This window comes from Lemur catta, chromosome 2 (assembly GCF_020740605.2).
Source record: "Lemur catta isolate mLemCat1 chromosome 2, mLemCat1.pri, whole genome shotgun sequence".
Classification (NCBI taxonomy): Eukaryota; Metazoa; Chordata; class Mammalia; order Primates; family Lemuridae; genus Lemur; species Lemur catta.
The window spans coordinates 23,001,903-23,073,991 of record NC_059129.1 but is presented as its reverse complement, the minus strand read 5'-3'; the positions used below and the strand labels follow the sequence as shown (position 1 = coordinate 23,073,991).

Below are 72,089 nucleotides of genomic sequence, written 5' to 3'. Positions count from 1 at the left end.
GCAAATGCCAAAATCCAAAGGTCAAAGGTCCATTCTTCCCTGACAATCATGGATGTGTTTGGGGCCGGTGACATCAAAGTCAGTGGGACAAACCCAAAACCAGCCTCCCTCAGAAACTCAGCCGGGCAGCTGCTAGGGAGGCTTTAAAGTCTCTTCCTGTTCCGTGGCCACCAAGCCACAAGCAACAGGTCCAGGACAAGCCCCCAAATTGTTAATGAACCCACAAAGGGGGTTCAGTGTTGCCCACCACACAGAAAGTCAATTCCTGAGACAACAAGGATTGTCAAGGAAGAAAGATTTATTTCAGAAGACGTGTCTGCTGGGAGGGGGAGGTATGAACTGCCTCAAATCTCATCTACAGAAAAATACTTAGAAAAGTCGATGTTTAAGGGTCCTTTCCATGTTAACATATCCAAGGTAGCGAGAGAGCCACTGTAGCAAATTTGATATAACCATGTTGACCAGTGTTGTGGCTTGAAGTGTGTCCCACCCATCTCCCCCAAGTCATGAAGTCCTAACCCCCCCACCTCAGAATGTGACCTTATTTGGAGTAGGATCTTTACAGAGGTGATCAAGTGAAAGTGAGGTCCTTAGGGCTGGTCTTTATTTAATGTGACCGGTGTCTTTATGAAAAAGGGAAACTGGGACACAGAGTCACACGGACAGGGAAGAGGATGTGAAGGGACAGGGAGGAGATGCCATCTTAACCCAAGGAGAGAAGCCTGGAGCAGATGCTCCCTCATGACCCTGAGAAGGAACCAGCTCTCGATCTAGGGCTTCTAGTCTCCCGAACGGAAAATTCGTTTCTCTTGTCTGAGTGATTTAGTCTGTGGCACTTTGTTACCACTGCTCTGTGACACCAGGATTTTAAGTGAGGAGGATCCACATTTGACAGTCACTTTTCCTGACACTCTGGCTTCCCCCTTCTTGAGGAAAGAAGATGCATCCTGAGGAAATTAAAAGAATTACCTGTTCTCTTTGATTAGATTATAAACTTGTGGTCAGGTGCCATGGCTCATGCCTATAATCCTAGCACTTTGGGAGGCCAAAGGGGGAAGATCTATTGAGGCCAGGAGTTCAACACCAGCCTGAGCAACACAGGGAGACCCCATCTCTACAAAAAATAAGAAAAATTAACTGGGTGTGGTGGTGCATGCCTGCAGTCCCAGCTACTAGGGAGGCTGGGGCAGGAGGATCGCTTGAGCCCAGGAGTTTGAGGCTGCAGTGATTTATGATGATGCCACTACACTCTAGCCCCAGAAACAGAGAAAGATCCTGTCTCAAAAGACAGGGAAAAAAGGAAACTTTAGCTTTCTTCTCTGACTTTAAGTAGGAGGATAATTATTTACAAATCTGGAAGATGTGTGCCAGTTGTCTTAAAAAACTGACACCTTATAGAGAACAGAAAAAACAGAAGAAAACACAGGCAACTGCTTAGAGGCTTAAGGAGTGGGAAAAGATTCTTTAAGTACAATGTCAAAACAATTAAGGAAATAAAAAGTGTAAGAAGAAATGGAAAGATCTGAACACACACACAAAGTGTATACAACAGAAAACAAAAGTTAAAAAATTAAGTTAAAAAGATAGATGACAAAATTTGGAAGAATAATTGTATTTTATATAAAAAGGAAAGCTTTATATTCTAAATACTGACAAATGCAGAGATCTTCATGAATCCAAACCAAAAGGTGGGCTCTTGCTGCTTCTGGCCAAGATGGAATCACAGGGTCCAGATGTGCTGTCCCAATTTAAACAAGTTCAGAAAGATGGAAAAATATACGAAATGACAGACAGTTTTTAGGCATTTGGAGCCCTGAGAGACAGGCCAGCCCTGAGTCTGCAGGCCACTGTGCAAGAGGGAGCCTAGGGGAGCCAGCAGTAGCAGTGTCCCTGAGTGGAAGGGACAGAGTTGGGCGTTTGGGGAGGCCTCGCAGCTGGAGGTCACAGAGCAGAGAACCAGAGAGGAATGAGGTACAGTGGGTGCCCCAGTCCTTCTCTAAGCAGCATCTGCATGGATGTGACATGAGAACTGAGGGCTGTGGACCCAGGCTGTATGCTGTGCCCATCTTCACCGGGTGGCTTCCCTCCTCTACCTGGTGAAGATGGAAAAGCACATGGAGAAATGCCTCCTGGAGGCTGGAGGTGTGGTCACTTTTGATACCAGGGAGGGTTCTTGCCCTCTGCACAGGAAGGAATTCAAGAACACAGGCACGAGTGAGAGAAAAGAGCTCAGACATGGCCTATGAGCAAAAGCAGAGAGGTTTATTGAAAGTGAAGTACTCTCTTGCAGAAAGGAGAGGAGCAGACCGATCCAGAGAGGAACATTGCCACCCCAGGGTCAGGGGCTGGTCTTTTATATTAAATCTTAATGCTGTGCTAAACTGGGGGGCGAATGTTCGTGGGTTTTCTGGGCAAGGACTGGCGAGTTCCTAGAACTGGGAAGCCTTCCCTTTCATGACCTCATAGGGTAACTTCTGGAGTTGCCATGGCATTTGTAAGCTGTCTACAGCACCGATGGGTGTGATTTTTACTATGTTAATGAGGGTAGTTTGCTTAGGGACACTGTCACCTCCACTGTGCCCATGCCCCAATTAAAGGAATTCCTGGTTTTACTTTAGCTAAAGATGTTATGGCTAAAGCAAAATAACTAAAGGGTCCCTATTGGTTACATCTCTCCTAGCTAAGTATGTTCACATTTTTGTGACTTTCTTATCCTGGTGGCCTTCTCCCTCTGACCCCTGCCGTCACTGCCTGCAGGGTGTCTGACTCCTGTCTTGCTGCCACTGCGTTTGCACTTTCATCCCATTGGTGAGAATTCAGGTGCAGAAGGTGCTCAACAGCAGCAAGAGTGGGAAGGACAGTTCTGGAGAAACGCACTTTTTGTCTGGGATTAGTTTAATGCAGCAGATCAGCTGGGGGCCCAAGAGAAATCAGGATGGGTTACTCATTCGATGAACCAGTACTTGTTACTCAGGAGTAGTATCTAGACAGCTGTGGCACCCAGTGACAAATTGCATAATCAAATGATGCATGTGGTTACCTTGAGCAGAATGGCTGTTTAATTCAAGGCTTTGTTACTGTTTCAGAGCAGCAGGAAAGCCGTGGGGAATTCAAGGACTGATGTTGTGATAGCATCTTATAAAGACATGGAATAGCACATGGAAGGAAATCCCCAAATTCTCAACCCAGGCATGCTTTAAAACTCTTTGTGCTGAAATAACCTTCCCCTTAGCGGTAGAGCTAAACAAGTTGACAGCAAATGTCAGGTTATATTAAACAGAAACTGGGTGGCAATTTGTGTATAATTTGGGCCATTTATAAATAACCAGAGTTATCTCAATAATCAAAAGGGATATGTTGAAACATACACAAGATCTTTCCTACCTGCCAAATGCAAACAACTGTCGATCCTCCCACACCAGATGAATTAGCCCCTGGTCTTTTTTTTCTGGTTGGGATGACCTTGCCTTGCTGGCAGATTTTGTAACTGAAGTCCTTGAGGCTCACCGACCCTGAACTATGGCTACCCCACACGATCCATGAAAATATAACCAAATCAGAGCCCAGCACAGAGGTGTGAGGAGATGTGGGGAAGAGTTAATCATTCAGCCAATCCGGAATGAGAAATTTTACACACCAAAGGAATTGGACAACTTCACTAACTTAGTAACTTTGAGAAAAAAATATCTTGGAGGCATCTATAGATATTTGAGCAAGAAGGAAAGAACCCAATTTTAAGTCAGACTACATTAGGAATATGGATGTGTTGACCAGAGATTCTGAATACAAAATGTTACATCCTTCAAGAGAGGGATTGTCACCCTTGTTTCGGAGGATTGACTAAAACTTGGAACAAAGGAGGGAGGGACTGAATTATATTGAGCTGCCAAATGTGCTTTGGCCTTTGTAGAAAGACTTACTGTACTGAAACTCGTGTGTCCATGGCCAGATTACTTGATTTTTTTTCTAGACCTTGGTTTCCTCATCTTTAAAATGAGGATACCAGTGGTATCTACCTTACAATGTTCTGTGAGGATTAGGTGGGTCAGATGGAACTAAGTGACTAATTCCTGTCAGTGCCTCAGGACTAGAAAGCATGAGTTTAACTAAAGTTTAGGGCAGCGGACAGTGATTAGTTTCTGGCATGAGAAGGAGAAACTACTCTCCTCCCTCTGGCATAGCAACCACCAGGATTCCAGGTCATGGCTGTTCAGTCAGCCTGTGTCCCTCAGAGACAAGATGAACAGGCTTCCTGGGCATCTACCATGGACATACAAGGCACACAAGGATACACCTTCGTTGTTTTAAGCCACTGAGACTTTTGAGTTGTTTCCATAGCATAACCTAGAGTATTCTGATTTTATATGATTATGTAAAATTGTCCAAAGATTTTGACATTTAGAAATGCTAGATTTTTTTAAGTGTTACCTGTCAATCTACCCAAAATATTTTCCTGAGATTGCCTAGAAGATACCTGCTTTAAAGGGTGAATTTGGCCAGGCGCGGTGGCTCACGCCTGTAATCCTAGCCCTCTGGGAGGCCGAGGCGGGTGGATCGCTCGAGGTCAGGAGTTCGAGACCAGCCTGAGCGAGACCCCGTCTCTACTAAAAATAGAAATAAATTATCTGGACAACTAAAATATATATATAGAAAAAATTAGCTGGGCATGGTGGCGCATGCCTGTAGTTCCAACTACTGGGAGGCTGAGGCAGAAGGATTGCTTGAGCCCAGGAGTTTGAGGTTGCTGTGAGCTAGGCTGACGCCACGGCACTCACTCTAGCCTAGGCAACAAAGTGAGACACTGTCTCAAAAAGAAAATAAATAAATAAAGGGTGAATTTATGGCAGGGTGAGGTGGCTCATGCCGGTAATCCTAGCACCCTGGGAGGCTGAGGCGGGAGGATTGCTTGAGCTCAGGAGTTCGAGACCAGCCTGAGTAAGAGCAAGACCCCCATCTCTACTAAAAATAGAAAGAAATTATCTGGACAACTAAAAATATATAGAAAAAGTTAGCCAGGCATGGTGGCACATGCCTGTAGTCCCAGCTACTGGGAGGCTGAGGCAGAAGGATCGCTTGAGCCCAGGAGTTTGAGGTTGCTGTGAGCTAGGCTGATGCCATGGCACTCTAGCCCGGGCAACAGAGCAAGATTCTGTCTCCAAAGAAAGAAAAAAAAAGGGCAAATTTATACAAAACAGTATCATATAAGTTGTCAAAATGAGAAACATTGGCATAAGTTCATTTTCCACTTTTTATTCTTCACTGGGTTAGCTACTGGAGTTGCATGTGTGCAACTATGTGAGTATGGTGTGTGTCTCATTCATTCTGCGTATTCACAGATGCTGAGCACTATATTGTAAACAATATAGTATTTCCCTTGATTTCTCCTTTACACAGCATATGGACAGAATATTGAACTTACATTTGTTGCATCTCTTTGAAGAAAGTGGCTGAGATAGTAGTATGGTTAGAAGAAGCCGATGATTAGAGGGAGATAAAACAAAATTTTGAAGAGGTTATAGATTATAACCAGTCCACTTCCTAACATTATTTAAACCTAAGTAAAATTAATCTCTTTTTCCCCACTAAGCAACCCAAACAGTTTTATAATTTAGGCTTAGGAGACTATATCATAGAAATTTCACATCAATTTCACAAATCTATGTGAAGTCAGTAGAACCAAGATTATTGTCATTCAACAGATACAATCTGTTATGATATTAATGAGTGCTTTTGGGGGGAATTTGGCAAAGTGTACTAAAGATTATCTGAAATATAAACACTAACAGTGAGGAAATTTCTGCAATAAAAAGAGGAGAAATGATCATGGCCAGGCATCGTAGCTCATGCCAGTAATCCCAGCACTTTGGGAGGCTGAGGTGGAAGGATTGCCTGAGCTCAGAAGTTCAAGACCAGCCTGAGCAAGAGCGAGACCCCATCTCTACAAAAAATAGAAAAATTAGCCGGGTGTGGTGGGGGACGCCTGTAGTCCCAACTACTCAGGAGGCTGTAACAGGAGGATCACTTGAGCCCAGGAGTTTGAGGTTGCAGTGAGCTATGATGACACTGCTGCACTCCAGCCTGGGCAACAGAGTGAGACCCTGTCTTAAAACAAAACAAAACAATCCTTTGAACACAGCCACTGTGGGAAAAATGGCAGAGGCCAATTTACCTCGTAGCCTAGGGCTTAAAAGTTCTGTGCTTTCCTCTCAGCAGCCTAGGTTAGATTCTTAGGCAGGGAATGAGCTTGTTCTGGTTTGGTATTTGTGTAACTTGTGCCATTGGTTGATTCTTTTCCCTTCAGTGCACAGCTTTTGATTCTGTGAGGACATACGGGGCTTTTAGACATTTGTGTGTAAATGTTCAGCGTAGAAGATATGGCTGGACAGTACTGTGGGGCAGATGTGGTTTATGGCCAGTGAAACTTTCCTTTCTTTGAGCCATTTTTGTGGCTTATTTTTGGATCTCATAAAAACTGTTTTCCACCTCTTTGGAGAAACCTCTTGCTTCCTTGATTAAGTTATGACCTGGGTTAAGACTTACGGGTTTCACTTGGAAGGGGACTTTAGTTAAAATGTTTGAAAGTAAAAAATGTCAGCTACTTGTCCCACCTAAAGTCGGCTCCATTTACCTTCACCCCTCTCTGTTCCTCCCTCTTGGCTGATCCCCAAGCTTTGGCCAAGCAAAGGAGGCCAATGGCTCAAAATGTGTAAGGCAAACGCTGAACCGTATTGTCCACGAATCTTCTGTAACCACGTGGCAGCGCTGGAGCTTTCCTGAACTTGTTCTGATTTGGCTGCCCAACTTGTGAATTGTTCTTTGCTCAATTAAACTCTGTTAAATTTAATTTGTCAGAAGTGGATTTCAAAATAGAGCTCCCGGAGACGCCCCGGAGCACTGAGAGAACAAGCGAGCCCCCTCCACCCCCCCACCCCCGCTATTGTGCCCACTGCTCTCTCAAAGCGACTGGGGCTCCTGGGAAAGTTCTCTTTCAGATTCTGAAGCTCCACAGATTTGTGTTTTGAGCTCTCCAAGTCGGTTTGGGCAAATTTTGGATCCTAACTGGTTTGAAAGTCGCCATAGAAACTGTACTGGGTCTGGGATCAGATTGGATCTGATAATTCACTGGTTTAGATCCAGTTAGAGGACTCAGATGTCCGACTGCATCAGGCAGAAACTGGAAGTAAATGGCAACACGACAGGGGGTGTGAACTCCAGCTCTCAGGAATTCGCAGATTTCCGTGTTCTGTCCCTTTGTTCCTTTTTCCTGCACCCTTGGGTAAGGAAAAATCATTGCCTGAGTTGATCTTGGAGATCTGAAAGCCAAAGCCAAGATTCAAGGTCAAAATGTGACGATCCTCAATTTCTGAAGAACTAACTATTCTACTTTCTGCCTACACCTTCCTATATACCTGTGAGTATTTGGCCCCAGAAGCAGTAAATGCTTACAGAAAAATATTCCAAATGGACAACTTTAAGAAGTGCATTTAAAAATGAGGGCCCTCAAATTAGTCTCATTTAGGGATGTCTATTGATGCTTAGAAACTTGTAAAAAAGATTTAGAAGTCTCTTTTTAAAAGGCAAATAAAAAGTTTCAAATGACTATTTAATATAAAAAATTAAATCTACTAATCTTCTGGCTTAGTTATGCTCCTGCCCCAAAGGCAAAAAGAAAGCTATCTTGGATAAAGTGTTTACAAAAGGCAAGCCTTCAGATGAAATAGATTTGCTGCTTTTTTCAGACTTATCCATGCTGACTCCGGGTATAGAAATACATTTTTTTAACCCTATTCCTTAGTGGATTCCACCTGAACTCAGTAATTTTAGCTAGAAAACACTAGCTGAGTTAAAAAGGCCGCCTACCTAAAACATACCTCTCTGGCATTTAATTGGGTATCTTTTTTTTTAGACAGAGTCTTGCTGCATTGCCTGGGCTGTAATGCAGTGGCTCACAGATGCCTCGAACTCCTGGGCTCAAGCAATCTTCCTGCCTCATCTTCCCAGGTGGATGGTACTATAGGTGCATGCCACCAGGCCTGGCTGATTTTTCTAATTTTTTTTGTGGAGATGGGGATCTCGCTTTGTTACTCAGATTGGTCTTGAACTCCTGACCTCAGGTGATCCTCCTACCTTGGCCTCCCAAAGTGCTGGGATTACAGGCATGAGCCACTGTACCAGGCTCTTTTATATCATGAAACCCTTTTATAAAATAAATTTTTATCTATAAAGGAAATTTCCATTTATAAGAGTATCTGAGAAGGAGGACTGAGTTGCTAGAAACTCTTTCCATTGTTCTAAATTTATATGACAAGTCTTACCTTTGTTTAGGGTACTTTTCCTGGTCATCTTGTCTTAACTGGGACTTTACTTAAAACCTTATTTTGCCTTGGTATGAGCAAATGATGGTACCATATTTAGGCCTAAAGTCCTAGCTCTGTGCTTTCAAAATATACATTTTCTGCCTTGTTTCGCCTAGGAATCATCTTTTTAGAAGGCAAATTGTTGCCTCACTAACAATTGCTTAGAGCAATAAAATAAGTAATTAAAAGATTCATAGTCTGAATAAAAATATATTTTTAAAAGCTAGCAAATAAAAATTCTTCATAAAAGCTATAAGATCTGCTTCTGTTTGTATGTCTGCATGTTTGTGTATCTATATGTCATATGTATGTGATATTTCACTACTAAAAGATGTAAAAGAGCTCTAACTCATTGGCTTCATTGGCTTCAAAAAGTAAGTGCTTAAATCAAATATTGTATCAAGACAATATGAAGGAACTCAAATGCCTTTTAGTTCTCGTGACTTTGGTTATGTTTGGTAAATAAAACTGTTACTGAAAGCTTGGCATTTATCCCTGAAGCTGCATTGGAAGAAAGAGGACAAGTGGTTTGGGGAGAAGGAAAGAGGAGTTTATTAATTTGCTTGCAAATGAGGAGGATGAAGACTCCTGTCTGAAATGCCATCGTCCTAAGAATAAGCAGAAGTACAGAGCTTTTAAAGGGTGGGTTCTCAGCTTCAGGCAATTGCTGTTCAACTACAGTTGATGATCCTGATTGTCCCATTTCAGTCCCATCTCCTCTGAAGACAGTCCGGTGACCTCTGCCCAGGACCTCCCTCACCATGTCAGGCTGAGCCATCTCCTATAGCACAAAGAACAAAAGACATTACCCTAGGCTGGGCGCGGCGGTTCACACCTGTAATCCTAGCACTCTGGGAGGTCGAGGCAGGAGGATCGCTTGAGGTCAGGAGTTTGAGACCAGCCTAAGCAAGAGTGAAACCCTGTCTTTCTTAAAAATAGAAAAAAAAAAAATTAGCTGGGCATGGTGGTGTGTGCCTGTAGTCCCAGCTACTGGGGAGGCTGAGGCAGGAGGATCACTTGAGCCCAGGAGTTTGAGGTTGCTGTGAGCTAGGCTGATGCCACTGCTCTCTAGCCCAGGCAACAGAGTGACACTCTGTTTCAAAGGAAAAAAAAAAAAAAGACATTACCCTGCCCCTCTCAACCACTGGCCTGAGGCAGGGATGCAGGTTTTTAGTTCTCAAAAAAGGAGTGGAGGATGTTTTAAACAGACAGAAAGTATTTTTTGACATTTTTTTTCCAGGCCATTCCCTACTGTCAATATCTCTGTTCCATAGCTATGGGAGGAGGGGTGACTACTCTGTTACAGTGCCCCGAAAATGCCTGCGGGATTGCTTTCAGATTGGAAGCCATGGCCACTCGTTCTGCCCCTGGAAAAAGGGAAGAGTTAAAGCAAGTCGTGGCAGCAGTGGCATGGCCACTAATGCAGGCTGCATGAGCTCCAACGGAGGCCGAGTTGGCCACCAAAGCTGCCCTCCATACAGCAAGGGAGGACTCTGAGTTAGAATGTGACACTTGGCTGGCCCAAGCAGACAAGAAAGAGTTACTTTTTATAAGCCTAGCGCAAAGTGGAGAGAGGTTCCTTTGGAAACAGGTACTGAAGGAAAAACGGTTTTAGCCACTTCCACAGCCTGCACCAAAACCCCAAAGCAAAACCGGCTGTGAGAATAATGGAATGGATGGCTTCCGCTTTGAAACAAAAAACTGATTTCCAAGTGTTCAGGAGAAAAGGCTTAGCCTTCAGCATCCCCGCCCTCCCTACCCCAAGGTGACCGACATGCGCTTGCTAAGCCTTGGCTTGGGTCTGCCCAGGACTAGGGGAGTGACCAAGGTCTCCAGCCAGTTGGGCCCTGAAGGGGGACCAGAGGCTACACATAGAAGTTACCATTTATTGGTCACAGAAAAACAAGCAGAGAATTTTAGCCTTGGTAGGTACGGGAGCGTGGTGTTCTCTTACCTATGTGAAACCCCACCAGGTTTAAGGGACACATTGCTGCTATTAATGGATATGGTAGGAAAACAGTGACCTAATGTTAGGAGGGTTTCCTTGACCTTGGGCATTGGTCAACTGTCCCCGGGGGAATTTACCATGCATATAGCTCCTGTCCATGAATATATATTGGGAGTGGATATCCTTTTAGGAAAAGTCTTACAGACTACATTGGAGAATTCCGCCTAAGGGTTAGGACAATGAAAGTCCATGCCGTGCAGCAAATTCTAACGGGCTGTGCAAAGCATGAGTCGTTGCAGCTACCCTCTCCCCAAAGGGCTGTTGCTACCAGACAATACCGACTCCCTGGGGGTCATGATGAAATAACTGCTGTCATCTCTCAATTGGAAAAGGTCGGTGTAATCCCCCTGCCCACAGCCCTTATAATGCTCCTGTATGGCCAGTGCACAAGCGCAATGGCACCTGGCACATGACAGTAGATTGTAGAGAATTAAATAATGTCCTATCTCCCCTTTTTGCAGTGGTCCCCAACATACCCACAGTGCTGGAACACCTCAGCAGCAACCCTGGCACCTGTCATTGTGTATGAGACCTGGCCAGTGCCTTCCTTAGCATTGACATAGCCCCTGAAAGCCAAGATCAGTTTGCTTTCATGTGGGAAGGCAGGCAGTGGACCTTCAATGTCCTCCCCCAGGGATACCCACATAGTCCAACCTATTGCCGTAACGTGATTGCTAAAGACCTGGCTGCACCCGCGCTGCCCGATGAGGGCACCTGTTTCATTCCATGGACGACGATATCATGTTAACCTCTCTCTCTCTCTCTCTCTCCCTGCCTTAGAGGAATATGTACTGAACCTTATCTCCTATTTGGAATTTCAAGGATGGGCCATCAGCTCCAGCAAAGTCCAGGGGCTTGGCTTGTCTGTCAAGGTTTTGGGTATTGTCTGGTCGGGTAAGACTAAAGTTATTCCATAGGCAATCACGGATAAAATACAGGCTTTCTTTCTGTCAGCCAACCACTGTGAACCAATTACAGGAGTTTGTTGGCCTTCTAGGCCATTGGCAAGTGTTTATTCCTCACTTAGCACAACTGCCCTGCGTAGGCAGATTAGGAAAAGAACGCAGTGGGATTGGGGAGCAACTCACCAGCGAGCGTTTGAAAATGCAACCCAAGCAGTAAAACAGGTGCTGGCTCTGGGCATTTACAACCCCTCCTGTCCTGGAGAATTGGTTGTTCCTGTCACCCAGGAGGGTTCTCTTGGGGTCTGGCAGAGGCAGGGGAAAGTCTGTTGCCCTAACAGGTCTTGGTCCCAGCTGTGGAGAGGAGCAGGGGGACAGTATAACCTCATAGGAGAACAACCAGCAGCCCCTTCCATGGCCCTCCAAGCCAGCGAGCCCATCATGAGAGGTTCAGAACTCAATCTAAAACCCAACTACCCAATTACTGGCTGGCCAAGGGATTTAACAACTGCCCCGCGGTAGGGTGGCTGAGTTGCGCACACTCACAAAGCGGACTGCTTATTCACAACAGCAGCATGTACACAATACTTCACCTTTGAGTTCTGAGCTCCAGCAAGTACTAGGGCCCATCACTTATAGCTCAGACTTTACTACCTCCCCAGAAGAACAGCTACCTGCCCCCCCCCAGTCCGGTAAGGCCCAGGCAGGGGTCTGTCCCTGCAGAGGCTTGGAACACGGATGGCTCCTGCAGAGGGCAGCTGCCAAGGCAGAGAGCTGGAGCTTCCCACCCAGCTGGGCGAAGACGCTGGGAGGAGCAGCCAGTGGGTGAACTGAGGGCGCCTGGACGGTCTTGCCGAATGAGCCTACACCTCTCACACCGCAGACAGACAGGTGGGCTGTACATCGGGGTCGTGCCTTGGGGATTGAGCAATGGCACACCCAGAATTGGACGATTAGTGCTCGGCCTCTCTGGTGTCAGGACATGTGAGAGGATATCTGGTAACTTACTCACCAAAACGATGTTAACTGTATTCATGTACACGGCCAGCAACCTTTGCAGATGCCAGGAAACGGTGAAGCCGACACAATGGCACAGGTCCGTTGGCTGGAAGATGCCCCAGCTGCCGACCTCAGAGTGGCTGCACAGAAGACTGAAGCATGTTGGGCAGAAGACTATGGGAAACCGTGAAAGCCAGGGGCTTGCCACTGTCCTATAAGGAGGTGACTGATGCTTGCTCACAGTGCATGCTACGTACACAGAAGCACCCCCAAACCCTGCTGGGAATGGCATCAGGGCATGTAAAGGGAGGACACATGCCCCTCTCTCACTGGCAGATACACTGCATAGGTCCTCTCCCACTAGCCAAGGGCTGCCGCCATGCCCTGACCTGCATAGATATGGCTCTGGGGCTCCGGCAAGCATCCCCAGCAAAAAGGCCACACAACGGGCCACTGTCAGAGGACTGCAGATGCTCTGCAGTGTGTGTGGCACACACACAGACACTGAGAGTGACAGGGGATGCACTTTACAGGGACCCATGTTCAGGAATGGGCTAACAGTCATCAATCATGTCACCTGGCACTTCCACCTGCTATACGGCCCACAAGTGGCCAGCATCATGGAACGATACAACGGCATCTTAAAGGTCAAATTAAATGAGCAATCCTCACTTCAAGGGTGGACATTATAGGATGCTAGAGATCTTGCGGGTCCTCAGCGAGCAGCCACGAATCCACAGGCCGCCCTAGCTGGGCTTCAACAGACATGGACATCACCCCTACCATTACAGATTCACTCTGCAGACTCCACACTCGAGCCCACTTGGGGCACAGAAAATATCCTCCTTCTGCCTGTACCCCAAGACCTGCCCCAAGGAGCCACTGCTTTTACCTGGCCCTGGGAGGTTCAAACAGGGACTCGCTGGTGTGGTTTGTTTGCCCCTTGGTGAAAAGGGATGGACATCGATGTGTGGCCAGCCATCGTGGGGAGCGGGCCACACGCAATGGGAATTTACAATGGCGGAGACCCTATCAATAGGGGGACCTATTTTCTGTCCCTCTGGCAAATCAAAAGACCCTCAATACACCTTAGCCTTTTAGACAGCAGCCAACAGGACGGAAGGCATGGTGGTACCACCCAGGGAAGGTCCTAACTTAGGCGCTGTGCTAACTCAGGATAGGGCCACTGCATGTGTCTTACTAGATGGGGAAGACTCGCCCCTTCTTGTCTCTCGTAATAACCTGTCTTTTGCTCCATAGTTACTGCTTTCCCAACAGCTACCAGTACTGGGCCCCATACATGCCCTGCCGTTACACTACAGTGATCGGTGGATCTGTGCCCAGATTCCAGTGACCGCCAATGTGACTCAGTGGAGCAACTTATTCAATTGAGGAGCATGTATGATGTCTCTGGGTGGCCCACATGGACTGACACTAAACAATGTATTTTCCAGATGGTCCGGGAGGGAACTAAAGGTAATACGGATAGAGCTCGCTGCCTGTGCCCCACCCTGGGGTACCCCCTGCTGGTTGGCTGACAGCCAAACAGCTAGAATGGGGCGGGCTGCCAGGGGCCTGCATAAAAAACCTAAATGATGCCCATAGTCATCACACCGTTCTAGTAAGGAGCTTGCCTTTCTCCCTATGTGCTGTTACCATCGCAGTCACTGCTTCTAACAGATACAGTTATTGTAATGCCTCCAGCACTCGACTGCTCATTGAACTCCACGAGGAGCCCTTTGGGTTTGTGACACGCGTGGCTGGGCTGCTGTGCATGGGGCTGGCTGTATATCTCTACATCGGTGTACACCACCCTGCCCTGCATGCTTGACCACTGGCCCGCGGTGCAGGCTCGCCATAGACGAGCACAGACAATGGCGTGGTGGCTGTTTCCCCTCACTGTGTCCTCCCTGGCACCAGCGCCATCTGCAGAGACCCAGGTGCAAGTTCTCACCTCCCACACGGCAGTGGAGCTCAGTGATACTAAATTAGCTGTGACCCTCTTAACACAAGAGACAAGTCAAACCAGGAAGGTGGTGGACTAGACTAGAATGGCCCTGGACATTTTGACTGCTGCCCAGGGTGGAACGTGCTATGCTGAATGTTGAATGCTCTACTTTTATTCCTGACAATGAACATAATATTACGCAAGCTCTACATTGGGTTGGGACCCACGTTAAAGCCCTGTCTGGCTTTGCAGTAGACATGACATCTTGGTTCTCTAATCTGCCTTCACCCTGGGGCAAGGTACTCATTGGGATTGTAACTTTCTTATTCTGTTTTGTGGCCTGGGTTGTGTGGTGTGTTGTCGCTGCGGGATTTGGATGCAATACGGGGCTCGAGGTCTACCATCTCCAGAGTGTATGCGGAAGATATCACGGGCAGATTGTGAGGGAGTATGGATTGAGCCCATGGTCTGGGGTGGAATGTGGGGTAATTGGAGAATCCCAGTTGCCCTCAGGGGGGCTGAAAGAGTTAAAACAAAGAAAGCTGCTGGGGACTAGCCCCTCCCACCCCCCCGCCCCCCACCTTTACAGCAGACTGCCCTACCCTAGCTGGTGATACACACCGTATCCCCAAGTTGATTTTTTTTCTTTGTGCTTACCCAAATAATCACTTGCTGTTTCTTGGTGAGGCATGAAGAGTTGCCGGGCCAGCCGCCACCAGATAGGCCCTGTCCTTTGTAGCCATCTTTGATGCCTGCCACATGGCTACCTGAGACCCAGGAGGACCAGGAAAGACATTAGGGATGGTACCTATGTTGTAGTTTCAAGATTCTTTTCAGTACCTTAAAATCTTAAAGTCATGTTATATTAAGTTAAAGAGGATAATTATAAAATGTCTGAGTCATTTATAAGATAAAATACTAAAACGTTAATTGCTAAACATAAGTTTAAGTTTATATACCTTGACATCTTATTTTTATGTGATATAGAAAAGGAAACATATTTAGGTGTGCTAATAAAAATTAGGGACTGATAACAGTTCAAAGTTACTTTAACTTCCTAGGTTTTTCTAAGAGTTGTCATTATGATTAATACATGTAATTCAAAGTACTAGATAGAAGAGAAACAATTCTATATGAAAAATAAGATATATATTTTTAATAAAAAGTTTATAAGACAAAGGGCTGGGTATGGTGGCTCATGCCTGTAATCCTAGCACTCTGGGAGGCTGAGGCAGAAGGATTGCTTGAGCTCAGGAGTTCAAGACCAACCTGAGCAAGAGTGAGACCTCGTCTCCACTAAAAATAGAAAAATTAGCCAGTTGTTGTGGCATGCGCCACAGCTACTCAGGAGGCTGAGGCAGGAGGATTGCTTGAACCCAGGAGTTTGAGGTTGCTGTGAGCTATTAATATGATGACGCCACTGCACCCTACCCAGGGCGACAGGGCAAGACTCTGTCTCAAAAAAGAAAAAAAGGTTTATAAGGCATAGAGACATAGTTTTTGATTTAGAAAAGGTAATTTTGACTAATTTGTAGGTTGTAAAAATTGTTTTAGATTAAATAAATAAAAGATAATTAAAACTAAATGGGTATAAAAGTTAAAAAATGAAGATTATAAAAGGTTTACAAAAATCTTAACTCATGGTCAAATTGATTAAAATTAGATGGATTTGTTTATAAGATTTTATTAAAATTAGCTTTACCGTTAATCCACTAATGCAAAGGTAAAATTTGGTTTTCTCTTTTGAACAAGATTTTCATATGATATTAATAGAAATGACAAAAGATTTTTGTTTACCTTTTGAATAAACTATAAGAAAGTGGGGGGAAGAGAGAGAGAGATTCAGTTTGCCTCCTTATTAACTTGTGTTTCAGTTTGTGTATATCAGGTCTTATGATTATTTGGGAAACTGAGTCTCCTCTCTATCAAAAAGTAAGATTTTTGCTTTTTAAAATCTTTGAATTATCAGTTTGGCTAAATGAATGACTATAATTTTATAGTGATCTGTGAGCCCATTTTACAACTGTTTTAAGATGGCAAGTGTTTTAAGTCTTCAATGTTCCACAGACACTTACCAAAATCAAAATTCTAAATCCAGTCTTTTTTACCTCAAACCAGCTTCTTAAATATTAAGGCTACTGAAAGTCTAAGAGAGACATATTAGGCTTATTTGGTACGCTAAAACCATACAGGAAGCATTGTCAAATATGAAATAGTGTTTAACTTTCTTTGCATCATGTTTGTATAAACATGTTATTAATATATCTTCCAATATTATAAAATATTGATGTTTTGGTGTATGTTATCAGCAATAATTGTGGTTATTATGTTAAATTATTGTATGCCACAAGAATAACCAACTTTCTTTGTCAATTTTCTCTTTAACCATGGCTTTTCTAAGACTTTTGTCATCTATAGACAATTTTTGTACTTTGATTCTTCTCAAAAAGTGGTTTGTAAACTGGCTACAGTCCAAAATTTGCCTCTTCAAGGAAAGTCATGGAAAGGACCAACAAGTTCTCTTGAATACAGTTTTCTGAAAACTTTGGAGATTATATACTATTGGACCAGAACAAAACAAACTTCCAGGACTTGAATTAGAAAGCTGATGTGTCCATGAGTATTGCTAACTCAGCTTCACACAGAACAGAAATTAATTACATGGGACTGAACTAATTTTTTATGACTTTTTGTTTGAAATATTGCTGATTCTTTTTATGTTTTGTTTTCCAGAAGTCAAGAAAATCTTTTCTTCTTTGAGCTATTTACAGCTTATAATAAAGTATATACTTGTAAGCAAAATTTGAAGCATTTATTTTTCTCTCTACTTGATTTCTGCAGAATTTGAAAACTATTACATTTGTAAGTATTCTTAATTAATGGTAATGCAGTTATTTGCGTAAGTTCAACAAGAATCTGTTTGCTTCTATACTAGGACACAAGGAAAGGCACTGGTTATTTTACCAATGCTTTGACTGGACTGGTGTATTTTCAGAGGTACCCAGACTGCGTTAAGGAATTAAGGTTGATTTATAAGGCTGATAAAAAACCCTTTGGAAAAACTGGCCAGGTACCTCATCAATAACATTTCCTGATCTGTGGTAAGTAAAGAATGTCACTTTCTGGCCGGGCGCGGTGGCTCATGCCTATAATCCTAGCACTCTGGGAGGCCGAGGTGGGCGGATCATTGAGCTCAGGAGTTCGAGACCAACCTGAGCAAGAGCGAGACCCCGTCTCTACTAAAAATAGAAAGAAATTATATGGACAGCTAAAAATATATATAGAAAAAATTAGCCGGGCATGGTGGCACATGCCTGTAGTCCCAGCTACTCAGGAGGCTGAGGCAGGAGGATTGCTTGAGCCCAGAAGTTTGAGGTTGCTGTGAGTTAGGCTGATGCCACAGCACTCATTCTAGTCTGGGCAACAGAGTGAGACTCTGTCTCAAAACAAACAAACAAAAAAAAAAGAATGTCACTTTCTGACAGGTCCAGGAATCCCAAGTTACTTTGGGCCCTCGAGAAAGAGGAATTTACCTAATTCATACAGGTATCTAATGGCACAGATAAATCCTTGGCTTGACTCAAGAGGCTTTCAAGTCTAACCTGAGATTCCTTATGAAAAAGTTCCAGCAAAGCCAATTTTTTATAAAAGGAAAGCCTATATAGCTAATAATTATTCTTGCTGCACTTTATGCAAATAATCAGGCCAAGTAGAATGAGAGTAAAGTCTATTTTTGCAAGTAAATTGATCCTAGTAAGATTCATCTTTAATAAAAGTGGGAAACTGGAGGGAGGAGAAAAACATTGTTCAGAAATAAGAAACCATAGTCCACCTGCAATTAGATTCTATCCTTGTTCACTGTTTTTGAGTTTTTGTTATTTGCCTACAATTTGGACTGAATCTTGAATTCTTGCCTGGCTACAAGTCTCCCGAAAGCGTTTTAAAATTTTTTCATTTTTCTGACTCAGACTCAATGAAATCATCATTATCTTTTCCTGAGACCCTGCAAGTACCCCTTGGGAAATGCAAACTCCAGGTAAAAAAAAAAATATCTGTCGGATCACCCCTGTCCACTTCCACTTTAACTGAAGATGTTTTGAGTTTAACATCTAGACACTTCAGCTAGATGCCCTCTAGACTCTAAGAAAACTACTTCATGAACTGTTCCAAATATTAACTTGCTTTTCATCTGTTTGAAAACTTGTCTGCAATACCAGCTCCTGGAATGAGACACAGCTGTTTAACTAAACTAATCTGTTCACTGGACTGAGAGACTGACCAAAAAGATATAAGATGATATATTTAAATTTGCTCCAATTTGGTTTTTTCCCACTTCTTAGTCCTGAGATAACAGCTTGGATTTTTTTTTTTTTTTTGAGACAGAGTCTCGCTCTGTTGCCCGGGCTAGAGTGAGTGCCGTGGCATCAGCCTAGCTCACAGCAACCTCAAACTCCTGGGCTTAAGCGATCCTCCTGCCTCAGCCTCCCGAGTAGCTGGGACTACAGGCATGCGCCACCATGCCCGGCTAATTTTTTCTATATATATATTTTAGTTGGCCAGATAATTTCTTTCTTTTTTTTTTAGTAGAGACGGGGTCTCGCTCTTGCTCAGGCTGGTCTCGAACTCCTGAGCTCAAGCGATCCACCCGCCTTGGCCTCCCAGAGTGCTAGGATTACAGGCGTGAGCCACCGCGCCCGGCCAACAGCTTGGATTTTAATATGTAAAACCTTTTTTCATTTCAAAGAGAGACCTGAAAGAAATTAGAAATATTTTATCCCAAAATACATTTCTTTGACATGTTTTGGAATGGCTTCCACAGAAGTAACACTGCAAAGCTATCTTGTGTGTGTAAGTTTGGGGACAGATTTGCATTTGTAGACTCTCCATCAATCCAGTCAGGTCTTTCCATACCTGAGATAGAAAAGATTAACTGAGTCTCCATTCCCTTCCCCATAGACCTCTTAAGGGAGGGTTGCCAGGAAGGTACCGGGACACCTGGTAGCGAAGCTTGCTGGGAATACTAGTCTCTGTCTACAGAGTATGTGCCAACAGAGACATGATTAAAAGTCTCTCTGTGACTCTAGGACTGATTGCAGAATAAACTGCAAAGAACCTTAGAGCTCAATAAAGATCCTTCAACTCTCTAGCCTAGGTAGTCCTAGATAATCGGGCAGTTCTAGATCTCCTGTTGGTTAAACAAGGGGGAGTCTGTGTGGTGTTAAACACCACCTGCTGTATCTATATAAATACTCAGGAAAACTGGAAACCCAAATAGAAAAAGTTTCCCAACAAGCTACATGAGTGCAGCAGGGCTCTACTAGTGACCTCATACCTGATTCGTTTTGGGGGTTATTCACTTGGATTCCCCAGGACTTCAGATCAGTTCTGCAGGAACTCCTGAAGCTAGGACTCTCACTGCTTATCCTAGGGCTCATTGTCTATATAGTCTGCTGTTCATTTAAGTACTGTACTAAGAGTGTAAATGAAAGTAGTAATGTTCTTATCATGCAAACCTTAGCTCTGCAACTGCCCACTGTGAATACTTGAAGACAACTGCAAAACGTTTCATTTCTCTTACCCTGGGTTCCACCCCAACTATGCTGCTTGTCAGCAGGAAGAAGCCAGATCAGTCGTCTGCCCTTTGCCATCTCATTAGCCCACACCTCAAGAATGAGGTTGGATGAAGCTGGGGCAGGTGGAGGGGATTGAAACCAGCCTTTATAAAGTTAATAAAGGGCCACGAGGTGGGAACTGTGGTAGGGGAAATATATATATAACCAGGCATTGTTCCTTAGCTTGCTTTCCTGTAATTGCTTACTACTGAGGAGTCTCATAGCTGATGGTCATACAGATTCTTAGCTTTCTTCATTGCTCCCATAGATAACATCAACCTTGTGAAACCCAAGGCTAGTTTTTGAGGTTATCATCCTGGCCCTGCATTCTGGTGAAACTACTGACCCACCATGGGTATGGGATTGGTGGCCCATACCAAGGAACTGACTCAACTGGTATTGTGACCCCCTCCCAAGAACTGACTTAGCAAAGATGACAATTTATACACCCCTGTGGGTTCTGCCCTGAACCCAGCCAATTAGCAGACCCAATTGTCTAGCCTTTTGCCTGCCAAACTATCTTTAAAAACCCTTTCTCCCAAATTTTCGGGGAGATGGATTTGAAAACTTCCTCCCATGTCCTCACATGGTGCCTGCAATATTAAACTCTTTCTCTGCTGTAACCCCTGCTGTCTCAGTGTATTGGCTTCCTCTTGAGCAGCAGGCAATGAACCTCGTCGGGCTGTAACATTTGTACGCATTAGTTGTGTGATCTAGACAGGCTACAATTTCTTTTTTTTTTCCCCTTGGAAAGCATCGCTGGGCATTTATCATATCCTAGTATTTGGGTGAAACATCTAGGATTTTAGTTAAGTGAACTTGATACACCCATTCCTTTCCTTCTTGGTTGTCAGAATCTCTGTTCCAACCCAAATGGTCTTGGGGAAGGAAATGACCTGGGTTCCCAAACAATCGCGCAGCCCGCTACTGGGCCCTAAAAGGGAGTGAAAACAAATGCGGAATTGAGTCCGGGGTTCCAGACTACCAATCCTCATAGCACAATGTTTTGTAACCGCCAGAAGAAGTAGAGACTTTTTAGATGTTCCCTAAACTGGTGGCGCCTAGATTTATGGGAAATAGAGTTCTGGGGCCGGTGGTGGGGCCTGGGAGGCTGACTTCCAGTGACCTCCTGCGCATGTGTACCTCACCCTGTGTGCGTGTTCACGCATGCGCACTGACCCGCACTGCCCTCACTTCCGGCGCGTCCCCAGGTCACCGATTGCCCTCGTTGCCAGGCTTTGGCCTCAGCTGGGCGAGATCCCCGAGCCTGCGGGGCTGAGCGCGGGGCTGTGTGGCCCCGGGTTCGCGCGAGCCGGACAGAGGTTCGAGCGGATACCGCCGAGTGCGAGCCCCGGGCCCGCGGTGCTGGGGTTCGAGGAGCCGGGCGGGTAGTGGCAGCAGTGGCGGCGAAGGGGCGGCGGGACCCGGGACCGGTCCGTCTCCATTCTCGGCGGTGCGGCCGCAGCTCTGCGGGACGGTGAGTCCCAGAGGAGGCAGATTTAGGCCTCGGGAGGGAAGCTCCGCTCGAATTTGTCCCGTAGGCCCAGATCCGGCTCCTCGGGAACAGAACGGCCTTGGTGAAGTGGAAAGGAGGCGACCTCGGGAGCAGAAGCGCGCCCGACCTGTCGGGAACCGTGGGGCAGAGGCCGCGGAGTCGCAGGAGGGGTAGGTCGTGGCTTTGCGGGCCCGGAGTGGGCAGGGCTTGGGTGAAGTCACCGCGTGCCGAGGACATCAGCATACCGGGCAGGGGAGGGTTTTGATGGCTTCCAGGAGAGAGGAGTGGTTGGGTTTGAGGGCGGGGCAGGCTGCACTGGAGTAGGCTCTCCACGGGAAGATCTGTGAGGACAGGGTTTACAGGTAGGGGGGCGTGTCACCTGCCTCAGCTGGGGACTTTTTTTTCCCCCACTCTTTCCTCCACAGCCCTAACACCCTTTCTTCCTCCTTTCACCGCACCAGATTGCAAACCTGTCTTGTGCTAAACGTCCATCGGCTCCTCTGTTCTCCCTCAGGTCTGCCCCTTGTGGAATCGTACCATACAGTGCAGGAAAAGTCAGAGATTCTCTTGCTGCCACAGTTGCTAGGGGAAGAGACTGGGCCTTAGCAGATAGGTGACTTGACCATGGTCATTGGGTTTGTTGGGAGGATTGCTCACGGTAGAGCTCAGATTTCTCTCCCAGGCCAGTCTTCTGTCCCCTGAATCCCAGATTTCTTAATAAAAGATTATGTGCAGGCTGGGCGTGGTGGCTCACGCCTGTAATCCTAACACTCTGGGAGGCCGAGGCGGGAAGATGTCTCGCAGTCAGGAGTTCGAGACCAGCCTGAGCAAGAGCGAGACCCCCGTCTCTACTAAAAATAGAAAGAAATTAGCTGGACAACTAAAAATATATAGAAAAAGTTAGCCGGGCATGGTGGCACATGCCTGTAGTCCCAGCTCCTTGGGAGGCTGAGGCAGAAGGATTGCTTAAGCCCAGGAGTTTGAGGTTGCTGTGAGCTAAGCTGATGCCACGGCACTCTAGCCGGGGCAGACTCTGTCTCCAAAAAAAGAAAAAAAAGATTATGTGCAGCGGTAACCAAGTTTAGTTAGATGACTTAAAAGCAAAACTACACTTTATACACATTAATCCCATTTTTAAGAATTCAGGTTCTCCATTTCTGTGGCTTCTTTGATTTTGAGTAATATAAAGTGACATAAGAATACGTGAGCAATATAAGGGGGATTTTTTTTTTCACATTGTATTTGATGGCAGCAAGCTATGGGTAAAAGCAGTCAATGTTTATATTCACCCATGAGAGTCTAGCTCACCTAATTACCACCTGATCATATTGGAGTCACAAAGGTACAGTGTGTGTTTCTTCTGCATCACCGTTTTAGCTCCATGTGAATGTTCACAGGGTGTTATTTTATTTCACCTTCTTTGGTGGTGGTTTTATGCAGGAGATTGCTGACTGCAGGCCAGAGTACTCATGACTTCAATCGCCTGCTTCTCCTCCCCTAGGTCCACCATCAACAGTCTCTACACGTTTCTAAATGCAGCAGAAAATGAACAAATTGCAGGTGAGTTCTCCTGTTTGTGTATGTGTTCCCCATTTAGTTTTGTAATGCATTTTAGGAAGTTTATAAGGATGCGTACTTAAAACGGGAATGCAGAAATAGGTAAGAGACATTATCATGTAAAATACAGTTAGATCAGACTGGAGAATCTTTTGTCAAGTTCATTTGTGAAGGTAGTATGATACTTAGGGTTGTTGAAGTTGAGCTGCAAACAGAGAGAACAACACTTGATGTTCTTAACAGTCATAGAAAAAGGAAAATACATTACATCATTTGCATTGACTTTAGGAAGAAATGATTTTTGTTACTTGTGGGTTTTAAAGATTTCCTAGGACCTGGAAAAATGTCTTTGTTAAAGTTGATATCATTGCGGATAGCTTTCCTAATAACAACCATTAAGTTATTGCTTCTCATGTTTTATATTAATACTTCTTGCTTATGTAAGTAGAGGGTGCTACCCAAGGAGAAATTGGTGCATCTAATTTTTCCAGGGACCAAAATATTGCGATCCGAGTAGACATATTTCCATTTTTACCCTTTAATCCTAGATTATGGGGGAATGAATAACCTGACAACAGTCCTTCAGATATTTCAGTTCTCAGTGTTTTGGGTTTGTCCTTAGCACTTTCCTGAATCTGTTAGTGAAGGTGATGAGTGATTTAATTATGGTCAAATCCAGTGAGCATTTTCTAGTCCGTCCCTCACATGACCCTTTGTCTGCCTTTGATATCTGTTAACTTCCAAACTGACATTTTCGTCCTGGAGTCTCCCTTTCTTGGTTTTTCCCATCCAAGTACTAACCAGGCCTGACCCTGCTTAGCTTCCAAGAGCAGATGAGATCGGGCATGTTCAGGGTGGTATGGCCGTAGACCCTTTCTTGGTTTTTAAAAAGGTTCGTCTATAAGTATTTTTGTATTTTTCTTTAAATGATGAGAAGTCTTTTATAAAGGGTATGGAGATAACTGACAATACTGTTTTTCTTAATATATAATATCTGATGTTCAAAGTTTCAGTTTTCTAAAATTTTTTTTGGTATATTCTTTTCTATCAGAATATAAATAGAGTTCATGTGCATTTGGATTGATAAGTCTTTTAATAGTGGTTCCTGGCCAGTTGCGGTGGCTCATGTCTGTAATCCCAGCATTTCAGGAGGCAGAGGTGGGAGCATCATTTAATGCCAGCAGTTCAAGACCAGCCTGGGCAACATAGTGAGACCCCATCTCTACAAAAAAATTTTTTTAAAAAAATTAGCCGGTTGTGGTGGCCGGCATCTGTAGTCCTAGCTACTCAGGAGGCTGAGGCGGGAGGATCACTTGAGCCCAGGAGTTCAAGGCTGCAATGAGCTATGATCACACTGCTGCACTCCAGCCTGAGAGACAGAGTAAGACCCTGTAGTTCCCCTAGTATGTCTCTTGTGTTATTTCTTTGCCATTCATTTTTTGAAGAAACTGGGTTGTTTATCCTCAGTTTACTGGTTCAGATGATGTTGCCATTGCTTTACCTTTCACACATTTTTTTTTTATTCCTGTATGCCTCGTAAAGTTGATAGTTTAATCTGGAAGTCTCATCAGATTTATGTTCAATTCTTTAGGGAAGGCTGTTGTACATAGCATTTGTCTACTTCATTCTGTAGGCACGTATTGTCTTCTTGGCTTTGTTTTTGTGAGGCTAGCCTCTATCTATTAATTGATGATTTTTGCTGTGATCCACTAATTCATTAGGGAAGGCAGAATGATGTTCTGTTAATTCTATAATTTCTTCTTCTTTTACTAGCTAGAGTACTTTTCTAAAGATAAATTTCTCCTCTCCATTTGGTTATATGGTTCATTCAGGAAAGACAATTTTCAAAATGTCAAGTAGGGTCTTGAGCAGCAGGGTTTTTGTGTTGTTGCTATTATGAGCTCATGGGTTTAACCACATTTCAAGTATTGCAGTACATTGAAGTTGAGATTCTTTGTGATGTTTAAGTGGTTCCATCTAGCCAAGGGGAATCCCTTTAAGTTGGTTTCTGAGTCCTTTTGAAACATCCCTTATATATTTGATAGGATTCTTTTTTATTCAACATTTTATTTTAAAATAATTTGAAATTGTCAGAAGAATTGCAAGGATTGTACAAAGAAATCGCATATTCCTTTTGCCCAGATACTCCAGTTGTTAACATTTTCCCACATATGCTTTATGGTTTGTGTGTGTGTATATGTGTCATATATATGTGTGTATACATACACATTTTTTTCCTGAACCATTTGAAACTGGGTGTCATATGTCATGCCCCTTTTACTCTGTGTTTTTCAGATTGTACCTTCTAAAATCAAGAATATTCTCACACATATCCATTGCACAGTACTTGAATTCAGGGAATTTAACATTGATATAATACTTTCTTCTGAACTACAGTTCATTTTCCAATTTTGCCAGTTTCCCAGTAATTTCCTTTATGGCAATTTTTTTATTTCTGGTAGCAGATTAGTCCAGATTATGAATTGTATTTAGTTTTCAAGCTTTTTAAGTCTGTTTAATATGAAATTGTTCCTTGATGCCATTATATTATTTGAAGAATTATAGGCCAATTATTTTTGAATTTAGGTTTCCCTGGTGTTTCTTCATGATTAGATTTAGATTGTGCATTTTGGGCGGAATACTAAGTGAACCTTTTAAATTTGTGGCTCAGAATAGGGTCTATCTTGGAAAAATTCCTCATACATTTGAGAAAATGGCTTGTTCTGGTCTTGTTTGGAGTGTTCTGTAAATGTTAATCATACCCAGTGGTGATTGGTTGTGCTGTTCAAGTGTACTCTGTCCTTGCTGGTTTTCTGCCTACTTGTATCAAATGAGAGAGAGGAATTGAAATCTCTTCCTGTAAATTTGCTTTTGTCTATTTCTGTTTTGAGTGATGTTGGCATGGTATATCTTATTGCATCCTTTTACTTTTAACCTATTTGCATCTTTATATTTAAAGTACATTTCTTGTAGGCAGCATATATTTGGGTCTTGCATTTTTTCTTTATTCAGTCTGACAATCTCTGCCTCTTAATTGGGGTGTTTAGCCCATTTACACGTAATATAATTATTGATATAACCAGTTAGGTTATAGTCTGTTGTCTTTGTTCTCTATTTGTCCCATCTTGCTTATTTCCTTTTTCTTCTTAGTCTTCTTTTTTTCAATTAATTATTTTTTATGATTCCATGTTATATTCTCTGTTGTAAGCTATAGTACTTTTGTTATTTTAGTAGATAGTTTAGGATTTATAGTATGCAACCTAAATCATAATCATTTATCTTCAAGTAACACACCATTTTACTTGAAGTATAACAATCTTACAATAGTATACTTCCATCTCTCCCCTCTTGGTCTTTACACTATTGTTGCATTTTACAGGTGGTATCAGTACTATAATACATTATGCACTGTTATTTTTAATTAAACAGTTATCTTTTAAAGAGATAGCTTTTACTTTTTCTTTATCAATTATATTCCTGTAATTGTTTTTTCTTTTCTAATTGGAGTTAATGAGCATTTTACCTTGTTCTTGATCTCAGTCAGAAGGTGTGTAGTGTTTCCCTGTTAAGTAATATCCTGACTTTTAGACTGAGATGACTGAGGCATAAATGTGTATGTGTGTGTGTGTGTGTGCATTTTTATATATATGTATAAACTTAACAAAGTGTATATATGTGTTTGTCATTGAGATATACATGTGTACATATGTCACATATACAAATATATATTATATATGTTACATGCATATTAGAGTATAAGTGTGTGTCTATATTTGTGTATACACATATATATTGATGTTAATGAAATGTCAGTTCCTACTTTCTTGAGGTTTTTTTTAATTAGGTATGCATTTTCAATATTGTCAGGCTTTTTCAAGTATTTTTGGAGATAAAAGGTTTTTCTTAGATGTATTTTATAATAATAGCACATTATATTAATGGATTTCCAAATATTAAACCAGTCTATATTTTTGGAATAAGTTCCATTTGGCTGTTATATTTTATCTTTTTAATCTAAAATAGTATTGAATTTTGTTTGCTTATTTTATTTTGGATATTTGCATTGATATAAGAGATATTGGTATGTAATTTTATGTTTATTGATTGATCAGTCTTTTAGCCCTTGCTACCTCCTTGCCTTCTGGACTAACCTGACCCATAAGGTTATTACTTTCTCTAGCTGATTTTATCAGCTCATTTGGCTTGCCTTTGGATAAACTTGAATGTTGTGCTTTAGTTTCTCAGCCATCAGCATAGCAGCTCTACCTCTGCTGTCACAGGGGGTCCCTGTCGTGAGACCTACACAGTTAGAGCTGTATCAGTGGTTGTGAACCCTTTGTTGATTAATCCTTTACAAAGAACAGGGAAAATGTAACGTGTTTACTGAGTGCTTCTTTTTTCTAAAGTGCAAGTTTATAGTTTTCAGTCCCCAGAAATGCTCCTCACACCAGCGCTGGCCGACCTTTCACTAAGGTTTCTCATACTCTCATGTTCCTCTTTGTTGGATTCACTTGGATCTCAATGAAGCATATTCTTGAATGTTTTAAAGAAACTATTTTCTTAGATAATAAATTGTCATGCTTTTCTGAAAATGGCTTTATAGTGTCCTTTTGCTTAAATAATAGTTTGGCTAGGTACAGGTTAAGTATCCTAAATCTGTAATCCAAAATTTGAAACTTTTTGAGCACCTGCGTGACACTTAAAGGAGATGCTTGTTGGAGCATGTTGGGTTTTGGATTTTCTGATTCGGGATGCTCAACCTGTAAGTATAACGCAAATATTCCAAAATCCAAAAAAATTCGAAATACTTCCAGGTCCCAAGCATTTTGGGTGAGGGATACTCAACCTGTGTATGGTTCTTGGTTCAAAACTAGAACGTTTTTCTTTCGAAGTCCATAGGCAGTTCATGGTTTTCTCTATCAGATGAGAAGTAGGATATGAGTTATCAGAGTAACTAGTGCAATTTTTTCTCTCTAACTTTTCAGGATTTTTTGCTTATTTTTAAAATTTTAGATACTTCATCAGGAAATTCCTAAAACTCTATATCTTTCCTCAGTATTTTTGTTTGCAAATTAGATGGCCCCTTTTGATGTGAAGGCTTATGTCATCTTCAGCTCAGGTGTCATTTTTAGTTCTATCTTTGATTATTTCTTTTTGTCCATCTTCCATGTTCTCTCTTTCTGAAAATGTTGAATCTGTCCCATCTGAATTTTATATCCCAAATTTGCTTTCATCATTTCCATTTATTATTTTCCAAGAGGCTTTCTAAATTATATCTTCTATGTTCCATTTGCTAATCAAGCTTCTTACTTGAGAATTTTTAAAAAAGCAATTCAACTATCCAGTCTTTACTTTCTAAGTATTCTACAATGGCTATTTCTTAGGAGAACACTCTCATTTTATGGAAGCAATATCCTGCTTAATTTATTCAAAAACATGAATCAATAGAAAAAAACCTAAGTTCTGTTTCCTTTATGAATTTGGTTCCATCAGTGTTGAGTTGTTCATCTTGATGTTTATCTTTTATTTATGCTGTTTTCCTCAAGTAGCCAATAGTTCTTGATTTTCTGTATGAATTTGTGAGAGAATAATTCTTAATAGCTAATGTGAATGTACTCAACTAATGAACCTGTGTAACTCCTCTTTCATTTATGAAGGGGATGGTTGCAGAGTCTGGGAGTAAATAGGGAGGGATATGTAATTAGACAGGCATCACTTCGTTTTGCATAGGTGGTGAATTGGTAAACAAGGTTAATTTGCTCAAATTGCTTTACATTGATAGTAGTTTTTTCTTTTCTTTTCTTTTGTTTTTTTTTTTGAGACAGAGTCTCACTGTGTTGCCTGCTCTAGAGTGCCGTGGCGTCAGCCTAGCTCACAGCAACCTCAAACTCCTGGGCTCAAGCAATCCTCCTGCCTCAGCCTCCCGAGTAGCTGGGACTACAGGCATGCGCCACCATGCCTGGCTAATTTTTTCTATATAGATTTTTAGGTGTCCAAATCATTTCTTTCTATTTTTAGTAGAGACAGGGGTCTCGCTCTTGCTCAGGCTGGTCTCGAACTCCTGACGTCGAGTGATCCTCCTGCCTCGGCCTCCCAGGGTGCTAGGATTACAGGCATGAGCCACTGCGCCCGACCGATAGTAGTTTTCTAAGAGTTGCCTTTAGGGGAAAACATCCATGCCCAGTATGAATAGTGTTGAATATATGTCCTGGCTGTTGTGACAGTCTTGGATTACACCTATGTTCCTGCTGTCCCATCTGGATTATCATTTGTCCCAGACGGGTTTTCTGTTTGGATAGTGAATACACAGTCACCCTAATTGTGGAGGTCTGAAGTGTCGGGTACTCTGCTGTGTTTCTGGCTGCCATGCCATAGCCAGAGGGTTCTCATCAGATTCCACATTCATGTGGCTGCTGTGCTTGCTTACAGCAGGTCCCCGCCCAAGCCGCTCAGGTCATCCTGTGGCTCGTTTCTCTGTCAGCCAGTCACTCTACTTCCCGCAGGCCCTTTGGGTGGGTTTCGAGGGCTCTGTTGGAGAGCTTGCTGTTCACTTTTGCCGCGGCACAACCTCTGCCCCTGTATAAAGTTGTGTCCTGTGGCTCTAATTTCTGTGTCTTCTACTCCACTGTGTATCTTAGGAATTTCCTCTTAAGAAATTCCTGCTATTGGGAACCTCTATATTCTGGTGCTTTTCTGAAAACGTTGTCTGTTTTTCTGTATCTTTGAATTGGACTTTTGGATTTTTGTTTGTTTTTTAGACAGGAAAACAACTGTGTATGTTTGACTTAGTCTCTTGAATTAGAATTGACCCTTATTGTCAAAAAACTGTGCTTAAGAACATGCCTTGTTGGTCTTTTTGACTTATTTTTCTGCACAAACCTCTTAAACACTGGTGCTGCTTCAGTGTCTGCCGTTGGTACTTTTTACACCTCATCAGATTTTCCCCTGCCCTCTTAATTCTGTTGAATACATAATTCATCTTTAAAAAGTTGACTGAGTCTGTGAACCCTAATCTGATAGCATAAAGTTAGAATAATTTGATGACCTTTTGTTAAACCATTCTGTACCTTGTTTACAGCACTGTAGTGACACCTTTGGGTATTCGTCCAGTCAAAAATTTATTACTGCAAGGATGAGATGTTTGAGGTAGAACTTGAAGGAAGTAAAAAACTTAGCCATGCAGATAGCCAGAGGCTGCTGGCTGTGAGCATAAAAGACACAGGCTCAAAGAGCTGAAACTGGGTTAGAGCGAGAGCAGGGGGTTGGGAAGAAGAGAGACCAGGGACCGAGTGGTGGACACTCCAACTTGAAGAGATCCAGGAGGAAGGGAGGGACTAACAGCACAGGAGACTGAAGGAAGTGACAAGGAGTAAAACATGTAAGTTTATTTACATGTATATCTCCTTGTCAGGCTGTCAGCTTTTTGAGAGCAGGAATGGTATTTTACTCATCTTACTCCCTAAAACTCAGTTCAGTCGTGATACTCAGATACTCAGTTGTGTTTTGGGTTTTTTTGTTTGTTTTTGATATATTAAAGAACTCAAAGGAAATATGTTTCCAGTATGGTTTGTTTTCCTTCCACAATCTGTAACATAACATAAAGTATATAATGTTCATGGTTAACTTTACCAGTGAGCTTGGTAAGATCTTGTCCTCACGTGCCATATTACCCACTTGCGGTTATGGTGCCATTACAGGGGCCTGTGTCATTCAAGGATGTGGCTGTGGACTTCACCCAGGAGGAGTGGCAGCAGCTGGATCCCGAAGAGAAGATAACATACAGGGATGTGATGCTGGAGAACTACAGCAATCTAGTTTCTGTGGGTGAGGATAGCTTGCTTTCTGAGTGCTTTCGCTTTAGTGATTTTATCCTTGAGTTTGAAGAAATAAATGATAAGACCATTTAATTCCTTTTGGGCACTAGGTAGAATGCTTGTATCTTTACTTCTTCATTGCAGGGTTCTAATTTTTGTAAGGTAAAAAAAAAAATGGGGCACTTTATTATACAGCCTGTAAGGCAACATCATCTTATGCTTCAGAGGCTCTAAAGCCAAGCAGCTGGTCCAAGTCCTTCTCCTTATCTCATTAACAGGGTATGATATTACCAAACCAAATGTGATCATTAAGTTGGAGCAGGGGGAAGAGCCATGGATAATAGAAGGTGAATTCTCATGTCAGACTCATCCAGGTAAGTTAACACAGTATCAAAAAATGGTCGTCGGCTGGGCATGGTGGCTTACGCCTGTAATCCTAGCACTCTGGGAGGCCGAGCGAGGTGGACGGATCATTTGAGCTCAGGAGTTCGAGACCAACCTGAGCAAGAGCGAGACCCCGTCTCTACTAAAAATAGAAAGAAATTATAGGGACATCTAAAAATATATATAGAAAAAAATTAGCCAGGCATGGTGGCGCATGCCTGTAGTCCCAGCTACTCGGGAGGCTGAGGCAGGAGGATCACTTGAGCCCAGGAGTTTGAGGTTGCTGTGAACTAGGCTGACGCCATGGCACTCTAGCCTGGGCAACAGAGTGAGACTCTGTCTCAAAAAAAAAGGTCCTCCTAGACCTTTGGGAATGATAGTCATATGTATATGTATTAAGTACCTGAAACCACACCTCCCAATACCCAAATATCATTTTCCGTCCAGCACACATAATCAGGCTCTTTTTCTCATTTTATATTTGATTTACATTGATAGGGATTTTCTGTGCTAACTGGTACAGTACTGAGGATCCAATGACTTCCTCTTTCTCTAGCATTGTCAATAACTGAACTACTCCCTTTTGTTTTGAAGCATCCAAAAGTTTGAAATAAAAATTAACTTGAATCTTTTGTGTTCATTCTTTTTATCTTCCATTTTCTGCTGTAAAAAACCTCGAATTTCTTCTATGCCCCCAATGTCATTTACCTCTCTGTAGGCATTCAGATCCCAAAACCTCATCCTCCACCTAAGCTTGTGGACTCATTCACACCTGTCGTGGCCTGCATTGTGCCCGAAACCCACCCTCCACTGGTGCGCTGATACAACACTGACTGGGCTTTCCTCTCCTTCCCAAGCGCTCGTCTATGTCTCGTCTGTCTGTTCATTCCCCTTCCCCTGTAACCGGAATGATGATCTGTCCATAGTAGACATTCAGCAACTGTTAATTTCATAAGTTAATTTTGGTTCATTCTCTTGCGTTTTCAGGAGTGTCCTCCTAGAACCTCTTTTCTACTTTTTTGGTCTTCATTGTATCCCTTCAAAGGGTTCATCTAGTCTCCATTTGTAAGGCTTTTTTTCCCCCTTGTGTTTGTGCTGCTGACATCCATAACCATATCTCTAACACCTTTAACCTATAGTCTAGTTGAATATTTTACCTGACAACTTGGAAATACCAGTGAGATAGTCTGTCTACTTCCTTCTTTCTCAGAATGTCTGATGATAAACTATGAACTTCCCAAAATCATGAATTTTGTCCACCTTCCTCAGCTCCCATTTATGAGATCGTACTAGTCTTCTTTCCATGGTTTTTGTTTTTTGTCTTCTGTGACATGCCTTACAGATTGTCTTCATATTTGTAGTTTTTTGTGACATCAGTGTCCCTCAGTATTCTCCCATACCTGGATTACAGTGATTCCTATTTGGAAATTGCAAAGTCTGTTCCTCTGAAGCATATATTTGATCTTACCACTAGCCTGACAAGATAAGCCTATGACTATTCTGTTGCTTCCTAAATGGAATTTAAATTCTTTTCCCCTCAGCCCCCCACAATATGATCCTGTATTGATCTATTAGAGTTAATACTCTTCTGTTTCCCCAAACTCTTGTTATGTTCCATTTGGTCTAGATTTCTCAATATCTTCCATTCAGATGGTCATTGTGCCTTTCTTTTGTGTGTACTTTACTTGCCCAGCTAATACATATTTTCCTTCCCTCCCTCCCTCTCTCCCTTTCATCCATTCTTTTATTTTTAAATTGTATTTAAAAAACAGATAACAAAATTTACCATATTGCCCCCTTTTTTAAGTATCCAGTTTAGGAATGTTAACTATATTCACATTGTTGTGCAGTAGATCTCTAGAACTTCATCCTTTAAATTTAAGCTTAACAGTTTAATGCCATGAAATTTCCTTCATTACTCATCCATGACTCCAGTCTTTCTCTTCCTTTAGTATCAATTCCACTTAATGATTGTTACCACAGAAAAGTGAGATGTGATTATATACTCTGAAATGTAGTTGCATATATTTGTTGATTCAGCCTTCTCTACCTGAAGTATAATCCTCCAGAGAGGAAGGACCTTTCTATTCTTCTTTGACATATAGTAAGTAGGCATTCAGTAAATTTTTTATTGATTAACTGGGGAGCTAGGTAAATGCAAGACCTTTATTATTCATCCATTGAGACATCATTTATTCTGAACTATAGATTCTGATAAAACAGATAGGGGTTAGAGTAGAACCTGTAAGTACCCATTTGATTCAGATTAAGAACTACTACTTTAATTTCTATTTGGAGAGACTCAAAGAAAATGTGAATACTTTCTAGGAGCATAGGTTTTGGTTAGGAAATAAGAACATAGCTGCATTAACTAGTTTAAAATCCAGCTTTCATATGGAAAATTTATATTCTAATGTACATTTTACAGCTTTGTGTTAAAGCTATTTTAAAATTTAAGGGGAAGAGATTCAGTAAGATGGGAAGAGATTAGATAAATGTTTTAAAGCTTCGCCTGAAGATAGGCTTTGAGTATAGTCAATGCTGGAAGTCAAATACGAGTGAAAAAGAACATGAGCACAGACTTGTGATTGGGAATAAACAAGGCATAGCCTAGGTTCCGGGAGCAGAAGATATTGTTGGAAGATTAATGCAGTGCTAGCTTGAATACATATTGTGAATCCAGGTAATGAAAAGTATTGTTAATAACTTTTCTGTGTTTTCTGTTTGTGTTTTGGTTGTTTGGGTTCAGGGATGTTGTAGATTTCTGAACAAAGTACTGTCAGTGTTGCATTGAATGTGAGTGATCCGCAGCTAACAGTAGCTGAAAGGATCCAAAAATATGTAAGATACATAAAAATAAAAGTTAATATTGTAGGGGCAGCTTTCAGAATCTAATACAAGGTTTTACACCAAATGAAACCCAGGAGAATGGGAGCTCTTATTTGTATTCAAAATCAAGTAAAAAGAGACGTGACTGGTTTTAGGAAATTTAAGTCAGCAAATTGAAAGAAAATTAATGGCTAAATTTAATGAGCATTTGCTTTGTGTTGTGAACCATTCCAAGCAGTTTACGTGTACTAATTAATTTAGTCCTTTTACAACCCTGTGATTTAGGCACTGTTATCCACAAGTCAGATGAGTGAAACTGTGTCACAGTTAAGTAACTTGCCCAAGGTCCCCCAGCCAGTAAATTGTTGGACCTAGGGTTTGAACTGATGTAACCTGCTCCAGTGTTCATGCTCTTAACCACTATGCTGTATTGTGCAAGCAGGAAAAGCAGAATTTTTGATGTCAAATAAGGTCAGTTAGTATCACAGTATCAGAACACTTCAAAGATCTGATCTTATTCTTAAGATACTTTGCCCCCTTCTGGTTTATCTTGCATTTCTTTTGGACATTTATGTGCCTGGATATCTTTTCCAGGTGAATGTGAATCCAGTTTGAGAGTTGAATCCCTGGTTGTGAGTCTGTCTCTAAACATGAAGAAATTGGAGCTTTTAGAATTTTGTTTTGGATTTATGTGCAGAATAGAAAGGCAAAGATTTTGAAAGGGTCTAGGCTAGTGGGAATGTTACCATAGTCATCTTGGTATGAAGTGATATCTTGTAGTTTAATATAAATTATAATCTCTTTCTCCCAGATACAATCCATACTTGAATATTTCCTTTGCATATACACCCTGTAATTTTTTTTTCTCTCCAATTGACCCTATTTGCTCTGAGTTCTCCCATTTTTGCCTGGATCTAGCACTCCTTTAGTGACTTTATTCTCTGCTCATAATTTCCTGGGTTTATTTCACCTTTTCTATCAGTTTTGAATATAATATTTGTAAAGTAATAAAGGTACTTGTATTTAATGTGAATTTACTCCTCCTTTTTCCACTATTGCTAGTTCTGTCCCACCCTTATCCCTTCCCCATGTCCACCTACCTCTGTGTGTGTGTGTGTGTGTGTGTGTGTGTGTATTTTGTATTAGAAATCAATGGAAAAAGAGAATTTTACATTTGTACTTATTTTTTGTGTATGTGGAGATTGGCCCTAAAGCCAGAGTCAACCTCACCACAGAGCTCTTGGGAACCATTCCATTTTCATAGCTGGCATGTTCAGATTCACAAAGTTTGTTTGATTTTATTCCTTTTTAGAAGAAGTCTGGAAAGTTGACCTGATAGAGAGAATCCAAGAAAATGAAGACAAACATTCAAGGCAATCTGTTTATATCAGTAGCAAAACCCTGACTGAAGAGAGAGAGAATACTTTTGATAAAACTTATATGGAAACAAGCCTTGTTCCTTCAAGCATAATAGCTCATAATTGTGTCTCATGTGGAAAGAATTTAGAATCCACTTCAGAATTAATTAGTAGTGATGGAAGCTATGCCACAAAAAAGCCTGATGAGTGTAATGAATGTGGGAAAACATATCATGGAGAGAAACCCTATGAATTTAATCAAAATGTGGACACCTATTCTCAAAATGAAGAAGGTGTTCTCCAGAAAATTAATATTTTGGAGAAACCCTTTGAATACAATGAATGCATGGAAGCCTTAGATAGTGAAGCTGTTTTCATTACTCACAAGAGAGCTTACATGGGGGACAAACCCTATCAGTGGAATGATTCTGGACCAGACTTCATACAGATGTCAAATTTTAACACGTACCAGAGATCACAAATGGAAATGAAGCCCTTTGAATGCAATGAATGTGGAAAATCCTTCTGTAAAAAGTCAAAATTTATTATACATCAGAGGGCTCACACAGGAGAGAAACCTTATGAATGTAACATATGTGGGAAATCCTTTAGTCAAAAGGGAACCCTCACTGTACATCGGAGATCACACTTAGAGGAGAAGCCCTATAAATGTAATGAATGTGGGAAAACCTTTTGCCAGAAGTTACACCTCACTCAGCATCTGAGAACTCATTCAGGAGAGAAACCCTATGAATGTAATGAATGTGGAAAAACCTTCTGCCAAAAGACACACCTCACCCTCCACCAGAGAAATCATTCAGGAGAGAGGCCCTATCCATGTAATGAGTGTGGGAAGTCCTTCTCCCGCAAGTCAGCTCTCAGTGACCATCAGAGAACACACACAGGGGAGAAACTTTATAAATGTAATGATTGTGGAAAATCCTACTACCGAAAGTCTACCCTTATTACACATCAAAGAACACACACAGGAGAGAAACCCTATCAATGTAGTGAATGTGGAAAATTCTTTTCCCGGGTGTCATACCTCACTATACATTATAGGAGTCATTTAGAAGAGAAACCCTATGAATGTAATGAATGTGGCAAAACCTTCAATTTAAATTCAGCCTTTATCAGACATCGGAAAGTACACACAGAAGGGAAACCCCATCAATGTAGTGAATGTGGAAAGTTCTCTGAATTGTCATATCTCAGTGACCATCATGCAACTCATTTAGGAGAGAAACCCTATGAATGTAATGAATGTGGAAAAACCTTCCTTGTAAGTTCGGCCTTTGATGGGCACCAGTCACTTCCAAAAGGGGAGAAATCCTATGAATGTAATATATGTGGAAAATTATTCTCTGAGTTGTCATACTACACTGAACATTATAGAAGTCATTCAGAAGAGAAACCCTATGGGTGTAATGAATGTGGGAAAACCTTCTCCCATAATTCATCCCTATTTAGACATCAAAGAGTACACACAGGTGAGAAACCCTATGAATGTTATGAATGTGGGAAATTCTTCTCTCAGAAGTCATATCTCACTATACATCATCGAATTCATTCAGGAGAGAAACCTTATGAATGTAGTAAATGTGGAAAAGTCTTCTCTCGTATGTCAAACCTCACTGTACACTATAGAAGCCATTCAGGAGAGAAACCCTATGAATGTAATGAATGTGGGAAAGTCTTTTCTCAGAAATCATACCTCACCGTACATTATAGAACTCATTCAGGAGAGAAACCTTATGAATGTAATGAGTGTGGGAAAAAATTCCACCACAGATCAGCCTTCAATAGCCATCAGAGAATTCATAGAAGAGGAAACATGAATGTACTTGATGTAGGAAATCTCTGAAGTCAAATCTCAATTTTTAGAAAATCTTTTGAATATAATGAATATGGGAAATCCACTAGGGAATCAAATGTAATTGTTCATCTGAGGGTTCATGTTCCTGAATAGAGAAAAGCATTTAGGCATTAGATCCATTTTAATTTGAATTTTCACAGAGAAGACTCCCCAAGAATGCAGCAAGAAGCAAAGCCTTCGGCAAGACTGTATAACTCATTGGACACAAGATAATTTATGCAGGAGTGAAATTTTATAAATATTTAATATTTATTTTGGATTCAAATTGTATTTATATATCAGGGAATCATACTAAGGAGAAATCTGTCAATATGATGAATGTGGAGAATATATAATCTTGGAATTATACTAAAAGCCATATTTCTGATGTAAAATCAGATGTTTATAGGAAAGACATTAGAAGCTAACAGCTCTGAATAAGCCTTCATTATATAAAATGAAGTTATGGAATCATCAGGAGCTGATCATGAGGACAGTAGTGTTAATTAAGTATATGGCAGTTCCTATCATGTTTTTAAAATTCAGTCTAATGGTAATTCTATGCAAGTTTGGATTTGAATAATTTGTGAAAAGGCAGTATTCTTATTTGACTATTAGGATGGCAAAATGTATTAACACAGGATACATTGTTGGTGAAATAATATTTGATAGGTATAAGAGTGAAATGTATAATTTTCTATTCTGTAGAGGAATTTACAAATGGGTTTTTAATGACTGCCTCATCAGTAGAGGAGACAGTGGATTTTGTAAAGTTTTCAACTGCACTTGAGCAAAAAAAATTTTTTAAAAACTATTTTGATAAACTATACGTATGTACATAATTTGGAATCGTTTAACTCTATTTCAGTGAAAGAACAAGCATACTACTGCTCATCCTCTCTAAAATATCTCCAACTCTCATACCACTCTTTTTAATCCATAGGTTTGAGTGTGCAGAGTGCCAATACTATATAATTCAGAAATTTTATCTGAATTTTTATTTCATATAAATACAGTGTAATTATTTTGTGCATTGCCCCTTATTCTCAGTATTTTGGAACAAATTAATAGAAGTTTCTAGCAGACAGTTTTTGGTCAATTAAAGTCCTTTCTCCATTCCTTGCTGGAAAAGTTTGGGTACCTAGCATTTCTTCACATGACACAGAGGGTAAATCCTGATTAGTATAAACCAATAGTGATAATTTCATTCTGATGAATTGTGTATAGTGGTTGTATGACCCAATCCTGGGTAAACAAAATGGAGATGGGTTCTGGGAAAAGGATAAAATGGTGATCAAATGGATCTTCCAGGTATGCAAGGGTGGTTTAATATTAAAAAGTCAATTGTTGTTATACATCATGTGAAGGAAAGTAATCTGGTATGCAGGAAATTCATGTGGTAAAATTAATATGCATTTATGATCTTAGCAAACTTTGAATAGAAAGGAACTTCCTTAATTGGACAAAGAGTAACTTAAACTACAACAAGCAGCATGCTTAATGGTAAAATAGTGAAAGTTTTCTCAAAAAGTAAAAAACAAAACAATGATATCTGCTGTCAGTAATTTTATTCAGCTTTATACAGAAGGACCTAGCCAGGAAAGTAAGGCAAGAAAAAGAAACAAAAGGCATAAGTATTGGAAAAGAAGTAAAGGTTTTATTTGCAGGTAACATAACTTTGTACATAGGATATTCTGAGGAATATACAGATAATTAGAATTAGTAAATTTAGCATACAAGGTTATTATGCAAAAATTATTTTTAATACACCAGCAAAAAGCATAGGAAGTGAAATTTTTAAAAGCAGTACCACTTATAAAAATCCTCAAGTGCCTAGGTGAAAAATGTCTAACATTTTCAAGAACTGTATCCAGAAAAAAAACTACAAAACAGAGGGATGTGTCTTGTTCATGGGATTCCAGGATGTTATAAAAAGATGTCTGTTTTCCCTAACTTAATTCATATAGTCAAATTTAAAAATCCTAGCAAGTTCTTTTATGGAAATTAACAAGCTGATTCTAAAGTTCATTGGAACATTCAAAAGGCTAATAATAGTCAAGGCTATTTTGCATAATAGGGCTGGAGGATTATATTGTCCTAAATATCAAGACCTGTTATAAAGCTATAGAAATTATGAAGATGTGGTTTTGGCATAAGATTTAAAAAAATGAAAACTTGCTAATTTGAATATACTAGGTTTAAGAATTTTTATTTATCAGAAAGACACCATTAAGAAAATGAATAGGAAGCCACAGGAGGGGAGAAGATATTTGCAATTCATACATGTGACAACAGGCTTGAGTAAGAAAAAAAGTTAGTAAACTTTTTCATAAGAGGGCAGATAGTAAATCTTGGGCTTTGTCACAGTGCTCAACTTTGCTATTGTAGTGTGAATGCAGCCATAAGCAATACATAAACAAATGAGCATGGCTGTTTCCCAGTGAAACTTTATTCATAAACATAGATGGCAGTGTGGATTTGGTCTATAGCTCATAGTTTTCTGGCTCCTGTGTATCTAGAATATATAAAGAGCACCTGCAAATCAAGGCGGGGGAAAAATGGAAAAGACAAAACGCTTGGCCCATCAGCTTAACAAAACAGATATCCAGATGGCCAATAAACATTAAAAGGTGTATTACCTTTATCAGTAATCAAGGAGGTGCAAATTTGAAACACCATGTAGTACTATTAATACTACCCACCCACTGAAATGATTAAAATGAAAAGCAGGAAGAAACATCAAGTTTTGCAAAGATGTAAGCATCAGAACCTCTTTACTACTGGGGGAATTGCCAATTGACAAAGCTATTTTGGAAAGCTGGCACTTATAGCCAAGCATGTGTATACCCATGTACCCAAACCTAGCAGAAACACACAGTATGTCTATCAAAGGACATGCACTAGAATAGTCATAGTGTAAAACTGCAAAAAACAGAACTATGTTATGGCATATATGCAGTAGAATCAATAGACTTAAGGGGTTTATTTCCACAGTAAAATACTATAAAGCAATGAGAATGAATGATCTGTAAGTCCATGCAATAATGTAACTGACTTTCACAAACAGTGCTAAATGAAGGAATCCAGACATGAAAGCAAACATAGCGTGTGATTCCATCTATGTACAGCATAAAGACAGGCAAAACTTCTCTACTACACAGTTAGAAATCAGGATACGGGTTAGCTTTGACCAAGGCTGAAAAGGGGTATTTATCTGGTGCTGGAAATAATGTTTCTAAATCTGGGTGCTGAATATCTGAGTGTGTTCTGAGCTGTGTGCTTAAGTGTATTTTTCTGCATGTGTATTATACTTTCCATAAACATTTTCTAAAACCACAAATGGCTAACATTGTGTTGCTCAGCACTTTTTCATCATATTTTTCTAGATGTATGTGAATATGCTGCATAACAGGAATCGAATGGTAGATTTTGCAGAATTCTGTACAGGAAATGCATACTCTTTATAGTAGTTTCAATGGCAACTGCTAAGATTTCCTACACTGTGTCCTTAAAGCTTAGCATAATGTATATTTTAAATAAAATATTTGGAAAGGTTAAAGGGTCATTACGTACTTTGTCATCCTACACTTTTGCATATATAAATGGGTGTGAACTGCCTCTTCAATAAAAAAGCAAATGCATAACATTTCATGATTTCTCTGACATTGTTTTTCACATTTTGGAATTTGGGATGATTTGGTGAAAAATTATATTAAAATTTTTTCAGCTAACCCTCTCAGCAAACATAAGATACACAGTTGTTAACAGCACAAGTGTGAGTGAAGAAACAGGTGACAAGAACTTTGCAGTGTAAAAAATAGAAGCGCTTTGGGTGGATGCCTGCTGGGATCCACCACAGCAGGGACTACATATGACACCTGATGGTGTGGACATTACCTGCCTTTTGTTTCACGTTTCTCATAGGGGATTAAAACTTGAGGTGTGAACAGATTACTGATGCTTTGCATACCGAAGGAGGAGGAAGACTGTGGGACTTGGAGGTGTGATTCCCCCACATGGGCAAATGTCACTCTCAGTCCATTGGGTGTAACCACTACAAGTGAGGCTGTGGCTGTGCCTTCAATACCACGGAAAGCAGCTCGCTTCATCAGGGGACGTTACTACTGCTTGACTTGGGGTCAGTTAACTCTTCAGTTTTGTCTCTAAAATATGTTAAAAGATATTAATGCAAGAAAACTACTTGAGGCCAAAAATTCACCCACTGTTACTTATTCTATCTCAAATTATGTCCCAATATGGAGAAACTAAGCTCTTTAAAGAGGGGACGTCTGTGACATACAGCACAATAGTGTTACGGTGTGCCCCAACTTTAATTGTGTGAGGGCCACAAGCCAGATGTAATTTTCCCCCCTAATTGCCACATAGGTAATTGTGTCAAAAAATAAATTCCCCTTCACATTAAAGGAAGAAATTTGGTTTCTGTCAAATTGGTGAACTCCCATTGAATTGCTGGCTTGTGAGCAAAGAGCGTGGAGTGAAAGTAATGTTTAAAATCCTCTGAAGGAAGGTAGGACAGTTGTGGTCTCTTTGGAGGAAGATGTGGCAAGATGTGACAATGAAGACACTCGTGCAAATACGGCATCTGTGCAAAATATCCAACGTGAATTCTTTTCTCCACACATTACCCAAGTCAATTCATCCCCTGACCTGATGACACAGTGGGACAGGGACACAAGCACTTAGTAATCAGCACTACCTGAATCAGCAGAGCCTGGCTGGAGTGAGGGCCAGGTGGAGCGAGCACAGGTAGGGTAATTAGCTGGAGTGCTTCCTCCTCGCTCCAAAAGCTAAGCTTTTACGACAACGGAAGAAATTTGACATGTCTCTGATGATTTTTAAAACGGGGGTGGGAAATCCCTTTGTAGTTGGATTGTGGATACTTGTCCGGAGAGGGGTTGGTAGATTTAGCTCATCCGTCCCAGACTGTGCTGCTGTGTGTCTGTTCTGGGCTGTGTATGTTCTCCATAAACCCATTCTAGAAGCAGAAATGGGACTGACCCTCTGCCATGCCAGGAAATAGAAATGTGACTGGCTTTTCTTCCAGTCAACACTGCAGGACCTCCCTGGAGAAAATGAGTTCAGATATGAGTCAACAGGTGCAGGACAGTGATAAGCTGACCCCTATGATTGCCGAGGTTACTGTCTGGAGAAATGTTCCAGGCCTCATTGCCAGGAAGGGGGACCCAGACAGAGCTGGGTGGTCTCCCTGACATGAGACAGCTGAGCATCCAGGAAGTCCAAGAAGGCTGGAAATCGCAGGGCAGTGCTGAATGGGAGAGAGCTGCACAGAGCTTCAGAGACCTGCTATGGATTCCAGAACCTACCTGAGGCCATGGAAATAACTACCAAAAAGAGGCACGAAAGACTTTATCAAACACACACAGGCTAGGAATAGCCTTTCTCACAGAGTGGGAGAATCTCACAGTACAGGAGGTACTGGGTCCAATATTCAGAAGATGTTGATTCTCCAGACTAAAGGCCACTCTGGCCTGCCTAGAAAGCTTGGCTCTTCTACGTTTTTTCTCCTCAGTTCTGCTAAGTGAAAACACCTTATCAATGGGTATTTGAATACTCGCCTTCCTTCTATCCTACTAGAAACAAACAAAGGAAAACACAAAAAGAAAAAGAAAGGAAATAAAGAAACCAGACAGACAGGCCTGCTGGGTATAGAAGCTCCACCCCCAAAACTCCTTGCTGGTCATTTTAATAAGGTCTGCATTCTGCTCTGTCTTCAACCCACATATGTTAATCTTGGGGGTTTTTTGGGTTTTCTTGGGGGGGAGCAGTTAAGAAATATTTATTTCAGCTAACACAGCTATGTTTTCATCAGTTCAGGAGAATAGAAGGTCAAAGGTCACTAATGGAGAGTGCCACCAGAGCCTAAGGTAGCTCACCAGCTGCTGACACCTCTAGAGATTGTATAAATGCAGTGTTCTTGGGTCGCAAAATAAGCAAAGAATGCTTTGATTCAAAGTCCTTTGCATTTGGAATCATGGAAGGCCCTGGAACTAGTTAAGCTTCTAGGATGATCAGTGAGGATCTGAGAACCATTTGCACCGCAGTTGTTTCAGATGTGCCAGCCATCCGAACTGAAGATGCTTTTACAAATGCAGAAGAGCATACTCAGGGGCCCTCTGTAAGGAAAAAAAAAAAAATCCGCGGATAACATGTGAGGATCCTGATTAGCAAAGTTCCGTGTTACAGAATACGGAGAGTGTTTAGTGGGGTAACACTGCAATGTTAACTGTTCCTCATATTTTTCTCTTTTTCCCCAACTAGGAGACTGATGTTATTTGACACAGCAGAATGTATGTTTATTAGTCACGGCTTTTATATTCTGTATGTTTCACGTTTGACCTCTGGGGCTTGGCTGACCCCGGAGGGACCGCCCCTCCCAGGCTTGGCCAATTCCTGGGGACAGTGAAGGACTCACTTTCCAGTGACAGCCTTTCCAGCAACATTGTTAACCGTGGAAAGCATCTCCGAACTAAAACTGGTTTTAAAAAATGAGTCTGAGGTGTTGCTTATCCCCCCGGACTTCGCAGACAAAGGGTTGGCACTTGGAACTACGTGTCCCTAAACGTGGCCTTATGGGGAGTAGTACTGAGAGGGGGAAAGGGAGATCAGTGGGGGAGGAAAAGAGTAAAAAAAAGAGAGCTGTGAATTACAAGGCCTAAAACTTCAGCTCCTTGCTTTAGAAATCTTCCCTCCCGCTGCCCTACCCATCCCAGAGATCAGAAAACTCAGGAAGGGCTAAAGGCCAGAGTGACAAGCGACAACTATAAGGATTTTGAACAATGGGGCACAAGAAAAGGCTGCGAAGAGAAATGAGATGGAAGAAAGATGGATGCTGACAGTGGTCCCTGGCGCACCGCGGGGACCCCGACTTGGGGGCGGGTGTCGGAAAGCTGGAGGAGCCCGCAGCTGGCGGAGGACGGCCGGGCAGGCCCAGGTGCGGCAGCCAAGGCGCAAGGGTCCCGGCGAGCAGCAGGCGGGGCAAGCCAGCCCGGCGCCCAGAGGCCTCCCTGCCAGAAGGAGGTCGTGCGTGAGCTGCAGGGGGTCCTCCCCGCTCCGATTCCAACTCCCCCTCCCCCGAGCCGGGCCTCAGAACTTGCTACCTGGGTCACGTCGAAGACTGTCCCATCGACCGCGAGCAGGATGCGCGGGGTGCAGGACCCGTCGTGCAGGCGCAGCTCCTCCGAGCTCAAGGCCGAGCTCAAGTCCTCCACGCGAGGCAGGAAGGCGGCGGGGCTCTTCTCGCCCGCCCGCCCCGGCGCACGCACAGCCAGCAGGTCCCCAGCGCCCCCAGCGCCACCCGCGCCACCTGCGCCCCCAGCGCCACGTTCAGCAGCGTCTCCCCGTCCTGGGCCAGAAGTTCCAAAGCCTTCGCCGCCACCAGCCTCCCGGTCTGCTGCCCCCACGCCGCCCCGGCTGGCCACCACTCCCCGGCTGCACGTCCCGGTCACCCGCCGCCTGCGCTGCCCGCCAGCGCCTCCCTCCGGTTAGAAGGCTTAAAGACGAGCCCAAGCAGGACCGAACTGCTTGCACGTAATAACTTAAGTGCATCCCAGTCGAAAGCTCAAAAATAGTTAAAGAAATTAAAAAAAAAAATTCTGGCTCCTAAACATCATAAAATTTACAATGTCTAACTTTCAATTAAAAAGTACCAAGTATGCAAAGAAGCAGAAAAACAAACCATAATGGGTAGAAAAATAATAGAGAACCAGAAATGACACGGGATAGAATTAGTAGATCAGCACATTCAAACAGCTGTCATGACTATACTCCATATGTTCAAGGAGAATGGCGCATGGACAAGGGTGACGGCCCCAGAACCAGTGTTCCAGGCCAGAGCGTGGCCGGGCCTCGGGGGCGTGACCTTACCGAGAAGGGCGTGGCCAGTGGGTGGGGACTCTGGGTTCCTCTGGGGCGTGGCTAAGGAATGGGCGTGGCACCTCCCCGGGGCGTGGCCATTGTGCAGAGAGTTAGGGTGATACGTTAACAGTGAGTAGGGCGTGGCTCGGTTTCGCAGGGCGTGGCCGGGGCTCGAGGGAACGTCTAAGCTCCAGGACAGCTCCAGGGTAGAACTGTCCCGACCTAACAGTCCTGTGGAGCCGGAGAACGGCGACCGGGCTGGGGGCTGACCCTGGGCAGCTTGGCTATCGCGGGCGGGCACGGACATGTGGGCCTGGCGCGCAGAGGGGAGGGAATGGGAGGAAGGGGACCGAGAGGGTGGGCGTGGGGGGCGCCCTGACGGCCCGCTTGCCCCCTGCCAGCCGCCCCTCCCGCCCGCCATGTGGCCCCCGCTGATCCTGTTGCTGCTGCTGCTCCCCGCTGCCCCCGTCCCCACCGCCGAGGCCGCTCCGCTCCCGGACGCCGGCACCCAGGAAGGCCTTCAGAGTCTGATCCAAAGTTTCCACCGCCCCGCTGGGGGAGGGCCGGGGACAGGGAGGAGGCCCTCTCTAGTCGGGGACCCAGAGAGGGGAAGGGACGGAGGCAGAGACAGGGACCGGAGCAGAAAGACCGAGCGATGCAGCGGGACAGACGAGCGGCAGGAGTGGAGGGTTAGCGGACAGGACAGGATGGAGGGACAGGACAGGGGGACAGGACAGTGGAGGGGGCGAGCGGCCCTGAGGGCCAGGGGTGGTCAGAGAAGGGGGTAGGCCTGCTCCCTCCGCGGAGGCCCAGCTGCGGGCTGGACTTCAGCGCCTCCTCAGGCCCTGATCCTGCGCAGCGGATCAGGCACCCTCTCCAGCCAGCACCAGGAAGGCCAGCCTGTGCCTCTTTGCCAGGAGCCCGAGCTGGCGCAGACGGAGAGCTGCGGGCGGACTGAAACCCGGCCCACCGCTCGGGCTGTCCTCCCGGCTCCTGAGGTGGCTGCATCGGCGGTGCAGCGCGGACCCCTGGGAGGACCTGCAGCTCCCAGAGACACATCCAAGGAGATCACGGGCGGGGCGATCCTGGGGCTACCCGACTCCTGACCCCGCCTCTTGTTCCTTCTCAGGCCTATCAGCTGCTGTAGAGGCTGAGGGTGGACATCAAGGCAGTGGAGGGAGACAGATATGGCTCCTCACCAGAGCCCACCCCCAGCACCATTTAGAAATAAAATTCTTTCTTAGTTAGCAGTGCTGGTTTTGGGGGGATGGGCCCCCAAGGCCTGGTCCACTAGGCCTGACCTGACATCTGAAGGCACCAGCACCCGGCCAGTGTTCCCATGCGGGTATTGTCACTGTCATCTGACAAAGCCACTCTATCCCTCAGTCTCCACCTTACATCCCCAGCCCTGCCTGACAGTCACCTGCAGCCCCATCTGTACATCCAGTCCCTGATCCTGTCATCTCTAGATGCTGCAGCCTGTGGCTGCCCCACTTCTGGTCCCCAATCTTTCCAATGGCTGGGAACTTAACTTTCTTTTACCCAATGCCACCTGTGATTTCCGAGGAGCATCTCTGTGCCATCCTACACTGGGGTAGCCCCTGCTACTTTCAGTCCCATAGACTGAAATATACCAGCTCTAGTGGTTTCTTAAAATGTTAAACACACACCTGCAGCACCACCAACCATTCCACATGGAGGCACTTAACCCAGAGAGGTGAAAGCACGTGTCCCCACAAAGACGTGCACGAATGCTCAGAGCAGGTTTATTTGTAATTGTCAAAACTGAGAAACAACCCAAATATCGACAGGTGAATGGATAAATTGTAATATATCCTTAGGATGGATACTAATCACCAATAAAAAGGAAAGAATTGCTGACACGTGGAACATGAATGGACCTCAAAAAACATTATCCTGAGCAAAAGAAACCAAATAAAAAAGATTATATATGATTCCATCTTTTATGAAATTCTAGAAAAGGCGAAATGAGTCTACACTGACAGCAGATCAGAGGTCACCTGTGACAGGATCAAGGGGAGGGTGGGGTTACAACGGGGCACAGGGGAGCTTTGGACGTGGATTGATTCATTTTCTTGATTGTAGTTAGTTTCACAGGTGCAGGGAGATCTCAAAACTTGCAGAAATGGTGCAGTTACACAGGTGTAGTTTATTGTGTATTAGTCGTACCTCAATGAAGCTGTTCATGCAATACCAGTTCTGCACTTTGCCCCCCAACCCAGAGGGACCCTGTGCCCCTCCCAGTCCCCTTGGTCTCTGGAAACATGAGACAAGTTGCCTCTACACCGTGGGGAAAGACGGGTGGGCGGTGGCACCTGACCCTCCCCCTGCCCACCATCACGGGAGGACGTGACTGCTTGTCTCCCTGCTCCCAGGGGCCCTGCTCTCCTCTGTTGAATGCCCACCCTGCGGGTCTGGCTGGGCCTCCCCCGGCCTCCCTGGCCCACCAGAGTGCCTGAGGAGGGGTTCGATTTAGGGGACCCTGCCTCAAGGCCTGGCGTCTTCTGGTGTCACACATTTGCTCCATATAGTTGCCACCTCTGCATCCACTGTTAGGCCTGACTTAAGTATTTAGAACCCAGTCGTACCCCAGGCACCTTTGGCCTCATTAAAATGTCCCCTCCCCATGTGGTTGGTTGTGGCACAAGCTTTCACCCCACAGCCACTGACCACAGTGAAAACCTGACGGTCAACACCAGAGTCTCATAAATCAGTTTCCTTCACAGGTGTTTTCTGTAAACCCGCCAGGCCACACCCCCACCTGAGACCAGCCCCGGGGCCCTTCATAAAGGCGCGCTCTTCGGTCCATGTACTTGTGGATGTGTGAGCAGTATAGACTCTCTGTCACTTCACCCGCTTTGCTGTGCCACCTCCTCTGGGCCTCATGTCCCTCGCATGCCCCGACCTGACTTCTGTCCTGGCCAGAGCAGTGGCTGTCCCAGAAGGCACGAACTGGGCAAGAGCCACAGGGCGTCCAGTGTGAACAAGCTTCCCGAGAGAGGGCCACTTGGTCATGGGTCAGACACTGAGGCATCGGGCCACCTGCCGGGACAAGGAAGTCTCCCATGAAAGGTACAGTCACCATTCACAGCCGCCTCCCCAGGAACCCTGTTGGGGCTAGTTTCTAGCCACTCTCTAGAGAGAGACCCCAAGACCAGAGTAGGAAGAAATCGCAACCCTGCGCAGGTGGAGTGAGGCTCCCCTCACCCGACGGGCATGCGTGGGGCTCTCGTCTCAGGCGGACTTGTTTTCCATTGTAATGAAATGTCTGGCCAATAATTTCCAGAAATGGGGTTTGGGTGTTTGTGGTTTTAGCTGTGAACCCAGGACGGGCTGTTTTCTGCCCACAAGCGTGTAGACGTCATTACAGAGCCCAGCGGTGTGGGCACTAAAGTGATTACTTTCCCACGATGCCTCTACAACCTCCCGGGGCAGGAATGGCCATGTTTCCTGCTGTGTCGTAGGACGCTTAGTAGAGAGCTTGGCAGATGTTTGGAAACTGTGCCGGTAACTGTGTCATCGTGTACTGTTGGGGGGGGACATTTCTCTGATGCTCCAACCCCCGGTTTCCACTTCAGTGTCACTTCAAGCTCGATCACGCAGGACTGTTTAAAGCACCAGAGTCGTATTGTCCCAAGACTGAAAGTCAAAACACTCTCACACGTGGGTGAGCACGTTGGCAGTGAGTGAAAATAAGTGGGTCCCTCACAAAGGAGCACATTGGTCACTGTCGGGAGGTAAAGTGCTGTTAGCTAAAACAAGGTTTTGAGGTTAAAGTGATGACGTCTCCTCTTCTGGCTCTGTTCTCTGTCCTGGGGGCCAGTGTCCGACCCTAGGCCATGAGGCGTGGGGTGTGAGCTCCATGGCAGCCCGGGCACACCCAGCTCTGCTTCCAGCCCACTGGGGTCCTGGCTGTTGTCTGGGTAGGTCCCGGCTTGAGCCAAGCCAGAGGCACTGGCCCAGGGGATGTCTGCCTTCAGGCTGGGTGGTGGGGCACAAGGGATGTGGGGACATCAGGAAAAGAGGGGGCCCTGAGCTGGAGGCCGGAGAGGGTGGGACTGTGCAGACAGCAGGGGCAGGGGTGGAGCAGCAGCCTGCGCCCAGGCCAGGGTGAGCAGCCATAAGGAAGATACCAGACACAAGGAGGGAGGCCAGAATGGTGCAGGGGGAAGGACGTGTATTGTAGGAGATGTGATAGCTACCTGTCCCTTGACTTCAGGCCACAGCGTGACTCAGGTTGCTCTCTGGTTGCATCTGTGATCCCAGGCTGATAGAACCACCCAATCAAATGGCAGCTACTTCTGCCAATAGGCAAACACCCACTGAGTACCAGCAGGACCTGGTACTGGGACCTTCTGCATTCTCGGCTTGTGCCTAAACCTCCAGACAGACAAGCAGGGCCAGCCACTGCTCCAGCCTCTGTGCTGGAGCTTTGCTCATTCTGTTCCACCCTTTGGAATGCCAGCTCGTCCTCACCTCAGTCCCTTAGGAATGGGAAAAAGTGAAACATCATTACAGAGCCTATAAGCAGATAATATCAACATTCCACGACTTTGAAAATTTAGATAAAATGGACAACTTTCTTGAAAACACAACTTACAGAAACTGTCACAAGAAATTGAATCTGCAGTTTAAAATCTTCCCACCAGGAAATCGACATGCTCAGCTGACCTCATTAGTAAATTCTTCTAAACTCTTTAGGAAAATATTTCTGGGTGTCCTACATAAACTCCTTCAGAGAACAGTAAACTTGTGTTAGGAAACCAAAATAGCCTTGTTGCTAAGACCTGGAAAGTAAAATTTAAGAAAGGAAAATTTTCAGTTCAGTATCTTTCATAAACACAGGTGCAAAAAATCCTAAACAGCATATTAGCAAAATGAATCCACCATTATAAGGCACATAATTGTGGGGATTATGGCTTAATTAGGTAAATTAAGCTCAGCCATAAGGAGCCGCCCACATAGAATAGGATCCAGGACTTGAAGATATTAATGAGCTTTCAAAGGTTGTAGAATTTGAGTGCTGGGTCAGTTGAGATAGACATCATCACATTTTGTTCACGAAATATGAACCTTATATAGAGCAAGGAAGAAACTGACCCATGGCAGATTCTTTCCTTCTAGTCTGGTTTTGATCTGTTGCAAGACTCAGATTTGCTGACAGATGCATCTCAGGAGGTTTCATTTGTGGTCCACCCATGACGCCTCACCCAGAATGCAGCCCACTTGCCACAGAGGTCAGGCCTCTGGGCTTCCCTCCAGGACAGAAAAGCAAGTCATTAGTGTCAATTCTAATTGATGACACTGATTTGCAATCTCGTCTGCCTGGAGGACAGCTTTTGTTCTTTATGATTGAGAAGAAACCTGCCTAGGCTCTTATTGCAAGAGAAATAACCCTAACTTGTGAGAAGATCACACACACACACACACACACACACACACACACACACACACACACACACACACACACACACACACGCTGTGTGTGTTCTTGCAGGCAGAATGGGAAGCAGGTTTGGGGCTTGGTCAGTAGCAGGGAAACTGCTTTCTGCGGGTTCAGGTGGTACCTGAGCCCGGTGTAGCCAGGGGAGCATAGTGGGCAATGGTGCGAGATGGTAAATGTCAACAGCTGGCTCTTTGGCAAATGCTTCAAACCAGGGTTTTTTGTTTCTTCAGTTTCTACAATGTAACTAATCCCACAGTGGCCCATTTAAAGCTACCGATGTGATGTGAACTGGCTCACAAAATCCTTGGGAAGAATTGGTTCTCCCGAGGAAGCAGGGCCAGCTGCAGCACACCTCAGACTGCTGTGCTCAGGGATGATGCCATCTGTTTCTCACCTCCCCAGGCGCTCTGGGAGCGATGTCACAGGTGTTTGCAAAGGCACAAAGAGGGAAGAGTCCAGGCTTCCTGTTCAAGGGAAATTGGCACAGCTGGGCTGGTCTCCTGAAACGTGTCCTAAAGGCTTTAGGAAATGGTCCCCCGAGGAGCTAGTTGGCTCTTCCTCGAGTGAATGGGGGGACGTGTCACCCTCTGACCCACAGGGTGGCAGGACTCTCTCTCTGGGGGGTGGGGGCGGCGACGGTCACCTTAAAGGAACAGAGCTCTTCAACTCTCTTCCCCTCCTGGGAAAAGACATCCCACCCCCTTAATGAACCTGCAAGGGAGGGTTCCCTCTGCTGCACGGAAAGCCAGTTACTGAGACAAGAGGACTGTCAGGGAAGAAAGGAGATTTAGCGTGGAGGATGCATCAGCCGGGAGGCGGGAGGACTGGACTACCTGAAATCCACCTCCCTGACCAACGGGGTCAGGGTTTTTCCTGGAGGTGAAATGAATAATGCATGAGGGGAGTGAGCATCGTTGCACGTTTGGGACAGAGTGCAGGGCATGCAAGCGAGATCATGCTAGTACATACATTGTGTGATCAAACAATGATAGATAAGTCCCCTCTGGGCTGAGACTTTAGTAGTACGATGAGCTAGGGGTTAACACTGGTCATTCTTTCAGTCTTGTGCTCAAGCGGGATGCAGGGAGTAGGCTGCTTGGTGGGTCCTTGGGCATGATCTGTGGTGAGGTGTCGCTTATCTTGTTTTCTCTGGACAAACAGGTGGTGTGAGGCTTTGTAGTTACCTCCTGGCTGCAAGGCAGTTCCACCACGTCTGGGGTGGGGGGGACTCAATAGGGAATGCATCGGTGCAACAGAAAGTTACAACGTTCTGGTCCACAAATCTCACTAGCCTGGGAATTTGAAACATAAGAGAACTACATAAAAAGGCATTTTTACTTATGGAACCGGTTGGCCCCACCCCTTGAGTCCACTGGAGAACAAGATCGGTGGCTTTCAGGCCATCGGCCTGCAACTCAATTTAGGTGTGGCATGAGCTCCTGTTCCCCATTTTTCCAGAAAGGGATTCTCATGCCCTCCAGTGAGCGTGGAATATTTTCCCGTCCCTTAGCCTTTTGCTCACCTGGACTCACCGCGAGTGTGGTGAAGGCCTGAGCACACCCTGTCCCCGGCCCAGCCAGTCCCTCAGGGAGAGTCTTGTCGGGTCTCCTTTTCCTAACAGAAGACACCTGTGGCTTTCTAACTTCCGCTGTGACTGGCAGGTGCAAAATATTGGGAAACCCATGTGGCCCCAGCCTGGCTACTTCCTCCAATTCAGTGTTGTTTATAATGAAACTAATGTCTCGACTTCTGTGCTCTGACTCCAGTGTCTGTCTCTCAGGGGTCTACAAAGTTAAGGGGCGAGGGGGAGGACATCAGCTGCCTTCCTCAAACCCTCAAATTCGCGTCATTGTCACCTGCCTGCATATGTGGACATGGGGACCCGCTTCAACACCTTGCTCCCCCCACTGCATCCCACCGCCTCGCAGCAATGACAGCACCGAGCTGCGCTTCCTGCCCAGAACCTGCAGCCACACAACATCGGCCCTGCCCCAGAAACCCGCTGAGGAGCCTGTACAATCTGGAGGGTTCCACACACATTTATCCCCACTCCATCTCAAAACTCACAAGGACCTTCTTAAAAATAAAATAGCTTCTTCCCCTCAACAAAGATAAAGGGGGCATGAAAACAGCTGACTGCTGAAGAGAGATGTCTAGGCCGTGCTAGGACAATGTCTGAGCCCAAGTTCTCGGGAGGGGACTTGGGGGGCGGGGGAAGGGCAGGGCAGGGCACAGTGGCTCACACCTGTAATCTCAGCTCTTTGGGAGGCCAAAGCAGGAGGATCACTTGAGGGCTTCAGGATCAGTCTGGGCAACGTACAGAGACTCCGTCTCTCCAAAAAAATTAAAAATTAGCCAGGTGTGGTGGCGCGTGCCTGTAGTCCCAGCTACTCAAGAGGCTGCGGCAGGAGCATCGCTGGAGCCGGGGAGTGCGGGGCTGCGGGCCGCCCGCCCCAGCCAGCTTGGGGTGCTGGCACAGCTGAGGATCAGGGTGAAAACAGGACTTCACGAGAGAGCTGCGCACCCCACAGCGGCACCACGGCTGTCTCCCGGAGCTGAGAGCATCCTTGCGCACACCCGGCGGAGCGCAGAGGACACCTAGGTACAGGCGGGCCCACTGAGGGAAAAGGCCGCCGGCCACGCGCCTCGTCTCGGAGGACACCGTGGGCGGCCCTGCCCCCTGGTGGCCGCACGCAGAACTGCGCCACCGACACCTGCTCGTTGCTTCCAGAAATACCCACTGGGCGGGGATGGGATCCCGCGATGCCACGGTCAACAGCAGTGCCTTTGTGGGCTACAACCTAACAGGGAAGACAGGAAAAAGCTTTATTAACACCCATTGCTGGCCAGGCTGCGGTGGATGACACCTGTAATCCCAGCACTTTGGAGAATCGGGAGGTTCACTTGAGGCCAGGAGATCGAGGGACCCTGTCTCTAAAAAACCAAACCAATTACTGCTGCTGAGAGAACGAGGGGCTGAGGCAGGTAACTTCAGAGGGGCCACCTGAAGACTGGGGACAGGGTGATGTCTGTAAGAGGTATGAGACTCGAAGGTGGCCTCTGGGTTCCAGCGCAGAGCTCACCTGGCGTGGCTTTGTCCCTGGTGCTCCCCTGGGCTGTAGTGTGAGGCTCTTACCTGGGCACCTCACTCCAGGCTCTGAGCAGTGGGCTGCAGGCTCAGTCCCTGCCTGGGTGTGGGGGTCTCCGTCGCTGCTGTGCAGAGGCCCGAGTTCCGCCTCTCCTCTGGGCTCAGGGGCTCACATCCAGTTCCCGGCTCTGGGCTCTTTGGTTCTGGCCCTGCAGTGAGGGCCAGGCTCTGGGCCAAGAAGACCCAGGTGAGCAGGTGTGTGAGTAAGATGATAGAGCAGGGACCAAACCATGGGAGATGCCAGGAATGGCTGGCGCAGCGTCTGCTCCACCTCAGCCCTGGGGTGTGGGGGGCGGGGCAGTAGCTGTTCACGTCTCCCATCAATATCCAGACCTGGGCCTGCAAATTCCGGGTTCCTGAAGCCACACAGGGAGGACCCGCAGGGTTCTTCCGCAGGACCTACCTGCCTGCAGGATCTTTGAGCCTGGGGAAAAGCAGGAGCTGGGGTAAGTGTCTTGGGGAAAGGGGGGACCCCAGTCACTGATGCTGTGGACCAGCCCTCAGACAGATGGAGGCAGAGATTTTCAGAGATGGGGCCTGTGTTGAGGAGACTCCTGTGCCGCCCCCAGGTCAGGCTGCCCTAGAAAAAAGCCCAGAGCCCCTGGAGGGGACAGACTGCTAGCGGTTGACGGGGTGTCTAGTGCCCACCCGTTCTACCCAGATGGGACTCTAGGGAGTCCGGAGAAGGGCTGGAAGCCCAAGAATGCTGGAGAACGTTCGCAGTTGAGAGGTAAAACAGAGTGACCCGTCCCCTCGTGGGTACACAGCCCCTTGAGCTGTCTTTGGCAGCTTGGGCTGCTATGACAAGGTACCACAGACTGGGTGGCTTATAAACAACAGACACTATTTCTCCGAACTCTGAGATCAGGGTGCCAGCGTGGTCTGGTTCCAGTCTTCCGGGACACAGACTGCAGCCTTCTTGCTGTGTCTTCACATGGTGGGCTGCGGAGGGAGCTCTCTGGGGTCCCCCTTATAAGGGTACGAAGCCCATTCCTGAGCTAGTCACTTCCCACAGGCCTCACCTCCTAATACCATCACCTTGGTGGGTGGGTCTCAACACGTGAATTCTGCAGGCACATTCGGTCCATCGCAAGACCAGCGGGGTACGGTTTAGTGTTTGTGTGCGAGAGAAATGGGAACAATATTGCAGGCACAGATACCTGGTTTCATTCCTGCCCCACAATGGTCTCTGCTGAGAAGTGACCCCCTCCTTGGCTACCCCCATCTGGGTCTCATTTCCCCACCTGTAAAATGGGAACAAGTATAGCAGCTCCCACAGGAGAGGGATTCCCACCCTCCTGGGCTGGTATGTTTGGATCAGAAGTATGGAGCCCGGGTTTGTGAAAAGGGGACCCTTCCAGGTCCCCAATTTCCTGAGCCATCCATGGGGGTCTCCTGAAGACACCTGGCGGAAGCCCCGCCTCTCTGCAGGGGTACAGGGTGGAACACTGCCCTCTGTTGGCAAACTTTGGAGTTGCCGTTCCCCAGGAGCTGGGCACTCTTTTTTTTTTTTTTTTTTTTGAGACAAAGTCTCTGTCCTATATAGCTGGAGTCCAGTGGCGTCGTCATAGCTCACTGTAACCTTAAATTCCTGGGCTCAAGCTATCCTCCCACCTCAGCCTCTCAAAGTGCTAGGCTTCCAGGTGCCAGGCTTGCACCTTTACTCTATTGAATGCCTTCAGGCCGGGGAGGAAAATGCTCCCCTTCTTCAACTCAATGGAATCTCTGACTCAAGGGGCTCCCCCAGACAAACATGAAATTCAAGATTCACATTTGCGCCGGGTGCGGTGGCTCATGCCTGTAATCCTAGCACTCTGGGAGGCCGAGGCGGGTGGATCATTTGAGCTCAGGAGTTCGAGACCAGCCTGAGCAAAAGCAAGACCCTAAAAAAAAAAAAAAAAAAAAAATAGAAATTATATAGACAACCAAAAATATATATAGAAAAAATTAGCCAGGCATGGTGGCGCATGCCTGTAGTCCCAGCTACTCAGGAGGCTGAGGCAGTAGGATTGCTTGAGCCCAGGAGTTTGAGGTTGCTGTGAGCTAGGCTGATGCCACGGCACTCTAGCCTGGGCAACAGAGTGAGACTGTCTCAAAAAAAAAAAAAAAAAAAATTCACATTTGTAGGAACAAGTACAAAATTTCCTTCCAGAAAGTCTGACAAAGTTACACTCCCACCAACGGTGAGAAAACTCATTTCCTCTCACCTTTGCCAGCCCTGGATGTTAGAAAGTTTGAAAATTTTTGCTGATATTTTTGCAAAAACACAATGTTGCCTTTATATTCTTTTTTTTTTTTTCATTTATTGAATCAAAAGCAAATTGAGAGAGAGAATCACTTCCAGAATGGCAGATTAAGAACCTCTGAAGATCTGTTCCTCCATAAAAGCGATAAAAATACTGGGGGAAAATGGTCAAGATCAACGTTTTCAGAACTGTCAGGGTGGAAATACTAGCACACATGGATTTTGAGAAAGATTTCTCCAGGCAAAGATTAGGGTAGAAAGAAGAGGTTTATTTGCTTTTCCTGGGGGCTGGGGAGGACAGGCACAGAAGTGCAAAAGGAAGAATGTGCTGGCCAGAAAACCAGCTACTGAGGCTTTTTAAAGGGGGTTGTAGAATGGCAGGTACATTCGAGAAACTGCTACATCTGCTCCTTCCTTTCTTCTTGGTGGCAGGTGGATAACAAAAACCGCTAGGATGTCCGAGTTCAAGAGTTGGCTCTCCCACCTTTCCTTGGAGAAGGGATTATTGCAGGAGATATGTCTGAGCCCTGGAGCTTGCACCCTGCTGTTCACTCAGGAACTCTCTCAAAAAAAACAACAATTTTCAAGAGAAAGATTTACATCTCTTTTCTATATTTTCAGCTCTTTTCAGAAGCTGTGCAAGACAGAACTCTTGCAAGGTGGCTGTTAGTGAGAGAGCTCATAGGATTGATCTCTAACTGTGACTAGGGAAATTGTGGGATTAGGTCTTTTCCTGCAAATTTTGCAAGGCCGCCCCTTCAAGAACCTTAGAAATTAACCTAAGACTTCCAACAATTTGGGGAGCATTGATTTAAGAAAAATAGCTGAATATCTATAAGATCTGTGAGCTTTGTGGCATTTTAACTTTCCATTCCTTTCTTCCCAGCTCTGTTGGGAGCCTTAAAAAACCAACAGCCTCCAACTACAGCAGCTGTGATAACCAGCAGTCCAGCAGCCACCTGAGAGCAAGTAGGTTTGAAATTCCCCCAAAAGCCCTATGCCCAGAGACTTGTCAATACTCTACCTGTAAGGCAACTCCCTAGACAAGCCCCATTCCCAGGGCTTCTCTTGAATTTCCCTAAGGGCTCATTTGGTGAGTAAAGCCTGATCCCTGGGGCATTTTTCTAAAACAATCAATGGTAATTGAATAACATTGCAGCTGTCTGTGGTGACAGTACCAGTTTCAGCAAACAAGAACTTAAAAGGAAATTTTGGAGAATGAGAAGTCCATAAGGGGCTTTTAAAAGCTCTGACATACCCCATTGATCTAGAAGGCCAGACATATGCATGAGGCCGTGCACATGCCCAGAAAGTATCTTGAATAGCTCTACTCTCACATCTGGCTGACTTTGAGAGTCTGAGCAAGCAGGAAGTGAAGGCTAAGGCAGAGTTGTTAACTGCTGGGGTGTGTGAAGGTGGATCCTAACGCAAAAGGGACCCCTTGGCAAAAACTAGAAGACTTATTGGCTTCAGGAAAGTTCTGTCCAGTCATTGACTAAACACTAGTAACTGAGCAGAGGCAACAACAAAGAGAAACAACCACGAACTTTGAGGAGTGAGGGGGGACTCTGAATACCAGAGTTACCATGTTATATTACCATAGTCCCCCCCTTATCTGTGGTTTCACTTTATGCAGTTTCAGTTATGTTTGGTCAACTGTGGTCCAAATTTTAAATAAAAAATTCCAGAAATAATTCATAAGTTTTAAATGGTGCATGATTCTGAGTAGTGTGACAAAACCTTGTGCTCTCTCAGCTGGGATGTAAATAATCCCTCTGTCCAGTATATCCACACTGTATATGCTATTCTCCGTTTAATCACTTAATAGCCATCTGGGTTGTCAGATTGACTATCATAGTATCATAGTGCTTGTGTTTAAGTAACCCTTATTTTACTTAATAATGGCCGCAAAGAACAAAAGTAGTGATTCTGGCAATTTGGATATTCCAAAGAGAAGCCATAAAATTCTTCCTTTAAATGAAAAGGTGAAAGTTCTTGACTTAATAAGAAATAAAAAAATCATATGTTGAGATTGGTAAGATCTACAGTAAGAACAAATCTTCAGTCTATGAAATTGTGAACAGTATACTGTTGTTATTCTATTTTATGATTAGTTGTTAATATCTTATTGTGCCTAATTTATAAATTAAACTTTAGGTATGTATATATAGGAAAAAAATAGTGTATAAAGGGTTTGGTACTACCTGTGGTTTCAGACACCTCCTGGGGATCTTAGAAGATATCCCCTTCAGATATAGGGGGACTACTGTATTTAAAATATACAGTTTTATGGAAAAAAAATACATGCAAAGAAACAGAAAAGTGTGGCCCATGCAGAGAAAATTAAAAAGCAGTCAATAGGAACTGACACTGAAGAATCCTAGTTATGGGCTTAACTAGACTAAGACTTTAAATAAACTATTATAAATACATTCAAATAACTAAAAGAAATCTTGTCTAAAGAATTAAAACTATGAGAACAATGTTCCACAAAAAAAGAGAACATAAATAAATATAGAAACATGGTGATTCTTTCTTCTGCCAGTTCAAATCTGCTGCTGAACCTTTCTAGTGAAGTTTTAATTCTAAATTTCTATTTGATCTTTCACATAATTTCTATGTTTATTTATGTTCTTGATCTAGATTTTCTCTTTGTGACATAACTGAGCTCAGCCAGTCTGAGGAGCAGAAAAAGAACAGAGTTTAAGAGTCCTGTGTTGTACCATCAAGCAGATCAACATACACATAATGGAAGTTCCAGGAGGAAGAGAGGAAAAGACATATAAAAAATATTTGAAGAGATAGTGGCCAAAACTCAACAAATCTGATGCAAAATATTAATTTACATGTCCAAGATCAATGTACTACAAGTAGGATAAACTCAAAGAGATCCATATCAAGACACATCATAGTCATAGTATAGAAAGCTACAGACTAAGAAATAATCTTGAAAGCAGCAAAGAAAAAAAATTATATCCAAGGAATCCTTAATATTAATAAGACTAACAGCTGACTTCTCATCAGAAACCACAGAGACCAGAAGCAGTGGAATGATATGTTCAAAGCACTGGAGGAAAAAGACTGTCAACCAAGAATTCTACATACAGTAAAATTATCCTTCAAAAATGAGGGAGAAAAAAAGATAGTTCCAGATAAAGAAAAACTTGAAGAGCTGTGCTATAAAAAAATACTAAAGTGAATCTTTCAGACTGAAATAAAAGGACACTAGGTAGTAACTTGAATCCACATGATAAAATAAAAAGCACCAGTGAATGTAAACTATATAGGAAAATGTAAAAAATAGTGTATTTTTGTTAGTATCTCTTATCTTAAAAGACAACTGCATAAAGAAACAATTATAAAAACCATGTTGATAGACGTATAAGATAATTTGCATGACAATAGCACAAACAAGGGGGAATAGAATGCAGCTATAATATAGAAGGTTTTTTCCACTTTTATTATTTTTAATTTACACGTGTACATATTTGAGTGGTAGAGTGTGATGTTTTGATACATGTATACAATATGTAATGATCAAATCAGGGTTATTAGCATATCCATAAGCTCAAACATTGATCATTTCTTTGTGTTGGGAATGTTCAAAACCCACTGTTCAAGCTATTTGAAAATATATGATAAATCATTAATTGTAGTCACTCTACAGTGCAATGGAACACTAGAACTTATTCCTCCTATCTAGCTGTAATTTTGTATTTGTTCATCAATCTTTCTACCTCCCACTTCCCATCCTCTAGTAACCACTATTCTACTCTCTACTTCTATGAGATCTACTTTTTTAGTTTCCACATATGAGTGAGCACACATGGTATTTATCTTTCTATTTCTAGCTTATTTAGCTTAACATAATACCCTCTGAGCTCATCCATGTTGCCATGAATGACAGATTTAAGTCTTTTTATGGCTGGATAGTATTCTATTATGTATGTATACTACATTTTCTTTATCCATTCATGTGTTGATGGACATTTAGGTTGATTCCACATCTTGGCTATTGTGAATATTACTGCAATAAACATAGGAGTGTAGATATCTGTTCAACAAATGGATTTTCTTTCCTTTGGATATATAGCCAGTAGTGGGATTACTGGATCATATGGTAGTTATATTTTTAGTTTTTTGAGGAACCTCCATGCTATTTTTTATAATGGCTGTACTAATTTACATTCCCATCAACAGTGTATAAGAGTTCCTCTTTCTCCACTTCCTCACTAGCATTTATTTTTTGTCTTTTTGAAAATAGCCATTCTTATTGGAGTGAGATGATATTTCATTGTGGTTTTGATTTGCATTTCCCTGATAATTAGTGGTGTTAAACATTTTTTCAGGTACCTGTATGTCTTCTTTTCAGAGATATCTATTCAGCTTATTTAACCATTTTTAACATTGGATTCTTTTATTTTATTTTTTGCTGTTAAATTGTTTGAGTTCCTTGTATATACTGGATATTAATCTCTTCTCAGAGAAATAGCTTGCAGATATTTTCTCCCATTCTGCAGAGTGTCTCTTCACTTTGTTGATCATTTCCTTTGTTGTATAGAAGGTTTTTAGTTTAATATAATCCCATTTATCTATGCTTGCTTTTGTGGTCTTATTCATAAGTCTTTGTAAAGACCAATGTCCTGAAGCATTTTCCCTATATTTTCTTCTAGTAGTTTCATAGTTTTGGGTCTCACATTTAAATCTTTTATCCATTTTGAGTTTATTTTTGTACGTGGTGAGAGATAGGTGTCTAGTTTCATTCTTCTGCATGTGGATATCCAATTTTCCCAGCACCATTTATTGAAGAGGTTGTCCTTTTCCCAAATAATGTTCTTGGTTCCCTTGACAAAAATCAGTTGGCTGTAAATATGTGGATTTATTTTTGTTTCTACTCTGTTCCATGTGTCTGTTTTTATGCCAGTACCATGCTGTTTTGATTACTATAGTTTTATAGTATATTTTGAAGTCAGGTAGTTTGATGCCTCCAGCTTTGTTCTTTTTGCTCAGCATTGTTTTGGCTATTCAGGGCCTTTTATGGTTCCATCTGAATTTTGGGATTGTTCTCTTTCTGTGCAGAATGTCATTGGTATTTCGATAGGAATTGCATTAAATCTGTAGAGTGTTTTTGGTAGTATGGTAATTTTCATAACATTCTTCTAATTCATTAATATGGATGTCTTTCCATTTTTTTGTCTTCAATTTATTTCATCAGTGTTTTATAGTTTTTCTTGTCAAGACTGTTCACTGCCTTTGTTAAATTTATTCTGAGGTATTTTGTATAGGTATTATAAATGGGATTGCCTTCTTGATTTCTTTTTCAGCTAGTTCATTGTTTGTACACAGAAACACTACTGATTTTTGTATGTTAATTGTGTATCCTACAACTTTGAATTTGTTTATCAGTTCTAAGAGTTTTTTGGTAGAGTTGTTAGGTTTCTCTATAAGATCGTATTGTCTGAAAACAGGAACAATTTGACTTCCTCCTTTTCTGTTTAGATGCCTTTCATTTCTTTCTCTTGCCTGATTGCTCTGTGCAAGACTTCCAGTAACTATGTTGAGTAAGAGTGGTGAAAATGAGCATTCTTGTCTTGTTCCAGTTCTTAAGGAAAGGCTTTCAACTTTTCCTCATTTGGTATGATGTTAGCTGTGGGTTTGTCATCTATGGTCTTTATTGTGTTGATGTATGTTCCATCTATATCCAGGCCGGGCGCAGTTTCTCACACCTATAATCCTAGGGTGGATCATTTGAGCTCAGGAGTTCGAGACCAGCCTGAGCAAGAGTGAGACCCCTTCTCTACTGAAAAAAAAATATAAAGAAATTAGCTGGACAACTAAAAATATATAGAAAAAATTAGCCGCGTATGGTGGCGTGTGCCTGTAGTCCCAGCTACTCGGGAAGCTGAGGCAGTAGGATCGCTTGAGCCCAGGAGTCTAAGGTTCCTGTGAGCTAGGCTGATGCCACTGCACTCTAGTCCGGGCAAAAGAGTGAGACTCTGTCTCAAAAAAGAAAAGAAAAAAAAAAAAAAAAGAAAATCACTCCCTCACCAAAAGCTGTAGTAAAGGAAACAGCAAGGGAATTAAAATAGTGCACTAGAAAATATCTGTTTAACACAAAAGAAGGCAGTAATGGAGGAATAGAGGAACAAAAAAACATAAGACATGTAGAAAACAGCAAAATTGCAGAAGTCCTTCCTTATTGGTAATTACTTTAAATATATTAAACACTCCAGTCAAAAAACAGATTGGCAGAATGAATTAAAAAACATTGATCCAACTATATGCCACCTACAACATACTCACTTTAGATTCAAAGACAAAATAGGTTGAAAGTAAAATGATGGGAAAATATATACCATGCCAAAGTAACCTTCCAAGTAGGACACAGAACCTAGGAGCCATCAAAGAAAATATTGATAAATTTGACTGTTGAAATTTTAAAAATCTGCATGGCAAAATCTGCTGTAAGCAACATCAAAAGGCAAATAGCAAACTAGGAAAAAGATTTACAACTTCTATTAAAAACAAAGTTTAATTCACTTAATACCTATTTTTAAAACTACCTAAAATCAGTAAGAAAAAGAGCCAAAGCAAACAGAAAAAAATAAGCAATGGATATTAATAAATGCTGCAAAATATACAAATGTTTTTTAAAAATATGAAAGAAAACTGAACTTTATAAGAGAAATGCACATTTAAATGATACTGAGAAACCACATTTCCATCAAATTATCAATGACAAAAGAACCGATAGCACTGTTGGTGAAAGTGTAGAGAAATAAACATTTACATATGTTCCATGGGAAAGCATGAAGTGCTACAGTGGAAAGCAATATGTCAGCAACTAAAAAAAATAATAAAATTTAAAATGCACAGACCGTTTGAGCTAATAATTGTACACATGCCAAATAACATATGGATGGACGAGGGTATTTATTATAGTGTTGATTATAATAGTCAAAGATCAGAAAACATTCTAAATGTCCTTCAAAAGGGGACTTGTTAAAGAAATTATGACATCTATTAATACATAAAATGGCATGTAATGCAACCATGATTAAAAAATAAACAAGGGTGAGCTCCATGTGCAGGGCAGTGCAGTATAGCCACAGACTGCACAGCATAGTAGTTACAAAGCATGGGCTCTGGGTCTTTCTCCACTTGTGGAGACTGACCCATTCCTCTCTGGAATGTAAAAATAATAAAAATAATAAAAAACCAAAGCATGGGCTCTGGAGGCACATTACCTGTTCCTACTCAGTACCTGTGTGAGCGTGGGCAAGTGAGTCAATGTCTTTATGCCTTAGTGGTGATAATACTACACATAAAATTAGGTTTATTAGTGTTGAATGGATTCATATTTTTGAATCACCATAGAACAGTGTCTGGTTGATAGTAAACACTACATAAGTGTTTATTAAATAAACTAAAAATATACTGATACAAAATGATTTCCAAGATAATATTGCTAAGTGAAAACAAACATGTACTTAATTGAGGATACTGCTAATATTTTGTTAATTAAGAATGGAAAATAGCAAATAACACACACATGTGCATAACATCTTACATACAGTTGAATATCTCCGTAAGAAAAAATAAGGACTTCAGAAAAGCTATTGCCTCTGGGTGAGTTTGGAGGCAGGGTTCTTGGGGCAGAATATACTATTATATACACCAGGGGTAAAGAACCTGTAGCCTTAAGGCCACATGTGGCCTTCTAGGTCCTTAAGTGTGGCCTTTTGACTGAATCCAAATTTTACAGAACAAATTCTTTTATTTTTATTAATACATTTTGGTGCATCTTTTATATTTTTGTTTTAGTTTTAAATTGAGTGTATTTAAAATACCAAAGAATAAAATAAGTTTCAGTGAAATAATCCTCCCCGATTGACTGGCACGATTAGCCCTAATGGCTTACTAATGTTCTAAAGTGACGACTGCTATGCTTATGATTTAGTTCTAACTTTCCCACCTGCCTGAGGCCACTGCCGCACAAGACTGGTTGGCAAGAGTTTACAGGGGTCAAGTACACCAGTCTGTTATCAGCTTTTGATAATTGTGCACTGTGTTTCTGTTTGAAGTGGAATTTGTGAATAGTTGCACAGCTCGACAGTATTTTTTAATTCTGTCTGCTTAACAGCCCACCATGTCAAAGAAGGGCGCTGAAGGAAGAAAACAGATTTTTTTTTTAATGAGGACTGGGAATTGCAATATTATCTTGTTTCTGCTAATGATAAGATGATTTGCTTGCTTTGTGATACTGCAATATCAACATTAAAGAAACTCAATGCTCATTAGCATTATACCACCCATAAGGACCACAGATATTTTACATTAGAGGGAGAGGTGCGAAAGTTTGTACTGCAGAAATTAAAAGATGAGAAGGAAAAGCAAAGACAATTATTTCAAGCAGCAATGAGACCTGGAAATAATACCACTGACGCAACCTATAAAGTGGCTTATATACTTGGGGAAAAAAGAAAGCCATTCAGGGATGTAGAAATTGTCAAAGAATGCATTGTTGAAGTTGTAAGATGCTTAGAGACTGATAATGTTTCAAAGTACAAACAACTGCCTCTTTCAGGGAGAACCGTAATTGATCGGCAGCATGAATTAGCCTTCAACTTAACAAAACAACTTCATGCAATACTTCAAAAGGAAAATATACATTATACAATCGCTTTGGATGAATCAACTGATACTACTGACTTAGCACAGGTTTTATACTTCATGCAGGTCATAACAGAAGATTTTCTTTGCTATGAAGAGTTACTTGCTTTGGGCACTCTTGCAAATAGAACACAGGGAATAGATATCTTCAACTTTCAAGATAAATGTGAAATTGGACTGAATTTGGTAAATTTAGTGTATGTACAGTCAGTGTGCCTTCCATGACAGGAAAACATGAAGGGTTTACTGCACAGATTTAAAAAAAAATATTCCAGATGCTCTCATTTCTTTTCATGGTATCTTGCATCAGCAAAATCTCTATGTCAAAGCTACTATTTTAAGTGACACTTTGCAACAAGTTGTAAGTATTAACTATATTCATGCAAATGCAACACGGCATCTTCAGTTTCGTAACATGCTAAAGCTGAATAATGAGATATTCAGTGTGGATTTGCCATATCATTCTAAAGTCCATTGGCTGTGACAGGGACAGGTGTAAGCCAAAATTTTATCCCTGTGAGAACAGATAGCTAAATTTTATGAAGAACAGAATCAGCAATGTGAATTATTGACAGAAGATTTCTGTAGGAATGCAGCATTTGTGTGATATCATGTCAGATCAAAACAACTTGAATATTCTTTACAAGGTAAAACTAAGTCTATATATGATATGTGGCTTAAAAAATCCAAGCATTTCGAAAACTATCTTTTTTTTCAAAACACTTATTGAAAAGGAAATTTCAGATGAATATTTTCCCCAGTTAGCAAAGGTCATTGATGAGCAGGATGATATATTTGAATCATTTGAAGAATATGCATCTGTTATAGACCTATTAATTGGTGAATACAATGAAAGGTTCACTGACTTTGAGAATCATGACATCACACTCAAATTAGCACTTCAGCCTCACCTAGTTGATATCACCAAGGCACCTAAAGAACTACAGATGGAATTGATTGAGCTCTCAGTCCACATTTTAAAGTCATTGTTTGATGCTAAGAAAGATCCTATTGAAATGCAGTGAGATCTTTCTTCTTTTCTAATGTAGGCATTTATCACTATAAAATTCCTTCTTAATATTGCTTTTGCTGAATCCTATAAGTTCTTGGTATGTTGTGTTTTTATTTTCATTTGTCTCAAGATACATTTTGAATTCCATTTTGATTTCCCTTTGACCTAATGGTTGTTCAAGAGCGTATTGTTTTGTTTCTACATATTTGTAAGTTTTCCCATTTTCTTACTTATTTCTAGTTTCATTCTGTTGTGCTCAAAAAGATATGTGCTATTATTTCAGTTGTCTTAAATGTGTTAAGATTTGTTTTGTAACCCAACAAGTAAGCTGTCCTGGAGAATGTTCCATGTGTGCTTGAGAAGAATATGTATTCTTCTGCTGTTGAGGGAAAAGTTCTGCTTATGTCTGTTAGGTCCATTTGGACTATAGGATTATTCAAGTCAACTGTTTCTTAATTTTTTCTGTCTGGTTGTTGTATCCATTATTGAAAGTGGGGTATTGAAGTCCTCAATAACACAGACTATTGTTATATTACTGTCAATTTCTCCTTCAGATCTGTCAATATTTGCTTTATATATTTAGGTACTTGGATATTGGGTGCATATATATTTATAATTTTTTTTTACCTAAAGTCTATTTTGTCTGATATAAGTATAGCCACCCATTCTTTCTTTTAGTTACCATTTGCATGGAGTATCTTTGTTTCATCTCCTCATTTTCAGGCTATATGAGTACTTAAATTTAAAGTGAATCTCTTATAGATAACTGATTTCTGGATCTTTTTTTTAATCCATTTAGCCACTCCATGATTTTTGACTGGGGAGTTTAATCCATTTACATTTAAAATAATTATTGATAGGTGAGGACTTACTGTTGCCATTTTGTTAATTGGTTTTCATCTGTTTTGCAGTTGTTCTTCTCCTTCCTCTCTTACTGTCCTCATTTGTTATTTGATTTTTTTCTTTTTCTTTTATTATTTTTTATTTTTTTGAGACAGTCTTGCTCTGTTTCCTGGGCTAGAGTGCAGAGGTATCATCATAGATCACTGCAACCTCAAATTACTAGACTCAAGTGATCCTCTTGCCTCAGCCTCCCCAGAAGTTAGTACTACAGGCATGCACCACCACACCTGGCTAATTTTTACTGTTTTTAGTAGAGACAGGGTCTCACTCTTGCTCAGGCTGCTCTCAAACTCCTGACCTCAAGCAATCTTCCTGCCTCAGCCTCCCAGAGTGCTAGGATTACAGGCATGAGCCACCATGTCCTGCCTGTTATTTGATTTTTTAAAAAGTGATTTTTTATTCTTTTTTCTTTATCTTTTGTGTATCTATTACAGGTTTTGTCTTTGTGGTTATCATGAAGCTTGAATTGAAGTAGTTACATCATCTATTTTAAGTTTCTAACAACTTCAAGTGCATATAAAAATTCTACACTTTTACTCCCCCCTCCACACTTTGTGTTCTTGAGGTCAGAGTTTACTTCCTTTATACAGCATACCCATTAACAAATTTTTGTTTAACTTTTAGTGTTAAATGTAATTTACACACAACCACCACAGTGTTACATTACTCTATATTTCTCTGTACATTTACCTTTACCAGTGATATTTTTCATCCGCTTTCATGTTGCTATTAAACATGTTTTTATTTCAATTTGAAGAATTCCCTTCAGCATTTCTTATAAGGCAGGTGTAGTGGTGATGAACTCTTTTAGGTTTTGTTTATCTGGGAAAGACTTTTTCTGTCCTTTTTAAAGGATAGCTTTTCCAAGTATAGTATTCTTGGTGACAGTTTTTTCTTTCAGTACTTTGAATACATCATTCTACTTTCTCATGGTCTTTGAGGGTTTCTTCTGGGAAATCTTCTGATAGTCTTATTGAGGTTCCTTCCTATGTGATGTGTCACTTTTCTCTTGGCTGCTTTCAAAATTCCCTTTGTCTTTGAATTTTGACAGTTTAATTATGATGTTTCAGTGAAGACCTCTTTGTGTTCAACCGATTTGGGGTCCTTTGGACTTCTCGAATCTAGACGTCTGTTTTCATTCCCAGATTTGGGAATTTTTCAGTCATTATTTCTTTAAATTAGTTTTTCTGTCCATCCCCCATGCCTTCTGGTACTCCGACAATGCATATATTGGTTTGTTTGATTGTGTCCCATAAATCCTGTGGACTTTCTTCACTTTTTAAATTAGTACATAATTGTACATATTTATGGGAGTACATGTCATATTTTGATACTTGTATACAATGTGTAATAATCAAGTCAGTGTAATTAAGATATCCATCACCTGAAACAATTATTATTTATTTGTGTTGGAAACATTTCAAACCTTTTCTACTAGCTATTTTGAAATATATACAATAGATTGTTAACTATAGTCACCTACTGTGCTATTGAACTAGAACTTATTCCTTCTATCTGTGTTTTGGTGATTTCTGTGCCCATTTATCAATCTCTCTTCACTCTTCTTCACTTTTTTTTTTCTTTTCTTTTTGAGACAGAGTCTCAGTTTGTTGCCCAGACTAGAGTGCAGTGGCATGACCACAGCTCACTGCAACCTGGAACTCCTGGGCTCAAGCAATCCTCCCTGCTCAGCATCCCAAAGTGCCAGGATTACAGGCATCAGCTACCATGCCTGGCCCTTCACTCTTTATACTTCTTTTTTCTTTTTGCTCCTCTGAGTGGATAATTTAAAATGACTTGTCTTTGCGTTGGCTGATTCTTCTGCTTGATTGAGTCTGCTGTTGAAGCTCTATATTGTATTTTAAAAATTTCAGTTGTTGTATTCTTCAGCTCCAGAATTTCTGTTTGGTTCTTTTTTTATGATTTCTCTTTGTTGAAATTTTCATTTTGTTCTTGTATAGTTTTCCTGATTTTGTTGAGTTATCTGTGTTCTCCTGTAGCTCACTGAGCTACTCTATAAGTAGCTGAGCTTCTTTATAATTATTTAGAATTCTCTTTCAGGTAATTCATAGATAGCCTTTTCTTTGGGTTTGTTTACTGGAAATATATTGTTTTTCTTTGGTGGTGTCATGTTTCCTTGAGTGAGTGAGTGTGGGTGTGTGTTCCTGTAGCTTTTCATTGGTGTCTATTCTTTTGAAGAAGCAGTTGTCATTTCCAGACTTTAGGGACTGGCCTCAGTAGGTAAAGACTTTTCCCTGCAGGTGGATATGAGGGTACTGGCCTCACCAGGGGTGAGGGGGTACACACGTGTGCCAGCATTGGGGGGAGGATGCAGTAGCTCCAGTTTGGGGAAGCATGGTGGCACAGGCTCCAGGTGGCTCTGGCAGGTAGGGTCCATGTCAGTCAACACTGTATGCATCCTCAGCAGTGAATGGCGTGGGAGGTTGTGGTAGTTGTCAGGGCTTCTAGAGTCCTCTTGTTCTTCTTTTCCCCTGCAGGGAACTTGCAGCTAAGAAGATTCTCTCAGCCCTGAGCTGTGCCTGGGGAATGTGGTGACATAGGAAAAATGAAACAGTCCTTCCTATAGTTTTGTATGCAGTTATTCTTGGGTTTTGTGTTGTACTGGGTTGATGTGCCTTCTTAACTGGACTCTGGAGCTCTCCCAGAGCCATTTTAGTCTGTGGATAATTGTTAAATCATTGTTTTTGTTGAGGGTACAAGGACTAGGACCTCATAGTCCTCCATATACCTGAACTTATACCCAGACAATTCATTCTGAGGTCCTCAGTCTCCCAGGTACCCCTTGGTTCAAATTTTGGGAAAATGTGGACAGAACAGTAACTTTCCTCTCTTTTCTCCAGGGAGCTGTCTACCAAAGTGTTTTGGTCTATTCATTCCCTTGGGTTCAAGTTTACCCCACCTCTTCCTACGGACAATCTCTTCATCACTGCAGGGAGGTAGCCTCCTGTCTGCTTGGCCCAGAAGTTTCAGACTCTCCCAGGATATCACAGTTCAGAATTCCCAAGTCCTCTCCTGCCTCCAGCCCTTATCCTTCTGAGACCATCATACTCCTTAGGTACCGCAATGCGGGGAGATCACTAATGAGGCCCTGGGGCTTTGGATCAAGCCAGACCCTTAAGTGGGCCCTGGGAAACCTATTAAGCAACTTTTCTTACTGGGAGTAAGTATTCCCTACTTACTTGGAATAGAAGTTGGAAGATAAGAGGAGATGAGGGGAAAAGATGTGGTGGAGTCCGTCTGCTCCCACTGCCTACAAAATCCTTCTACAGTCAACTCTGCTACTTTATTATTTTGTTTACAGAGAAGCTGATGTTTGATCTGGGCCTGGAAGAATGAGCAAATCTCCAGGTGGGGAAAGGACATTCTGATGTTGGAGAAGTATGTGGAAGATCAGGGAGAAATGGGTGGTTATGGCATATTCAGGTTGTCGTGTGGTTTGCCAGCCAGGAGTAAGGCAGAAGATAGTGTGGGGTGAGACTGAAAATCTATGGTGGGCCCACATTGTGATGGCTGGAATTGGACTTGCTCCAACCAGAATCTAAGTCACCTTCTCCTCAACCCAGAATCAGCCCCGCCGTCTCTCAAGAGTCGTTGCTAAGACTTATGTTGGCTCCAGGGTAGGAGGGTGGGCAGTGAGCCTGGCCACTTGAAGAGCTGAGAGTTAAAGAGCGCTGGACTTCGGGGTATGGTGGTCCTGAATCTACAGATTTCTCTTGAATGAATGTCCCACACTCTGGCCTTTTCCCTCCAGGGATGGCACAGATGAGGCCATGGAAGTTGTCTGCTTGTAGGGTGTGGGTACTGGGGACTGAGTTCAAAGCTCCTGATAGAATTTACCAGCTGGAACTCATGTTTAAAGTAGAGAAATTCCTATATGGAAGGAGTCTCAGGTCCGGAAGGCTGATGGGACATGGAAGATTCCAGATATACCTCCCTTTCCCTCTCCCTCCCCACCTCTTTTGCAGCCCAGAGCCTGGTGAGTCACTTGAGCTGGGGGCGCTCCATCAAATGTCTTCACTCTTAGTGTGTTGCTCACCACCCGCCGCAGGCATGCCTCTGCCCCATCCAGCCCCTGGTCCATGCCTCACTCTGACTCTGCACCTCTGTGTCTCTGTGGGCGCCTCTGGGCCTGCTGGGTCTTTCTCTTTCAGTCCCTTCTCATTTTTCCCTCATTTGGGTGGGGAAATGCAGACAGATAAGAGTGCTGCAGAGAAGCAGAGTCTGCCTATGTAAGAGGACAGACTTTGAAATCAGACCTGGGGACAGATCCTGGCCCAGGGTGAAGCTATGTGACTCTTTTAACAAGTCAGTCTCTAAGTCTCAACTTCTCCACATGTAAATTTATAATGATGCCTACTACCGCGTGGTGGTCTTGCAGGGATTAAATAATACTGTGCTTGTGGTGTGCTTAGAACATCACTCGCCCACTGTAAGGGCTCAACAAAGGGCAGTAATGGTTGCAGCAGTGACAGTTACAGCAGCAGTGGTGGTTGTGTTGTTTCTATTGTTATCTCAGTCTTGTCAGTGTCTAGAGGTATTATGGGGATATTGCCAGTGACGGGTAAGTTGGAGGCAATGTCAGTGCCTCCTGCCAAGTGTCCAGGAAAGCAGGGGGCAGAGAGACAGGGGCTGGAAATGCAAAGGCATTTCAGGTGTTGGATTCAGAGCAGCCAGGAAGGGTAACGCTGGTCTACTGCGCGCCTCTGCCATCCAGATCCATGTCTTTCCTTCCTCTCGCACCATTTAATCTCTCCAGATAAGTCTTCCATCCAGAGATTTTCGCCAGAGTAGACTGTGACGGGTGCATGGTGATCAGGGAGCAAAGTGAAAGGACTGAGCACGTCTTGCTGTTTGCGGGTTTTTGATTCACTGATACTTCCTAAATGCAGGGGCCGCTGCGCCAGACACTTCCCTACGTCACTTAAGTTAATCATGAAAACATTCCTATGGGACTGAGGATGTCGCTGATGCTTGAAAAGTTTAAAAACTCCCCCTAAGCTCTTGCTTAGGAGAAGTGAGTGAAGGAGCTGAGACTAAAACCCAGACGTGCGTGAGCCCAAAGCTCCTGTGTGTCCCACTGTGCCGTGCTGACTCCAAGGAAAACAGGCTCCTGCCCTCAGGAAAGTGGAAAATTGTATCTTGGGGCACTCTTGGGGGCCACCACACTTGAGTCCCTCATCACGGGGGACCAATGGGGAGTCTCAAACCCAGAGGAAAAAATGTGCCTTGGGCACATTACATACCATCTGGGAAGCCAGGCAGTATTAGAAGCCAAACCTTCCGACTCCAGCCCCCAAACTCCCTGTTACCTGAGGCTACCCTGGAGTCGGATGGCAAAGCAGACATCCCAGAATGCGTTGTACACTGGCACACAAGTGTGCAAATGGACACTTACACAAACACATTGGTGTAGCTAGAAAGAGCCTTTGTTTTTGAGACAGAGTGTCACTTTGTCACCCAGGCTAGAGTGCAGTGGCCTCATCGTAGCTCACTGTAACCTCAAACTCCTGGCCTCAAGAGATCCTCCTGCTTCAGCCTCCCAAGTAGCTGAGACGACAGATATGCACCACCACACCCAGCTAACTATGCTATTTTTTGTAGAGATG

The 72,089-nt window shown here is 43.1% G+C and overlaps 1 protein-coding gene across 1 annotated transcript; it reads left to right on the top strand.

Moving 5' to 3' along the window:
- The first annotated feature begins 21,034 nt into the window (after positions 1-21,034).
- On the top strand, positions 21,035-40,779 carry RBAK (RB associated KRAB zinc finger). The gene is made up of 6 exons (XM_045541261.1): positions 21,035-21,148; positions 21,368-21,491; positions 22,823-22,881; positions 30,576-30,702; positions 30,971-31,066; positions 35,218-40,779. Exons 3-6 carry the CDS (start codon positions 22,855-22,857, stop codon positions 37,125-37,127), a joined length of 2,160 nt encoding a protein of 719 aa, XP_045397217.1. The 5' UTR covers positions 21,035-21,148; positions 21,368-21,491; positions 22,823-22,854; the 3' UTR covers positions 37,128-40,779.
- The last annotated feature ends 31,310 nt before the right edge of the window (positions 40,780-72,089 follow it).

What these genes read in the sequence shown, in the direction of transcription:
- RBAK (XM_045541261.1), top strand. Translation starts at nt 22,855, where the DNA reads ATGCAGCAGAAAATGAACAAATTGCAG. An exon ending in CAGCAATCTAGTTTCTGTGG is followed by an intron (nt 30,703 to 30,970) that starts GTGAGGATAGCT and finishes TCTCATTAACAG; the next exon opens with GGTATGATATTACCAAACCA. An exon ending in CTCATGTCAGACTCATCCAG is followed by an intron (nt 31,067 to 35,217) that starts GTAAGTTAACAC and finishes ATTCCTTTTTAG; the next exon opens with AAGAAGTCTGGAAAGTTGAC.